Source organism: Bufo gargarizans, chromosome 6, assembly GCF_014858855.1.
Source record: "Bufo gargarizans isolate SCDJY-AF-19 chromosome 6, ASM1485885v1, whole genome shotgun sequence".
NCBI classification, from domain to species: domain Eukaryota; kingdom Metazoa; phylum Chordata; class Amphibia; order Anura; family Bufonidae; genus Bufo; species Bufo gargarizans.
Window position 1 is genome coordinate 320,988,405 of NC_058085.1, and position 72,089 is coordinate 321,060,493.

Genomic DNA, 72,089 nt, shown 5'->3' on the forward strand with positions numbered 1-72,089 from the left:
TACTTGCACCACCCACCCTAGGTGACGGGGCACAACTGGGCGACAGTCCCTGACCTGAGTAAGTGCAAGCAGAGAGATAGAGACAGCAAGGAAGTGGACAGCCAATGAGAGGTAGCACTAAAGCAGACAGAGAGGTGAAACTAGCAAGGTACCACCAAAAACGGAAGGGCGAGGCGGATCAACTAGCTGGGGTCAGTCCAGGAGGTCACATCAGTATGAGGGAGGAGACAGAGACAAGAGAGGGCCGAGGTCAAAATCCGGGAGGTCACGTCAGTACAAGAGAAGAGACAAAGACAAAATCCAAAAGCAAGCCGAGGTCAAAATCCGAGAGGTAGCGTCAAGGTTCAGGGAGCAGGCAGAAGAGGTGTCAGGAAGCAGATCAAGGGTCAAATCCAAAGGTAAGCTAAATAACTATAATAATACACAGCCTATATATACAGGTCCTTCTCAAAAAATTAGCATATTGTGATAAAGTTCATTATTTTCTGTAATGTACTGATAAACATTAGACTTTCATATATTTTAGATTCATTACACACCAACTGAAGTAGTTCAAGCCTTTTATTGTTTTAATATTGATGATTTTGGCATACAGCTCATGAAAACCCAAAATTCCTATCTCAAAAAATTAGCATATCATGAAAAGGTTCTCTAAACGAGCTATTAACCTAATCTTCTGAATCAACTAATTAACTCTAAACACCTGCAAAAGATTCCTGAGGCTTTTAAAAACTCCCAGCCTGGTTCATTACTCCAAACCGCAATCATGGGTAAGACTGCCGACCTGACTGCTTTCCAGAAGGCCATCATTGACACCCTCAAGCAAGAGGGTAAGACACAGAAAGAAATTTCTGAAGGAATAGGCTGTTCCCAGAGTGCTGTATCAAGGCCCCTCAGTGGGAAGTCTGTGGGAAGGAAAAAGTGTGGCAGAAAACGCTGCACAACGAGAAGAGGTGACCGGACCCTGAGGAAGATTGTGGAGAAGGACCGATTCCAGACCTTGGGGGACCTGCGGAAGCAGTGGACTGAGTCTGGAGTAGAAACATCCAGAGCCACCGTGTACAGGCGTGTGCAGGAAATGGGCTACAGGTGCCGCATTCCCCAGGTCAAGCCACTTTTGAACCAGAAACAGCGGCAGAAGCGCCTGACCTGGGCTACAGAGAAGCAGCACTGGACTGTTGCATGTCATTTGGAAATCAAGGTGCCAGAGTCTGGAGGAAGACTGGGGAGAGGGAAATGCCAAAATGCCTGAAGTCCAGTGTCAAGTCCCCACAGTCAGTGATGGTCTGGGGTGCCATGTCAGCTGCTGGTGTTGGTCCACTGTGTTTTATCAAGGGCAGGGTCAATGCAGCTAGCTATCAGGAGATTTTGGAGCACTTCATGCTTCCATCTGCTGAAAAGCTTTATGGAGATGAAGATTTCATTTTTCAGCACGACCTGGCACCTGCTCACAGTGCCAAAACCACTGGTAAATGGTTTACTGACCATGGTATTACTGTGCTCAATTGGCCTGCCAACTCTCCTGACCTGAACCCCATAGAGAATCTGTGGGATATTGGGAAGAGAAAGTTGAGAGACGCAAGACCCAACACTCTGGATGAACTTAAGGCCGCAATCGAAGCATCCTGGGCCTCCATAACACCTCAGCAGTGCCACAGGCTGATTGCCTCCATGCCACGCCGCATTGAAGCAGTCATTTCTGCAAAAGGATTCCCGACCAAGTATTGAGTGCATAACTGAACATAATTATTTGAAGGTTGACTTTTTTTGTATTAAAAACACTTTTCTTTTATTGGTCGGATGAAATATGCTAATGTTTTGAGATAGGAAATTTGGGTTTTCATGAGCTGTATGCCAAAATCATCAATATTAAAACAATAAAAGGCTTGAACTACTTCAGTTGGTGTGTAAAGAATCTAAAATATATGAAAATCTAATGTTTATCAGTACATTACAGAAAATAATGAACTTTATCACAATATGCTAATTATTTGAGAAGGACCTGTATATACTCATTGTCTGTCATTTATTTCCCTTTGGGATATCACAACTTTAGATCTAATGTATGCCAGACTTGATCTTGATGTTCATATTATGAGATATGTTTTGCCTTAACCTCTTGATCTAAGAGATGTTCACATGACTTTAATCACAGAATTCCAGAAGGGAATATACCAGAAATGATCTTGATTACATATCTGTAACTATATACGAAATTTTATGTGAAACCACTGATCATGTAATCTAATTACTTGGACGCAAGATATAACTTGTTTTTGTATTTCTGTACATTACAGTCTGATGAAGGCCTATTTCTGTGGCCAAAACGTCACATGTAATTGTCGCACTTTCAAAATTAAATATTACTCTTATTGCATCGCATATTACTGGAGTTCTCTTTCATTTAGTCATACTGGTAGTTAGTCAGGACTTTGATTAGGGTTTTACTAGGAGGTGTCCATCTCCTTTCCCTAGTTTCCAGGCTGTATTCCCTCACCCCTTTCCCTCCTATGTTCGGTGTGGTGTTTCCCTCCCAAACCTGAACGTGACATTATAAACTGCCAAAACCGTCTTTTTTTTTTTGCTTGTTTTAGTACAGCCATGGATCCTATTGCTGCACTGGCCGGAAAGCTGGAGAGGCTGTCTTTGGAGGTAGCTGACCTCCGCACGACCGTTTTTCAGATCCAGAGTCCACACGCTGCTGGTCCTGGTTTTACATGAAAACACATTAGACTTATATAAAACGTAAGATCTGTACAGAATATACCATAAGAATATAGAAAATATATAATATATAAGAAAATATGATAATATAAAAGGAAAACATTAAAAATATAAGGATAAAAAAGGTGTATTTATATTGCTGGAGAAACTGCTGAATAGATGGTCAGTAGGGAGAGGTGGAAGTGTTGGAGTGGGCGGGGCGGTCAGGTGAGGAGGGGGGATCCAAGTGCTGGAAAAACAGCCAAACTTGGATTCCATGTCCCCCCAGACAGCCCCCCAATTAAAGAAATCCAAACAGTTCCATCTCTGTGTTGTGTCCCTTGGGCATAAGAGTATCGAACTCGAAGATTCTACGGGATTCCTATCTGGACATATTCATAATATGATTCCCCCCCCCCCTCCATGACCTCCTAACCTTTTCAATAGCCACGAAGGTTAGGGTGGAGGGGTCACAATCATGCATATCTTTAAAATGTTTAGAAAGAGAGTGGAGCTCATATCCCTTTCAGATATTGGAGATATGCTTCATCACTCTCTTCTTGAGGGTTCTCTTTGTTCGGCCTAAATACTGTTTGTGACAGCTACATTCCAATAGATAAATAACATCCCTAGATTCGCAAGTTAGTGTTTCTTTAATATCAATATAGAAACCATTCTGTGTTGATTCTACCTTTGTGTTTTTTTGGGAAAGGAGGTAGCTTTGCAGTTAAGACACACGGCAGCACACGGCTCTAGATGCTTCTATCTTGATATTAAGGTCTAAAAAGATTACTTCGTTCTGATTTATAATAGGGGTAAATTCAAGATTCCTAGTATCTTGGTTACTCTCAACCAAGAACTGGTCCAACAATTCTCTGGAACGAGTCTGGTGCTCTGATGCCGATATATTGACGATATTATTTTTATATGGCAGGAAAGCAGAAAATTGTTGGGCCAGTTCTTGGTCAAGATTAACCAAAATACTAGGAACTTTTGATTCAATTGCGCATCAAAAACGCAATTAATTTTTTTTATAAGGTTGTCACCACTCCATGCCAGGATTTATGATGCACCAGTATCCCATCATTCTACTCAACTCAGATTGGAGTATAAATACGTCACACTTTCTGCTTGCTAGCACTACCACTGAGGAAGGGGAGGTACCCCGAAACGCGTATGGTCGGAGTGGCCCAGCAAGCACTTTATTAATATAGACTTAACTTCATTCGGTTCACTATAATCCAAATTGAATCTCTCCATCTGCAATCCAGGAGCAAACAAAGGTCTTGTGTACAGACTTCAATTGGAACGCAGAGCTGAACATCTAACTTTCCCTAGCGTACAATACGCCAGTCAAGTGGATACATCTAAGTCACGTGAGATACCGCCAGGTCACGTGGGATGCCGTAGTGAGTCTAGGCAGCGAGGAAAGAAGATACCCGGCAAGTGTCTACAAGTCCGGTGGTAATGTATGACGTCTACAGAATTGCTACTATTAATATTATCTGATTGGAGGCATTTATGATAGGTACTTAGAATATGGACATATTTTCCTAACAACAGATCCACTCCTACATGGGACATTTGAACAGGTGGCACGTCCCCTGAACAGGTGGCACGTTTTGCTGTTCTCTAGTGGACATTAGTTTGCTCAATTCTTACAACCACAGATCTACTCCTATATGGGAAATTTGTCTTCAGCGTCTATTGAACAGGTGGTACAATTTGCTGTTTTTCTAGTGGACAACAGTCTACTCCATTGGGACATTTCAGCCATTTACTGTGGCTATAATATAGAGGTGCATTACAAGTCAGTTAACACCCTCACAAGCACTCCTATATAGTTTCTGAATGAAGTTTCAATATCTGTGCAATTTCACTATCTAGCTACTCATTCATGTACATTTTATCTTGATTTTTACTTTGATGTATGTTTTTAGTGGTGTTTATTAAACATTGAATTTAAGACAGACACTGTTGTCCAGGGCTCCCAGATAATTTGAGTACCCCATAAGAACTATTTCCTTTCTATTTTTGCTCCTTGGATTTGGGTGATCCTAGAGGAGTGCACCGAGTCCATAGGGGTCTCCCAGGTGAGCCGCCATTTTGTCTATTTGAAGGACGCTTTGGCCTTTCATGAGAATCCTGAGTCTTTGGAAACCGCTATGTCTCTTGCAGTACGCATTGATAGACGCCTGAGAGAGAGATGAATCTAGGGGCCCCCACTCTCAGGACCTACTATCACATAACGTATAGTCTTCCTCTGACACTTTGGGTGAAGATACTCCTGGGTTTATGTCTGGGGATAAAACCCAATTAGGGGGAGCTACTCCTGGATCTGCTTTTAAGCGTTGTGGTAATGTGGACAGTGCGGGAAGGCGTATGTATCCCACCCAGATACCTCAGCTGAGCGAGATAACTAAAATCCGGAAAGCTGCAGTGGTCTCAGCAAAGTATAGTTTGCTGAGACAGTTTTGTATACATTTTCTGCTGGGCTGGATTTGACTTGGATTGGCGGATAGGTTTGTTAGTGGGATCTGCCAGTCCACACCCTTCCGGCACAGGTATTCCCTTTCACCTGAGGGGATCGCAGATGAGGCCTGCTCTAATCAAGGAGGTATAAAACCAACCCTCTGTGTGTTAGTCAGGGGGAATGGAAAGGCTGAGGAGGCCTGAGAGTGAGAGAAAAAGGCTCAGGAAGCCTGAGTTTGGGGGACCTAGGAGAGGGTAGCATGGCCAGAGTCAGGCGGACTTCTGGGCCACAATCCCCCAAAGGTACTGATGTTGTTGTAGTCACAGCCTGGAGGCTGCTGGACTGTTTGGACTGTTTGGGCTGAGAAAGACGCATCTGATCATATGTGTGAACTGTGTTCTTTAGAGCTGAGTCAGGGAACGAATTATGTATTAGGTAGTGCCTAGACGGGCAGGAGTTATTTTGGTTGCTGTATTGTGCTAAAGTGCTAGAAAATAAAGCATCGTTTGGAAGCATCGTCAATCTTGTTGTCTGCGAGAAATCTGTGATTGGACCCCCTGAGAGAAAGCGATCCCTTACAGCGCATTAGTCGTAGGAAGGGAGTGTATTTTTTCTGCAGACAAAAGGGACATTTTATCAATGTATTGCCATACATTCAACGTCAAAAGGGGATGTCTAATTCCCATATGACTCTTGGAGGGGTGAGAGGAGAGTCAGAGAACGTGCATTTCTCTTTGGCTGGTAGTACCCGATTTCTCCTGACTGCCGAGGTGGCGCTAGAGTCTAAGACTGTGGGGAATGAGGTGTTTATCGACAATGGGGCGAGGTGAACCTGATTGATGCTCAGTTCGTCCTTATGCACTGGTTGTCTCCAAGTGCATTAGAGAAAAACATTTAAATTTTTGCTATTGATTCTGCACCTCTAGCTCAGAAGTGTTTATATCAGATGGTGCATGACATCCGATTAAGAGTGGGTGACTTTCATCAGGGATTCATCTCGTGTTTTGTGTTGGAGGGTCTCCCTGCTCCGTTGGTTCTGGGTCTACAGTGGTTAAGCAAGCACAATCCAACCATTGATTGGCAAGCTAGACAGATTCTGGATTGGGGTGATTATTGCGCTGACAATTGTCTGAATACATCTTTTTCTCTTTTAACCACTAAAACATTACTCTCTTTTATATCTGATTTTGCCGATGTATTTTCTGAAAGTGGATGCCAGGATTTACCTCTGCATCGGGAATATGATTGTCCTATCAACCCTATTCCTGGAGCTAAGTTGCCCAAATATAGGTTGTATAACCTTTCTGGACCCGAAAGAACAGCCATGAAAGAGCATATTGCAGAAAGTCTGGCTAAAGGACACATAAGACCTTCCAAAGCTCCAGTGGCAGCAGGGTTTTTCTTTGTTAAAAAAAAAGTACTGAACTCTTAGGCCATGTCTGGATTTCCGTGAGCTTAATCGGATTACTGTCCATGATCCTTACCCCCTTCGATTCCTGATTTGTTTAACCAGATTGTTGATGCCAAGGTGTTCTCCAAGTTGGACGTAAGGGGGGCATATGATCTGGTCATCCTCAAGAAAGGAGATGAATGGAAGACGGCTTTTAATACCACAAAGGGTCACTTTGAGAATCTGGTCATGCCTTTTGGGTTGACTAAAGCTCCTGAGGTTTTCCAGCCTTTTGTGAATGACATTTTTCCTTACTTGTTGGGAAGTTTTATTGTCGTGTATTTGGATGACATACTAATATATGATCCAGACGTGGATACTCATCAGAATCACATTAGACAGGTGTTACAGATCCTAAGAGATAATAAAATTTACGCAAAAACGTTTTTGCTGTACATGAGGTGCAATTCTTGGGCTACCTGCTGTCATCTTCAGGTTTTCGAATGGATCCAGAGAAACTCCTTGCTGTATTGGACTGTGATCGATTCAAAAATCTGAAGGCTCTTATGCGGTTTTTGGAGTTCACCAACTATTACGGAAAATTTATACAGAACTATTCTACAGTGGTGAAACCCTTAACGAACATGACTAAAAAAGGGAGGGATGTCTCAGTGTGGTCTGATTCGGCGTTGCAAACCTTTTCTGCGGTTAAGGAGTTTTTCGCTTCTGCCCCTATATTGCTGCAGCTGGATGTATCGCAACCTTTCATTGTGGAAGTTGACAGGTCCAAGGTGGGGGTAGGAGCAGTCTTATCGCAGGGCCACTGGAAGTTAACAGTTTTCTTTCCCTTTTGTATTTTGTTTGGGTTATTTTGTGTGTTGCATTTCTCTGTCATTTGTATTAAGGCCTGACAGAGACTCCAGTCTTGATATTAGTACCAGGGTCCTATAGGGTGAGTTTAGACACTAGGTATTCCAGTGTATGAACTCACCTACCTCTGGGGTCTGTTTATACTGGCAGTTAGTCAGGACTTTGATTAGGGTTTTGCTAGGAGGTGTCCATCTCCTTTCCCTAGTTTCCAGGCCTTATTCCCTCACCCCTTTTCCTCCTATGTTCGGTGGGGTGTTTCCCTTCCACACCCGAACGTGACAGATGAGCAGTGGTACTAGGTGTTGTAGATATACAGGTCCTTCTAAAAAAATTAGCATATTGTGATAAAGTTCATTATTTTCTGTAATGTACTGATAAACATTAGACTTTCATATATTTTAGATTCCTTACACACCAACTGAAGTAGTTCAAGCCTTTTATTGTTTTAATATCGATGATTTTGGCATACAGCTCATGAAAACCCAAATTTCCTATCTCAAAAAATTAGCATATTTCATCCGACCAATAAAAGAAAAGTGTTTTTAATACAAAAAAAGTCAAACTTCAAATAATTATGTTCAGTTATGCCCTCAATACTTGGTCGGGAATCCTTTTGCAGAAATGACTGCTTCAATGCGGCGTGGCATGGAGGCAATCAGCCTGTGGCACTGCTGAGGTGTTATGGAGGCCCAGGAGGCTTCGATAGCGGCCTTACCACATCCAGAGTGTTGGGTCTTGCGTCTCTCAACTTTCTCTTCCTAATATCCCACAGATTCTCTATGGGGTTCAGGTCAGGAGAGTTGGCAGGCCAATTGAGCACAGTAATACCATGGTCAGTAAACCATTTACCAGTGGTTTTGGCACTGTGAGCAGGTGCCAGGTCGTGCTGAAAAAGGAAATCTTCATCTCCATAAAGCTTTTCAGCAGATGGAAGCATGAAGTGCTCCAAAATCTCCTGATAGCTAGCTGCATTGACCCTGCCCTTGATAAAACACAGTGGACCAACACCAGCAGCTGACATGGCACCCCAGACCATCACTGACTGTGGGGACTTGACACTGGACTTCAGGCATTTTGGCATTTCCCTCTGCCCAGTCTTCCTCCAGACTCTGGCACCTTGATTTCCGAATGACATGCAACAGTCCAGTGCTGCTTCTCTGTAGCCCAGGTCAGGCGCTTCTGCCGCTGTTTCTGGTCCAAAAGTGGCTTGACCTGGGGAATGCGGCACCTGTAGCCCATTTCCTGCACACGCCTGTACACGGTGGCTCTGGATGTTTCTACTCCAGACTCAGTCCACTGCTTCCGCAGGTCCCCCAAGGTCTGGAATCGGTCCTTCTCCACAATCTTCCTCAGGGTCCGGTCACCTCTTCTCGTTGTGCAGCGTTTTCTGCCACACTTTTTCCTTCCCACAGACTTCCCACTGAGGTGCCTTGATACAGCACTCTGGGAACAGCCTATTCCTTCAGAAATTTCTTTCTTTGTCTTACCCTCTTGCTTGAGGGCGTCAATGATGGCCTTCTGGACAGCAGTCAGGTCGGCAGTCTTACCCATGATTGCGGTTTTGAGTAATGAACCAGGCTGGGAGTTTTTAAAAGCCTCAGGAATCTTTTGCAGGTGTTTAGAGTTAATTTGTTGATTCAGATGATTAGGTTAATAGCTCGTTTAGAGAACCTTTTCATGATATGCTAATTTTTTTAGATAGGAATTTAGGGTTTTCATGAGCTGTATGCCAAAATCATCAATATTAAAACAATAAAAGGCTTGAACTACTTCAGTTGGTGTGTAATGAATCTAAAATATATGAAAGTCTAATGTTTATCAGTACATTACAGAAAATAATGAACTTTATCACAATATGCTAATTTTTTTAGAAGGACCTGTAGTAGCTGAGGGAGGATGAGCAGCAGTACTAGGTGTTGCAGACATAATAGCTGAGGGAAGTTGAGCAGCAGTACTAGGTGTTGTAGACATAATAGCTGAGGGAAAATGAGCAGCAGTACTAGGTATTTTAGACATAATAGCTGAGGGAAGATGAGCAGCAGTACTAGGAATTGTAGACATATTAGCTGAGAAAAGATGAGCAGCAGTACTAGGCATTGTAGACACAATAGCTGGGGGAAGATGAGCAGTCATACTAGGTGTTGTAGATATAATAGCTGGGGGAAGATGAGCCGCAGTACTAGGTGTTGTAGACATAACAGCTGAGGGAAGATGAGCATTGGCAATAGGTGGCTATAGATATAGTAGTAGAGATATTGATGATTGGTGCTATTAGGTGTTGAAAAAATGATAGCCAAGAGAAGATAAGCTGTAAGTTGTTGTAGATCTAATAGCAAAGACATAGACATAATAATAAAGGGAAGATGAATCTGGTACTAGGTGTTGTAGAAGTAATAGTCTGGAGAACATGAGCAGTGACATTAGGTATTGCATACACAATAGGTTAGAGAAAATGAGAGGTGGTAGTATGTGTTGTAGACATAATAGCTAAGAGAGTTGACACACTAGGTGGTTGTAGATATTGTTGTAAAGAGAAGACGAGCAGTGGCACTAGGTGTTGTACACATAATAGGCAAGATAATAATGAGTTGTGGCACTAAGTGGTTGTGAATATAATGGTAGAGAGAAGATGAGTGGTGAAATTACTGTAGGTATAGTAGACATAATAAACAAGAGCAGTTGAGAAGTGGCACTAGGTGTTGTAGACATAATAGCTAGGGGAAGATGAGCAGTCTAAATGGTTATAGATATGCAGCGAGCCCAGGAGACGGGAGTGGATATGGGTGGCTGTAGTAGTTACTAACTGTGGTGCTCCGCTGGGCCATGCAGTGATGAAAAGGGCACACCTCTCTTCCCTTTGGGGAACATCCTGGTTCTAGGGTTTCTCCTGCCCGATTGTGGTTCGAGGTGCCCTTGTTAATGATGAATTGCAAGGTGCAAGGCAAGCTCTCTCTTCTGCTGTATTCACAGTTAATGGTACTATAGCAGTCACATGAGGAAAAGACCACAGGGCAGGGTTCAAATACAGTACAGTAGACAAGGAGGCTGAAGCAGATACCGGCTTTATTAAAGGACAAAATATAACGGCCGGAAAATCGGATTAACTGTTCGTGTCATCAACAAATGACACGAACAGTGTTAACAGGTTTACATACATTTTCAGGAAGGATAACTTAACTTTGCATCCACAAAAATGCGCTCCAGACAGCAAACACATAAAAATGCAGGCTACTCTCCTCTAATATTTTCCTGTCTGTCCCTGCTACCCAGGGCACGCTTATACAACACACTAACTAAAGTTCCCTGCTCTATGCCGTACCACAGATTAGCACCGGTGCACACTCACAGTTCTGCAGGTAGCTGCTTGTCTTGGTCTGGTACATGTAGGCAGATGCAGTCTGGCTCCTGTTTCAGTCGCTTGCTTGTCCCAGCACAGTCTTTTCCTCTCTCTATCTGTACTGCAGGTACAGGCATCAACATAGTTCAGCTCTGACAGGAGTAACCAGTGAATTGCACCATCTCACTACACTACACACATTCACAGTCTCTGTTGATCTGTCCCTCAGCAGCCAGGAAGCATCACTTTATAGTCCCTGTTGATCTGTCTCACAACAGCCAGTCTCTCTCTGTTCACCTCAGCAAGATCGCAGCACTCCTGCTTTTTCAGCCCGGGAACTTGAACTCCTCCTACATCCTCTGGGATCAACTACAACATTTCTTTCTTTCTTAAGACACAGTAGCCTCCTGTGGCTGGAGGAAAGCATTACAGTCTGTGTGAAACCTTATCACTAGCAATACAGCGTCATGTAACTTGGTGTTTCTAGGGGCTGAACCTTACATGCCTCCCCACTTAAAGGTGTCCGTCCTCGGCCTTGCTATATAGTCCATGAGAAAGGAACGGTTAATACAACTTCTAAACAGCAGTACAACATTGTCCACAATACATACAGCGTACCTGTTTGGTGGAACCCCTACAGTAAGCCTACTAGATCTCCGGAGGTCTTGCCTATCTGGTAAGACCTTACTCTCCCCACTGGGAGCTGCCAACCTGGAGTCTGTCACTAAGATAGGAGATTCGGATGTGGTCGAGGGTTCCTCCTCACTGCAAGCCAGTGCTGGTTCTGTGGCAGGAGCTTCATCATCTGCGGCCTGTGAACTTTCCTCAGTGTTAGGAACGGTCTACCAGTCTCCACTATAATTTTCATCAGTGATAATAAGTCCTTAGGACGGGACAGAAGGAGGTGTCCTTTGCGCAGGTATGGGAACTTCAGACTGGCATGGCCGTAGCATATTCCTATGTAGAATCCTTGAGGCAAACTCCTCTCTTTTAACCCGTACTTCGTAGACCGGACCACTGGGGTACACTCTCTTGATCACTTTGTATGGCTGTACTTCCTAACGCTCGCTCAACTTGCCTCTGGGACGTTTCATTTGCACTAGTACCCGGTCCCCAGGCTGCAACGGAACCTCCTGGATTGGAGGACAGTTAGTATGTGTTCTCTCTTGCAACCGCTGACCTGCTAACCAGCGGATGGTCTGGAGCCGCTGACGGTGTTCTTTAACCCATGAGGTTGTCGATCGTTCTATTAGGTCCTCTGGTTGTTTTAGGTTCAATTCAACTATTTCCCGACCAGCTCTTCCGAACAGTAACATATATGGGGTGTAACCGGTGGTGGTGTGGACCCGATTATTGTAGGCCCAGACCAATTCAAGCAGGTAGTCAGGCCTGTGTGTCTTCTTATCTTCCTCTAGCATCCTCAGCATTTAAAGCAGTGTCCGGTTAAAGCGCTCGCAGGCCCCATTCCCTTGGGGATGATTTTTCAATGCAATACAGTCGGTGTAGCTCCTCCATCACTTTCCCTTGAAAACACAATCCTTGATCTGAGTGAATCCGCTTTGGACACCCATAGACCCGGATGAAGTCTTGACAGACAGCCCGAGCTGAGGACTCGGCAGTCTAGTCCTGAGTTGGGGTGACCACCGCAAACTTGGAGAAGTGGTCAATCATGACCAGGCAGTACTGTAGGCCTCTGGCTGATTGCCCCACAAGGAGATAGTCTAATCATTAACACTTCTAGCGGTTCTTTGGTCTGTATGGCCTGTAGGGGTGCCCTGTTCAGTGCTTTTAGTGAGTTCACACACTCAACACTGTCGGCAAACTTCCTCAACCATGGCCTCCAGTCGCGAACAATATACATAACACTGCAGCCACTGGTAGGTCTTGACTGGCCCGAAGTGAGCTCCGAATTTATGGGCCTCTTTGGCTATCTCCCGTGCCACGTTTCTGGGAATTACTACCTACCACCTCGCCTCTAGATCAGCAGGCTGCTGCCACTTGTGGTACAAAACAGCTCCGTGAACTTCCAGTCTGTCCCATTGATGTAGAATGGACTTCATCTTGGCATCAAGGTCAGCCCTTTCTTCTCTGTCGGTTTTCCTTCGCTGGGTCACCCAGCCTTTAATCTGCCGCAGTCCAACGTCTTCATCTTATATTTGCCCCCATTCTTCATTAGTTCTTCCTAATGTCTTGGGTAGAGCATGGGCTTCCCCACTTGTCTGTGCCACGACTGCTGGAGGTGCAAACTTGCGGAAGTCTGGAGTTTCATCCTCTTTTTTTTGTTCCTCTAGATCCCCTAGCGGAGTTTCAAAAGTGACCCTCAACAGACCATCGGCATTAGTATTCTCTGTAGCAGAGCGGTAGCGAATCAAGAAAACATACTTTGCAAGGTGAGCTGCCCAACGTTGCTCCAGGGCTCCCAGCTTGGCAGTGTCCAGATGGGCCAGGGGGTTGTTGTCAGTACGTACAAAGATCTTAGCCCCTGTCAGATATCCCCCAAACTTCTCAGTCATGGCCCACACCAGGGCAAGGAGTTCCAGCCAAAAGGAACTGTTGTTGTGGGGGTTTCGCTCCATATCCCGCAGGAACCTACTGGCATAGGCGATAACTCTTTCGTATCCATCGTCTACCTGCGACAGGAATTCCCCGAGTCCGTATAGACTTCTTCAGTAGATAAGAGGAACGGTTTAAGCCAAGATGGGGGCCGATGTCAAGGTTTCTTTCAGGGCCTGGAAGGCCTCCTCCTGCTTCTGTCCCCAGGGAACACTTTGCCCCTTGGGTCTGCCAGCCATTCCTCTCAACAACTCATTCAGAGGACCCGCTATCTTTGCGTAGTCTTTGATGAACCACCGGTAGTATCCAGTCAGTCCAAGGAAGGCCTTCAACTCCCGCAGCGTTCTGGGCACTAGCCACTCTGGAATTGCAGCCACTTTATTTTGGGATGGCAGCACTCCGTCTTGGGACACCGTATGGCCCAAGTACTCGATCTCCCTCTTGAAGAGATGACACTTCTTTGGCTTTACCTTTAGGCCTTGGGATCGCAGTCGCTCGAGTACCTGCCCTAGTCGATTCAGGTGTTCTTGAAAAGTAGGGGAGTACACAATGATATTGTCCAGGTATATCAGAGTAACTTCAAAATTCAGGTCTCCCAGACATCTCCCCATCAGCCGCTGGAAGGTGCCTGGGGCATTAGACAGCACGAATGGCATCCTGTTGAATTCAAATTGTCCCATGAATGCTGTCGTTGCCCTGTCCTGCTCTGCCACCGGTACTTGCCAGTACCCGCTTGCTAGATCCAGGGTGGAGAATTATTTTTCCCATCCTAGAGCAGTCAAAGACTCCTCGATGTGAGGCAGAGGGTATGACTCTCACACATGCAACCGCCAGTAATCCACACAAAATCGAATAGTGCCATCCTTCTTCTTGACAAGCACCACTGGGGCTGCCCAAGGGCTCTGGCTACCCCGCACCACTCCGGAATCTATCATCTGTTTAAACAATGTCTTCACTTCCTGGTATAACTTGAGCATAATCTGCCGATATCTCTCCCGATTTGGAGGCGTGTCCCCCCGTTGGTATCTCATGCGTGATAGCATCTGTGCAGCCAAAATTATCGGCATGGCGAGCAAACGCAGTCTGATTCTTCCATCGCATGTTTTCAACTGCTCGCAAGCGGTCCGAACTCAGAGCCTTCACATCTATCTCCATTTGGTCCAAGATGGTTCTCCCATTCTATTCTGGGGTCGGCTCCTCTTCTACGCTGGCAGTAACTGCCAGGGTCCAAACAGCCTCACCTACAGGAGCTAGAGTCACTTCTCTCTGACTCAGCACTTCTCCCCGATGTAGGTACACACGAGTCAGTTCCACTCCTGGCGTCAAGGAGACTTCTAGATGTCCCAGATTCACATATTTTATGGGTACTTGTCCATTCTGGACCACTGCCAGTGTCCGGGCCACCAGGGCATCTTGGCCTAGCTCCCCTAGGCCTACCGATTCAATGATCACCTCCATACCTTCAATTTTGCAGAAGGTTCCCACGGGCAGTGTAAGTACAGTCTCCCGACCAGGACAGAGGGTGAGGGTAGCCCTGCCCGGCACTCAGATAGTTCCCACAGACTAATATGCTGGGACACTCTTCTGTGTCCCAAAGAATCGGATCAACCGTTAAAATACCTTCTGGGTGGGTTTGTGCGGAGTGGCTTGCTTACAATAACCCGGGCCCCGTTTAGTGAACATGATCTGGTCCAATTATCGCAGGATATTCATGCCCATTATCACCAGTACATCCTCTTTGAACATCTCAGGGACCAGCAGGATACCTTTTCTCCCCACTTCTCCCCACATAGCCGTACATTTATTCACACGACTCACGTGACAGGGATCTGTTGTTGATTAGCCACTGTAACCCGGCCCAATGTCTCCCGCACTGGCTTGGCCAGCTCTTGAAACTAACGGTTGAAATATGACTCAAGCATAGTCCTTACCTTTGACCTGGTATCCACTAAGCAGTCGACAGGAATACCTTCAAATTTGGCTCATATGATGGGACACCCCGCGACCAGGTGTTCAGAGCCATGCTGGGTAACTTGGCACTCCACCACCCCCGCAGTACGCTTCACTACTGCGGGGGGCTGGAAGTTTAACGGTAGTCCTGGATGTTCAGCCGGATCACTCCGACACCCTCTGGCGAAGTGTCTGTAATTTCCACACCGCCAACACTGCTCTTGACGGCCTTCTCTTTGCCTGCATGCGGGGAGTGCCCTTAGGACTTGACTGACTGGCCTCAGTGGAGGATATTGAGGAACTTGGTGAGAAGGTAAATTAGGGTGAGGATATTCTGGTGTAGGAACCCACGGGGTCGCCTGATAGATTCGTTGTAGGGCTGGATAGGCAGCCTCAGGGGTATAGCACGATTCCATCCATTTTTCCAGGTGCGTCAACTTTTTGTGCATAGCACTCAGGGAGCTCTGCAGGTCTTGTACCCCCTGATCAGGACCTCTTCATTCTTTGTAACCCCAAGGGGTGTGGCGGTCTGGGTCCGTATCATTTCGGAGGCATAACTTTGTTCTTTGCTTTGCGTCACAGCCTCTGCCAATATTTGTCAAAAGTTTAGGGTAGGGTCTACCCTGACTCGTTCCCGCAGGGCCTGTTTCAGGGGACTGCTGTAGAGTCCCAGAATTAATTGTTCCCGCAGTTTTCGGTCTACAGGTCACATGCCAGTTATTCCGTCTGATTATTTTTTCTATACTTCGGACAATACTTTCTGTAGCGCCGTCGCATATTGTGAGTCCCCTTTGTCTTTCTGCTGAGTCCGGTAAAAGAACTTGCCCGGAGGTGCCGTGCACAATCTCTTTTAAAATATTGCGCGTGGCTTCTGGTTGTAGAAACACAATTTTCCGGGCCTTACCCTCTAGAGTGGCCAAAGCGATTTCTACTTGTAGTTCTGAGCTGACATTGCAAATCCTAGCAGCGCTCTGTAACCTTGTCACCCAGTCTGACAGTGACATGTTCTGGCCATCAAATTTGAGCAGCAAGTTAAACAGCGTGCCCATAGGGAGGGCCCTTGCAGGGGTTTCACCATTGCCTGAGGTACTCACATTAACATCATGGCACATTGTCTTCAGCCTCCTCCATCATCTTCTATTTTTTTCTATTTTTTTCCTCCATCTCTGTGACTGTATCCTGCTCGCAGCGCCACTTGTAGAGGTCACATAAGGAAAAGACAGCAGGGCAGGGTTCAAATACAGTACAGCAGACAAGGAGGCTGAACCGGCTTTATTAAAGGACAAAATATAACGGACGGAAAATCGGATTAACAGTATTGTGCCGATGCACCAGAGGCGCAATCGACAAATAACACGAACAATGTTAACAGATTTACATACATTTTCAGGATGGATAACTGAACTTTGCATCCACAAAAATGCGCTCCAAACAGCAAACACATAAAAATGCAGGCTACTTTCCTCTAATATTTTCCTGTCTGCCCCTGCTACCCAGGGCTCGTTTATACAACGCACTAACTAAAGTTCCCTGCTCTATGCCGTACCACAGATTAGCACCGGTGCACACTCACAGTTCTACAGGTAGCTGCTTGTCTTGGTCTGGTACGTGTAGGCAGGTGCAGTCTGGCTCCTGATCTAGTCGCTTGCTTGTCCCAGCACAGTCTTTTCCTCTCTCTGTCTGGACTGCAGATACAGGCATCCACATAGTTCAGCTCTGACAGGAGTAACCCGTCCTGTACTGGTCTCTGAATTGCACGATCTCACTACACTCAGACACACTTCTCAGTCTCTGAACAACATTCAATGAGTTAAGTCCGGCAGTGGAGCGGATTGTGCGTTCACATTGGGGTGCATTGAGGAGCGGTTTCCCTGCGATTTGGGCCTTCACTGCACCGCCCTTAATGTCATATAAACGCTCCAGAAACATAAAAGACAGGATTGTTAGAACTGAGGTAGAGGGGCAGAAAAAACAAGTCCAGCAGACCTTATGTAAATCTAAGAGGACAGGTTGTTACCCATGTCTGCGGTGTGTGAATTGTAAGTATCTACAGAAGGGTAGGGATTTCACACACCCGCAGACTGGGGAACGTTTTGAGATCAAAGAATACTTGACTTGCGATTCCTCATGGGTAGTATACGTGTTGTGGTGCCCATGTCACTTACTCTATATGGGGGAGACTACGTGCGATATCAAGGCGAGACTAAATAATCATTGACAGTCTATTAGAGATAAAAGAAAAGATCTCCCTGTGAAAAACATAAGGAACAAGACCTGAAATTTACAATTTTGGAAAGAATTCATGTGTTAAAAAGAGGGGGACAGACTTACTCTCTTGAAGAAATGTGAACTACCGTATATGCTGGCCTATAAGACGACTGGGGGTATAAGATGACCCCCAACTTTTACACAAAAAAAAAAAAGAGTTTGGGATATACTTGCCGTAAAAGACTACCCCTTTTTCAACACACAGCAGTACATTACTGCATCCCACCACCATCCCTGGGTACCTCTGCCATCCCTGAATCCCACCACCATCCCTGCATCCCACCACCATCCCTGGGTACCACTGCCATCCCTGCATCCCACCACCATCCCTGCATCCCACCACCATCCCTGGGTACCACTGCCATCCCTGCATCCCACCACCATCCCTGCATCCCACCACCATCCCTGGGTACCACTGCCATCCCTGCATCCCACCACCATCCCTGCATCCCACCACCATCCCTAGATACCACTGCCATCCCTGCATCCCACCACCATCCCTGCATCCCACCACCATCCCTAGATACCACTGCCATCCCTGCATCCCACCACCATCCCTAGGTACCACCGCCATCCCATGGTATCACCACCATCCCTGCATCCCACCACCTTCCTTGTCCTCCCTCCCTGCCTCCCAGACCCCAGACTCCCAGATCTAATAAGAAAAACCTTCTTAAAATAACATACGTAATTACGTTTTTCTTTATAAAAACAATATTTTTATTTCTTACAGTGGTGGTATGGTATAGCAAATAATTGCACACACATGTTGGCTTGGCTGTATATAGTTATTGGTTTACTTTGGAGGGGTTAATGGAAGCACCTTGGCTATGGGCATGTATAAAGTTATTGGTTTGAAGGGGTTAATAACTTTATACATGCCCATTGCCAAGGTGCTTCTATTAACCCCTCCAAACCAATAACTTGTATAAAGTTAAAACACACCCACTTTCAGAAAACTGGCGAGCATAGTGCAGAGCAGAAAAAAGTCGCAAATTTGTGCGCAGTTTTAGCGTTTGGGACTTTTTGGGGGACTTTTTCACTCCATTATTCTGACCTGAGCTAATGATAAATCTGGCCCACTGCGTTTTTTTACAAGAAGAGTGCTGCGTTGATTTTTCCTTGAATATACAAGCCTATGGTCAAAGGCGAGACGCTTGCACCTGATAACCTCTAAAGTGAGTGCTGCCGGATTTCATATACTATATATATACAGGTCCTTCTAAAAAAATTAGCATATTGTGATAAAGTTCATTATTTTCTGTAATGTACTGATAAACATTAGACTTTCATATATTTTAGATTTATTACACACCAACTGAAGTAGTTCAAGCCTTTTATTGTTTCAATATTGATGATTTTGGCATACAGCTCATGAAAACCCAAAATTCCTATCTCAAAAAATTAGCATATCATGAAAAGGTTCTCTTTTTTTTTTTTTTTTTTTTTTTTATCTTTTTAGTGTTTATTCATAGTCACAAAGAACAGGTGAAAAAACATATAAAAACATGCCACGGGGCATCAAATTCCAACAGCCTGAATCGAGTGTCGCCATCAGTTTCTTCTGCGCCCCAGTTGATGGGGAAAAATGTATTAATTTTTTTTTTTTTTTTTTTTTTTTTTTTTTTATTGGGAAAACTACATAACGTTTACAATAAAAAATTTATTACAATCTCTCAATTCTTAGTAACCCAAATAATTATATGTGCGTATATTCCACTCATCTTTTCAAAATATTTAGAAAAACCCTCCCCTCCCTCCCTCCCAGTTTGTGGTGCGTCAAAGTAGGACCCCTTATAAATAAAACAACTTGATCTCAGCTAACCAGACCTCCAACCACCCCATATCCTGGTCCATTGGTATTCATTTTCCCTCCGTCTATATAAAATTTTTTCGTAGTTCTTTACCTTATCGATTAAATTTATCCATGTGTTTTTATTTGGAGTGGATCGGGCAAACCAGGTGCGGCTGATCAAAACTCTAGCCAACATGAATACTCTACTCAAGAAAATCTTTTGATAACTATGAATTTTTAATTTGGAGAGATCATTGAGAATAAATACTTGTGGTTCAAAAGGGATTAGAATTTTTAATTTACACATAATATAGTTATTGATACCGTTCCAGTAGTTTATAAGTTCTGGACAGGTCCATATTATATGGAGAAAGTCTGCTCCTACAGTGTCACATTTGGGACAATTGGACGTGTCTCTTAACCCACATTTGTTCATCCACAGTGGAGTAATATATAATCTGTGGCAGATATAAAATTGTATCAGGACATGGTTAAAGTTCTGGGATAGTGAAGATAGATTCCCAAAAATATTATCCCACCCTTCTATTTGTACATTCGGACAGTCCGCCTCCCACGCTTTTTGTCCTGGAGAGTGTATATCACTAAACCGTGCTTTAATTAATAACTTATATATATTTGAGATTTTTATTCTAGAATGTGTACCTCCTACCCAATCATTCAGAAAGGAAACATTATCTATATCCAACAGCCGCTTATCATCCAAGCTGGATAACACAGAACGCAATTGGAAATACCTAAACCATGAAAGATTTTTTAAATTTTGTGTCATTTCCATATAGGATTTAATTTCTCTATCTTTAGCTACCTGTGAAATATATAAAATTTTATTCTTCTGCCAAAATGTGTCAGCTGCAATTTCATCCAGCCTTTTTAAATACAAATTGTGCCAAAGAGGCGTAAATGTAAGTGAACCCTTAACTTTCAACCATGTCCTAGTTGTAGCCCACACCTTAAGGAGTAGTTTTATAGTCTCTCTATAGCCTTGCTCATAACTCTTCAATAGGCCAGATTCCAACAAGGAAAAAATATTATTGTGGGCATGACTAGTTACCAACTTCCCCAGTAGTGCGCTATGCTCTGATTCATAGCACCTCAATAGCTGGGCTGCAATAAAGTATCCCTTAAAGTAGGGGAGATTTAAACCCCCGCACTCCACTGATTTATACAAATACTCCAACTTAATTCGAACTCGCTTTCTTCCCCATATTAAATCATTAATTAGACTCTCTATAAGTTTAAAATGTTTGTCTTGTATCCAAATAGGTGTATTCCTGAGCACATAGAGCAATTGTGGTAATATCACCATTTTAACTAGTGAAACTCGATCAGCTCTAGATAGGGGAAGTTTCAGCCAAATTCCTATTTTAGCTCTAATCTTTACCATGATGGGAATCAAATTAAGTTCTACAAAATTTTCGACCCGAGGCGATATCGTCAAACCCAAATATTGGAAGGTATCAACAATATCCAACTGTGTAACAGGAATCTCTTTCTGTGGTAGGGGGTCTATTGGAAGCAGACTAGTCTTGGTCCAGTTTATAAGAAGACCAGACACCTCACCAAATAATTTAACCATTTGAATAATCCTAGGGAGAGTGGTTTCCGTATGGTCTATAAAAAACAGAACATCGTCTGCATATAGTGAGATACGATCTTGTGTTCCCAGCGTACCAAATCCTTTGATCTGATCGTCCTGCCTAATGGCCATCGCAAGGGGTTCGATATATATATCAAATAGTAGGGGAGATAGTGGGCAACCCTGACGGGTGCCTCTATTTAACTCGATACTGCTACTCAAAATTCCATTAAGACTCAATTTAGCCCTTGGAGATCCATACAATAACCTAAGAGTGCGTATAAACCTCTCTCCAAAGCCCATCCTAGCAAGAACCTTCCAGAGGAAGCGCCACTCCACCCTGTCAAAGGCCTTAGAGGCATCTAATGACAGGATGGAGCGGGCGGTCCCCCCAGGGGCCTGGATATTAGAAAAGAGCCGGTGTAGATTATAATGTGTACCCTTATTTTTCATAAAACCGCTCTGATCCGGATGGACTATGGAGGAGATGACCCCAGAGAGCCTTGTAGCGAGGACCCTCGCCAAAAGTTTTACATCTGCATTAAGCAGTGAAAAGGTTCTCTAAACGAGCTATTAACCTAATCATCTGAATCAACTAATTAACTCTAAACACCTGCAAAAGATTCCTGAGGCTTTTAAAAACTCCCAGCCTGGTTCATTACTCAAAACCGCAATCATGGGTAAGACTGCCGACCTGACTGCTGTCCAGAAGGCCATCATTGACACCCTCAAGCAACAGGGTAAGACACAGAAAGAAATTTCTGAACGAATAGGCTGTTCCCAGAGTGCTGTATCAAGGCACCTCAGTGGGAAGTCTGTGGGAAGGAAAAAGTGTGGCAGAAAACGCTGCACAACGAGAAGAGGTGACCGGACCCTGAGGAAGATTGTGGAGAAGGACCGATTCCAGACCTTGGGGGACCTGCAGAAGCAGTAGACTGAGTCTGAAGTAGAAACATCCAGAGCCACCGTGTACAGGCGTGTGCAGGAAATGGGCTACAGGTGCCGCATTCCCCAGGTCAAGCCACTTTTGAACTAGAAACAGCGGCAGAAGCGCCTGACCTGGGCTACAGAGAAGCAGCACTGGACTGTTGCATGTCATTCGGAAATCAAGGTGCCAGAGTCTGGAGGAAGACTGGGGAGAGGGAAATGCCAAAATGCCTGAAGTCCAGTGTCAACTACCCACAGTCAGTGATGGTCTGGGTGCCATGTCAGCTGCTGGTGTTGGTCCACTGTGTTTTATCAAGGGCAGGGTCAATGCAGCTAGCTATCAGGAGATTTTGGAGCACTTCATGCTTCCATCTGCTGAAAAGCTTTATGGAGATGAAGATGTCATTTTTCAGCACGACCTGGCACCTGCTCACAGTGCCAAAACCACTGGTAAATGGTTTACTGACCATGGTATTACTGTGCTCAATTGGCCTGCCAACTCTCCTGACCTGAACCCCATAAAGAATCTGTGGGATATTGGGAAGAGAAAGTTGAGAGACGCAAGACCCAACACTCTGGATGAGCTTAAGGCCGCTATCGAAGCCTCCTGGGCCTCCATAACACCTCAGCAGCGCCACAGGCTGATTGCCTCCATGCCACGCCGCATTGAAGCAGTGATTTCTGCAAAAGGATTCTCGACCAAGTACTGAGCGCATAACTGAACATAATTATTTGAAGGTTGACTTTTTTTGTATTAAAAACACTTTTCTTTTATTGGTCGGATGAAATATGCTAATTATTTTAGATAGGAAATTTGGGTTTTCATGAGCTGTATGCCAAAATCATCAATATTAAAATAATAAAAGGCTTGAACTACTTCAGTTGTGTGTAATGAATCTAAAATATATGAAAGTCTAATGTTTATCAGTACATTACAGAAAATAATGAACTTTATCACAATATGCTAATTTTTTGAGAAGGACCTGTATATATTGGTCTTCTCTCCACTGGTTTTAAGCTTTCTCTCTGGCTAGGTAACTATAGATGGCTGTTCTCAGCTGCCTCTCTCCTCGTCATTGTCTGGACACTGTCTACAGTACACCAAGTTCTAACCACTCCCTAAGGGGAGAGGGTAACAGCCCCACCTACTGATGGTTGCTAATGGCCTATTAACTTTATCCATGCCATAAATACAGTAAATGCACATATCATGGGATGCTGATATAGTAGTTGAGAGAAGTTGAACAGTGGCATATAGATATAATAAAGCAAAGATGGGTGGTGGTACTAGGTGCTGTAGACATAATAGCAAAGAGAAGATAAGCGGGAACACTAGGAAATTGTCTATACTGACATTTTCTAGAACTCTCTCCTTGAAGAAAATTTGGATTAGATGAGCTGGAAATAGAATTTCCCTCTATGACTCATGTGCAGATCCATTCCCTGTGGACCCTCACATATCTCACTTATTACACAACAGTCCTCAATATGGTTTTCATCTACATCCCGGAGAGGCAGCTTTTATGTAATGTTTAATTACTGTGTACATATATGACATTGCATGCACCATGTATTGCTCCTAAGTTACAGTTATGTATTATCACTGTTGGACTTTTCTGTTGGAAACAGTCAGAGCGCTTGCAGGCAGACACCACCCTGCAGTTAGTTTTTCCTTTAATAGATGACTGTATATCAGGAAAGATGAGCAGTAATATAATGTATGTATACAGTGACTTCACCAGCAGAATAGCGAGTGCAGCTCTGGAGTATAATACAGGATTATTATATACAGGATGTAACTCGGGGTCAGTACAGGATAAATAATATAATCTACATATACAGATTTAGGCTACATATACACGACCGTATGTGTTTTGCAGTCCGCAAATTGCGGATCCGAAATTTTTTTAAAAAACAGATGACATCGGCAGCAGACAGATGATAAGTAAGAACACTGTTATGGACTGCTGACACTAGCACATCGCTAGTGTCAGTCAGCTAAATAGGACCAAATCTGGTGGTAGAAACCCTTTAAGATGTGCAAAACACAAAAAATGTTATCTATCATTATAGGCGTTCAGCTAGGCTGTTGTCTGTCCACAGCCTTCCTCTTTCTAGTATCAAAAAAAGAATCTCTACGGCATATTACGGTCAATGTTTCATGGAGATTATATCCAGTGTAACCTGGGGTTCATTCCCTGCATTGTTCCTTGTTTGGCGTAATGTTTCTGTTGTACACTAGGTGGCGACCTTACATCACATATTCCTTTTCTGACTTCAGCTCTTGAATATGAATTTTTAGGAAAAGAGGTTCTTTCTGCGCCATAGAACATCTAAAGAGAAATAACCTAAATTAAGGTATTTTTTACCAGTTACTGCATAATTAACTGGTTGCATTTTTCATTGCGATGAATATTTGGCAGCGCGGACATTGCTAATGTATAAAAATAATAATAATAGCCTGCCCTGTGGTCAATAAATGGATGGCCCGGTAACTGATACAAGATTCCGTGATACATGACACTAGTCACACCCAGAGCTGCAGTCACTATTTCACAGTAACGTTAGGTCTTATACTTCAGTCACATCCAGAGCTGCATTCAAAATACTAAAATCTTAGGTTGCAGAAAAGGTGTTTCCCTTTCAATATAAATTGGCCTGCCCTATAACATTGCAAGACATATAGGTGGAACGTATCATGCATTTTGTGCCACTTTCATGGTGCATAAAAATGTTGCATATTTTTGCGATAATTTTAGCCTTTTTTCCTTGTCTCTCGACACTTTTGAAAAGTACATGAAATTCCAGTGCATTTCCCCCTTCTGTAGGAAAGCTAACGTGTATGCCCAATTTCTAAGAAACACATCTTCCATGATCCCCTCTCCAATAGCCTTGCTATATAAGCAAAATGGCTATAGGGGGTGTCAAAGTTATAGCGCTCTCAGAGTCCCAGCGTCTTCTGGGGGTCATATGAGCAAGTTACTGCAGCCTGACAGTCGCAAGAAGTCAAAATCAGGCTACTTTCACACTAGCGTTCGATCGGATCCGTTCTGAACGGATCCTATCATATTAATGCAGACGGTGGCTCCGTTCAGAACGGATCCGTCTGCATTATATTGGCAAAAAAAAGCTAAGTGTGAAATTAGCCTGAGCGGATCCGTCCAGACTTTTACATTGAAAGTCAATGGGGGACGGATCCGCTTGAAGATTGAGCCATATTGTGGCATCTTCAAACGGATCCGTCCCCCTTGACTTACATTGTAAGTCTGGACAGATCCGCACGCCTCCGCACGGCCAGGCGGACACCCGAACGCTGCAAGCAGCGTTCAGGTGTCCGCCTGCTGAGCGGAGCGAAGGGTGAACGCCGCCAGACTGATGCAGTCTGAGCGGATCCGCATCCATTCAGACTGCATCAGGGCTGGACGGAAGCGTTCGGGTCCGCTCATGAGCCCCTTCAAACGGAGCTCACGAGCGGACAGCCAAACGCTAGTGTGAAACTAGCCTAAGCTGAATTTCTTGTAGCTGTCGGCTCATGGTTACAGCAACTTGTGTGACGAAACACAACCCTATTCACTTTCATTATGTGTGTCACTGTCAAAGTCACTGAGTTGCCCGAGCCTAAAGTAGCCGTCACAGTGGGACTGCTAATGAGGCAACCCAAACTTGTCGTAATAATGAAGTTGACTGTGGAGTCTTCTCTTTCCACTGCCGCCCATCATGTCACGTTTTCATTTAGCAAAGGAAGAAAACATTATAGCCTGTATTACACTTCAGAGCTGCACTCACTATTCTGGTGGTGGGGTAACTATGTTCATACATCGTTATTTATGCTGTACTGGCCTGAATTACAACTTGGTCCAGAGCTGCGCTCACTATTCTGGTGGTGGGGTAACTATGTTCATACATCGTTATTTATGCTGTACTGGCCTGAATTACAACTTGGTCCAGAGCTGCACTCACTATTCTGCTGGTGGAGTCACGGTGTACATACATTACTTATCTGTACTGATCCTGAGTTACATCTTATATTATACTCCAGAGCTGCACTCACTATTCTGCTTGTGTAGTCATCATGTACACACATTACATTACTTATCACATACCTCCCAACTTTTGGGACAGTCAGAGAGGGAGACTTATAGTTCATTGTGTAAAAGTCCATTTTTCCTGCATATTTATACACTTTAATAGTTTTCTTAGCGCACAATAATTAAATAATATGTATGGTTGGGTCTAATATACAGAGAGGGGCCAAACAAACACTTTCAATATTGTAAATGTAACAATGCAAGTCTATACCTCAGATCAAAAAGAGTGACATTTAAGGAGCAAAGGACAGAGGAACTTGGGTCCAAAATAAGGATTGTCCCTCCAAAAGAGGGACACTTGGGAGGTCTGCTTATCTTGTACTGATCCTGAGTTACATCCTGTATTATACTCCAGAGCTGCACTCACTATTCTGCTGGTGGAGTCACTGTGTACATACATTACTTATCCTGTACTGATCCTGAGTTTCATCATGTATTATACTCCAGAGCTGCACCTGCTAGTCTCCTGTCCTTACAGTAGAGCTGGAATCTCCCAGCATTCCTTGTTGTTCAGTACCTGCACAACAGAGCTTGCTCTAGTGATTTGCCTTATCCTTACACCAGGCACTGTACAGTAATCTCATATAGGAAAGCTAACCTCTTCTTGCATTATAGAAGCTCAGATAAGCTGTTTAGTGTGTCTGTTCATAAGTCAGAAGACTATTTATAATAATAACCAGCAGAATAGCGAGCACAGCTCTGGAGTATGACACAGACTGTAGAGCGCCCTTTACACTGATGTCCAGGCAGATTATGGCTAACAAGGGTTAGTACAAACACTTATTGGCAATAATATTCCTGTGTAAAGGTGCCGCCAATTAACAATAAACGAGCAAAACGCTTTGGGTAATAGGATCGTTGTTGCGATCGCCTAAATCATCATCTGTTGGCAGCAGTTCATACTGTCTAAGCACACTCTGCTGCCGGCAAGCAATTCTGTATGAGGACCATTGATGGCATTAGCGATCGCTTCTCCTCATACTGTGGAGGGGATCACTGCATGGAAATACAGTGGTCTCCTTCACTGACAAGCAAGCGATTGTCAGGAAGGAAGGCATCCTTCCAGACCATCGCTTGCCCCATCAGGCCATATAAAGTGGCCTTTACTCAGGATCAGTACAAGGTAAGTCATGTATGTACACAGTGACTCAGCCATCAGTATAGTGAGTTCTGGATTAGAATACAGGATGTAAATCAGGATCAGTACAAGATGAGTAATGTAATGTACGTACACAGTGACTGCACCAGCAGAATAGTGAGTGCAGCTCTGGAGTATAATACAGGATGTAACTCAGGATCAGTACAGGATAAGTAATATATGTACACAGTGACACATACTTCAGCATTTACACATTCTAGTAACTCCATTAACTTTTCCCATTTCCTAGATCCCTGCTGCGGCTCAGGTGAGACTTTAGGGTGTGTCCACCTGAGGTCCGATGTTGCGGGATCAGTCTGTTGGTAGATGGCCCAGCCTCCTGCATTCTTAGTGACAAAGTTAGGGAGGTGTCCAGGAAAGGGAGGGATTGTTGTCAGCACTCAGACTAACGCACTGTGAGGCACTGGGTACTTCTCACCTTTCTCCTGCGCAGGAGGCCATAAGGTAGGAGCCTGAGAGAATAAGATGTTGATGGGAGGTGGGTACACAGTATGAGGTTTGACGGTGGTGGGGGGTCTGCTTATAACATGGCAAATCTAGGATAAATCTTAAGCAACTACTACAGTGTTGTGTAGAACTACAAGCCCCATTGTGTCTGTCTGCTTGCAATAAATGCTGAGACTTGTAGTACTCAGCAGCTGGGCAGGGTGCCACATCCTAGTGTGGACAGAGCATGCTGGTACTTATAGTTCGGAGACTTCTAGATGCCTGGCCAAGTCTTGTTTGGCTGGATGCTACCTGGCATGCTGGCAACCTATGGTAAGAAAGCAGAACTCTCCGCTGGAGCTCTACTACACAGCACCTGTTCAATCCTCTACATAGATTTATTTTGCCTGTTAATGGAAGGTATCTTTTATTGCATTGTGGTTTTATCTGTTACCGGGAAAGCTGGATGAGTAGCCGGTCATTAATTCTGCAACCACGAGTTTGTTACCTTTCTGTCCTTGACTTCACATCATCGGCTTGGTTATGGCTATGACTATGGGACATACCCTGGTGGAATCTAGGAAAGAAACAGATGTGACTATGAAGCTACTGAAATTGATGGCCATTAGATTGGCCATAAGGTTTGTCATCCAGCTTTCCCAGGGTCCTGAATGATAACCCCACCTAGCTGTATACTCCTGCATCATCACTGTATAACCAAGCAGATATACCTTTCCGGACTCTAAGAAAGCTGGATAACAACCCCTAACAGGCTTGCATTGGCAGCCATACTGTTTGTCACCCATCATTTCCCAAAATAAAATCCGACACTATTACGTAGCTGCTTAAATTTGTATTATTGGGCGTATTCCTGGCCGTGTTACCTTTAAAGTCCATCTGTCAGCAGATTTGTACCTATGACACTGGCTGACCTGTTACATGTGAGCTGACAACATCTGTGTTGGTCCCATGTTCATATGTGCCCGCCTTGCTAAGGAAAATGTTTTAATATATGAAAATGAAGCAGTTGCAGAGAGAGCTGAGCCTCTAGGAGCAACAGGGGGTGTTGCCGTTACACCTAGAGGCTCAGCTCTCTCTGCAACTGCTGCACCTCTACACTTTGATTGACAGGGCCAGGCAATGTAAATGTGACCACTTCTGCCTGGCCCTGTCAATCAAAGTGCAGAGGGTGCGGCAGTTGCAGAGAGAGATGAGCCTCTAGGTGCAACGGCAACGCCCCTGTTGATCCTAAAGGCTCATCTGCATATGTTAAAACTTTTTCTTTTTTTCATTTTCTCATCAGTTCAGGCACATATGGGACCAACACAGAAGCGTATTTAAAAAAACTGATGTACATCTTCTCCAACATGGTCTGCACCTCAGGACCATCGTCAGAGCCTCATTTAGTATGAAATTCTGGCCACGTTTGCATCATGTAGCTTTAAGAATCACTGCCGCAAGGGCAGCGAACAAACCTGTGAATTCCTGGGCTCGCCTCCAGCGACCTGAGGCGATGAGTGATTTTCCAAACCCTCCGGCAGCTGAAGATTACAGGTCGGGAGTCCTAGGACATTGTTACAACATATATAGGAAGCTCAGCCTGCTATAACCACCTAGCTGATATTACAAATATTCACAAGAAAAAAGGAATCAATATGCACTTTAATATAGCATTTCAATCATTCATATTATCTAAAAAAAATAAAAATGTATTTAAAACAATGTGCATAGCACAATTAATAGTCACGGTCCCTCTTATACTGTGGAGCTCACGTAAGGGGGGCTGAATTAAATTCACACAGTGCGGTAAAAGGTTATCCGTTTCTCATAGACATTCTCAATTCATTCCAAATGTAGTCGTTATTTGTAACAATGTCAATGCCACTTGTATACCAATTGATATTGGATACTTAAAGGGGTTGTCCGGGGGTTGTACAGAGCTGAACCCGGACATACCCATATTTTCACCGGCTCTATCGCTGCTCTAGCCATTTTACAGGCTAGGGCAGAGCTAAAGCCCACCCATCAGTGCCGGTGACGTCACTGGGCTCACTGCTGGGCGGAAGTCTCCACCTGGCAGCACTAAGAGGAACCTGGTACATCACCGGATCTCCAGAAAATGTCTTTGTTCTGCGCGATTCAGCGCAGGGCAAAGGAGAGTATCGGAGCATGAACTGCCTGGGTAAAAGTCGGGGGGCTGCCTGGGTAAAAATATGAGTATGTCCGGGTTCAGCTCTGTACCCGGACAACCCCTTTAATTTGATATAGTTGGTATAGTGAAGGTGATTGCAGCAGCAGGAGAAAAACTCTATACTTAGAGGAGAAGACCTATTCCACTTCACTATAGGAATAGCAAAGGTCGGCGATCAGACATCTCTACTCCGCATGCGCCAGAATTGTGCCGGCACAAGTGCCAACTGCAAATCTCAGCAATCTGCAAACAGCAGAGAGGAGCCGAGCGGAGTTAACACCAGCCAAACCAGGATCACATCTACTTACCCAACACTGGTAGCAGGCCACGCGACAGAGCGGGCGAATCCGGGTATGGTGTGGTTAAATATAGAAGTTTTCTCCTGCTGCTACAATCAACCTCACTATACCAACTAGATCATATTAGGTATCCAATATCAATTGGTATACAAGTGGAACAAATAACGACTACATTTGGAATGAATTGAGAATTTCTATGAGAAACGGATAACCTTTTACCGCACTGTGTGAATTAAATTCAGCCCCCCTTACGTGAGCTCCGCAATCAGGTACATTGTTTTAAATTTTTTATTTTTTTTAGATAATATGATTTATTGACATGCTATATTAAAGTGTATATTGATTACTTTTTTATTGTGAGCCGGCCATTTTTGTGAATATAGAAATAGGACATGTTCTATATTTTTTATTTTTTTTGTGGTGCCGCAGAATGGACATACGGGCGTGTGCACCCCGTGGTCGTACTGCGGCCTGCAAAATTTTTCGTCCCGTTTTGCAGAACGGAAGTACGGGACGAAAAAACCCCACGGAAGCACTCCGTAGTGCTTCCATTGGGTTCTGTTCCGTGCTTCCGTTCCGCACCATTCCGCATCTCCGGATTTGCGGACTCATTGAAGTGAATGGGTCCGCATCCGTGATGCGGAATGCCCACGGAACGGCACCCGTGTATTGCGGATCCGCAAATGTGATCTGCAATACGGCAACGGGGCACACACGCCCGTGGGAAAGAGGCCTAACAGGCAGTATTACATATGATAGGCTTAGATACTGCAGCTTGGCAGACAGTATCATACATGGTAGGCTTAGATACAGCAGCTCAGCAGACAAGGTCACAATAAGCTTAAATACAGCGACTCAACAGACAGTATCATATAGTATAGACTTAGATACAACAAACAGTAGCACACCTAACAGGATTAGCTACAGCAGACAGTATCAGAAATAATAGGATTAGGCCTCATGCACACGACAGTTTTTTTTCACGGCCCTCAAAAACGGGGTCCGTGGGTCCGTGATCCGTGACCGTTTTTCCGTCCGTGGGTCTTCCTTGATTTTTGGAGGATCCACGGACATGAAAAAAAAGTCATTTTGGTGTCCGCCTGGCCGTGCGGAGCCAAACGGATCCGTCCTGAATTACAATGCAAGTCAATGGGGACGGATCCGTTTGATGTTGACACAATATGGTGCCATTTCAAACGGATCCGTCCCCATTGACTTTCAATGTAAAGTCTGGAGTTCTGTTATACCATCGGATTGGAGTTTTCTCCAATCCGATGGTATATTTTAACTTGTAGCGTCCCCATCACCATGGGAACGCCTCTATGTTAGAATATACTGTCGGATATGAGCTACATCGTGAAACTCATTTCCGACAGTATATTCTAACACAGAGGCGTTCCCATGGTGATGGAGACGCTTCAGGTTAGAATATACAAAAAAACTGTGTACATGACTGCCCCCTGCTGCCTGGCAGGTGCTGCCAGGCACCAGGGGGCAGACCCCCCCCCCCTGTTTTTAACTCATTGGTGGCCAGTGGGCCCCCCCTCCCCTGTTGTTAACTCGTTGGTGGCCAGTGTGCGCACCCCCCTCCCTCCCTCTATTGTTTTAATACATTGGGGCCAGTGTGCGCGCGCCCCCCAACCCCCCCTCTATTATTTTAATACATTGGGGCCAGTGTGCGCGCGCCCCCCCAACCCCCCCCCCCTCCCTCCCTCTATTGTTTTAATACATTGGGGCCAGTGTGCGCGCGCCCCCCCAACCCCCCCTCCCTCCCTCTCTCTATTGTTTTAATACATTGGGGCCAGTGTGCGCACCCCCCCAACCCCCCCCCCCCCCCCTCCCTCCCTCTATTGTAATCATCATCGGTGGCAGCGGAGTAGAAGATTTTCATACTTACCTGCTTCTTGCTGCTGCGATGTCTGCGTCCGGCCGGGAGCTCCTCCTACTGGTAAGTGACAGCAATGCGCCGCACAGACCTGTCACTTACCAGTAGGAGGAGCTCCCGGCCGGACGCAGACATCGCAGCAGCAAGAAGCAGGTAAGTATGAAAATCTTCTACTCCGCTGCCACCGATGATGATTACAATAGAGGGAGGGAGGGGGGGGGGGGGGTTGGGGGGGTGCGCACACTGGCCCCAATGTATTAAAACAATAGAGGGAGGGAGGGGGGGTTGGGGGGGCGCGCGCACACTGGCCCCAATGTATTAAAACAATAGAGGGAGGGAGGGGGGGTTGGGGGGGGGGGGCGCGCACACTGGCCCCAATGTATTAAAACAATAGAGGGAGGGAGGGAGGGGGGTGCGCACACTGGCCACCAACGAGTTAACAACAGGGGAGGGGGGGGGCCGCACAATGATATTCAAACTGGGGAGGGGGGGGGGGGTCTGCCCCCTGCTGCCTGGCAGCCCTGATCTCTTACAGGGGGATATGATGGGGTTAATTGTACTATCATATCCCCCTGTAAGAGATCGGGTGCTGCCAGGCAGCAGGGGGCAGTCTTGTACAAAGTTTGCAGTGTATTCTAACTAGAAGCGTCCCCATCACCATGGGAACGCTTCTGTGTTAGAATATACTGTCGGAAATGAGTTTTCACGAAGTGAAAACTTAGATCAGAAAAAGCTTTTATGCAGACGGATCTTCGGATCCGTCTGTATGAAACTAAAACCTACGGCCACGGATCACGGCCACGGATGCCAATCTTGTGTGCATCCGTGTTCTTTCACGGACCCATTGACTTGAATGGGCCCGTGAACCGTTGGCCGTGAAAAAAATAGGACAGGTCATATTTTTTTCACGGCCAGGAAACACGGCTCACGGATGCGGCTGCCAAACGGTGCATTTTCCGATTTTTCCACGGACCCATTGAAAGTCAATGGGTCCGTGAAAAAAAACGGAAAACGGCACAACGGCCACGGATGCACACAACGGTCGTGTGCATGAGGCCTTAGATACATAGCCTCTGCAGGCAGTATCACACATGAGAGGCTAAGATACAGCCATGCCATAGACAGTATCACAGATGATATGATTAAACTGGCTCACAAGACAGTATCACACATGACGGGCTTAGATACTGTAGATTAAGAAGCAGTTTAAAACACATTATAGATAGAGATGAGCGAATTTCCGCTTATGAAATTCGTTCACACTTCGTTTGTTGATAAAAGGTGAATTGCGTTATGGATTTCGTTACCACGGACCATAACGCAATTCTATGACGGAATGCATAACGGAATGCCTTTAGAAACGGATCCGTCCGGTTTCCGTTATGCAGGGGAGGACTGAAATTAGCTCATCTCTATTTATAGGTTTAGATACACAGCTCAGCAGACAGAATCACACACGATAGGTTTAGATACACCAGTAGAACACTGCCCCTGAGAAAAAAATTGCAATAAATTCCTTGGAAAGTTCTTGGAAATCAGGGACAGCATGAACAATAGGGATGAGCGAACTTGTGTTTTCAAGTTCGACGTACAAGGTTCAGGTTATCTAAGAATTCCGTTATGGATTCCACTACCACGGACGGAATTCTTAGATAACCTGAACCTTGTACGCCGAACTTGAAAACACAAGTTCACTCATCCCTAATGATTGATATATGCGGTGTAATGGCTGTCCTGAGGACGTGTTCCTTGTAAATCAGGTTACTAATGGAGCAGGGAGTGTAATAAATGCAGCGGTGACACAGTGGCAGGGAAGGCACTGAAGGTTATGACTAGAGATGAGCGAATTTCATATTTTGAAATTCGTTCACGTTTCGTTTGGTGGTAAAAGCGGAATTCCATTACCACGGACCATAAAGCAATTCTTCTCCTGCATAACGGAAACCGGACGGATTCGTTATGCAGGCCATAGACTTCTATTATGACGGAATGAATAACGAAATGCCTCTAAAGGCATTCCGTCATAGAATTGCGTTATGGTCCGTGGTAACGGAATCCTTAACGCAATTCTGCTTTTACCACCAAACGAAGCGTGAACGAATTTCATAACATGAAATTCGCTCATCTTTAGTTATGACATGTGCTTTTGGAAAGAATGTCCCTTCCTTCTGAGATTCCTTGCTGTGTGCCTGGACTTGCCTGCAGCCGCCTCCTGCACCTGTGATGTCAGTGGGGTGTGATTTCCTCTCCCCATCTCTGACTGTTAATGATTAAGAGACTGACTATGGAATGTGCTTCAAACCAGCAGGAGCTGCGCCCACATCCAGCACCCGCTGTCTGACACCATCCTGAGTAGCCAAATGTTACCGCCAAGGGTTCGGGGACAGCAGATCACCATGGATACAGTGTCGTCCTGAAAGTACAATAGTCTGTAGGCGTGGAGTTGAGGTAAGAGAGGTACCTGGTATGAAAAACGTATGGGCTTTAAGGACCCGTCCAATCTGCCACTTTTCTGTATACTTCTTTTTTAATTTTGCATGAACAGCGACATTCTTGCTTAGGCTACTAAGCCTGTGAGATCCGTTTCAGGGCTCTCGCAAGCAGCCCAAAACGGATCAGTTCAGCCCCAATGCACTCTGAATGGATAAGGATCTGTTCAGAATGCATCAATTTGGCTGCGTTTGGTCTCCGTTCCGCTCAGCAGGCGGACACTAAAATGCAGCTTGCAGCGTTTTGGTGTCCGCCTGACGATGCGGAGCCAAACGGATCCGTCCTGACTTACAATATAAGTGAATGGGGACGGATCCGTTTTTCACTGACAGAATATGGTGCAGTTGAAAACGGATCCGTCCCCCATTGGCTTTCAATGTAAGTCAAGACGGATCTGTTTCGACTTAGACTTTTTTTTTAAAGAATAATGCAAACGGATCTGTTATGAATGGATACAAGCGTTTGCATTATCGGTGCGGATCCGTCTGTGCAGATACAAGACGGATCCGTACCAAACGCAGGTGTGAAAGTAGCCTAACAAGAATTGGCTAAAAAAACGATTCTGACCTACTCATTCTCACAGCTGAGGGTTTGCTACAATTGTATCATATCTAGAACTCTGTGTGCTAAACCGTCCTGGACTCGAGACTGATGCATTGTAAAAAACTATCAGAACAGGAGAGAGACTTGTGATCCTGACATGTTTAGCTCACAGAGGATTGTATAGATTGGATACAGCTGTAACAAACCCTCAGCTGTGAGAAGAATTACCTCAGAACTGGGGTTTTAGTAAACAAGGATGCTCCCATTGGCTGACAGCAAGCAGAGACCTTAAAGGGGTTGTCTCACTTCAGCAAATGGCATTTATCATGTAGAGAAAGTTAATAGGAGGCACTTACTAATGTATTGTGATTGTCCATATTGTCTTCTAGATTAATTTTTCCATCACATTATACACTGCTCGTTTCCATGGTTACAACCACCCTGTAATCCAGCTGTGGTCATCATTTAGCAAAAAGAGCCAACCTCTCTGGTGGCCAGGACCGTGGGAGTGCGCACAGGACGGCGCTTTTTCCTACAATGTGCAAGCACAGCCACCGTTGCTGGATTGTAGGGTGGCCGTAACGATGGAAACAAGTAGTGTATAGTTCAATGAAAAAATGAATCCAGTCAGCAAAGGAGGTAATACGGACAATCACAATACATTAGTGAATGCCTTGTATTAACTTTGTCTGCATGATAAATGCCATTTGCTGAAATGAGACAACCCCTTTAAACTGGTGAGCAACTAAAACACCATGGGTGTAAAGGAAAACTGGCTTAGTTGCCCATAGCAACCAATCAGATTGATCCTTTCATTTTCCAAAGAAGCTCTGAAAAATGAAAGGTGGAATCTGGTTGGTTGCCATGGGCAACTAAGCCAGTTTGCCTTTGCACCGGTTTTGATAACTCTCACCCTGTATCTTTTAAGAAAGCAGTGGAGTGGAGCCAAAATGGACACTTAGGCCCCTTACAGACGAGCGTTCCTCCCGCAGCGAGTCCACAACGCAGCTCCCAGCGCTGCCGGGGGTCATATAGCATTATGTTGATTTATGTTGCTATGTAACCCTTACAGTTCTGGAATGTATTGGATAACACTGGCATAAAGAAGTGAATGGCAACTTTGGCTGTTGCACAAGCATATGCCATTCACTTCTACTGGATAGGCCATCAATGTTTGTTTGGAGCGGATCCAACCTTCAGGACGTCCATAGATGGGCACAATGACTATTGAGCTGACCTGCAATACCAAACACAGCCACCCATACAGAGGAGCTGCTAGGTCCGTGTAAACAATGACCATGAGTGAATTGGGGAGGGGTCCCAGAGGTCAGACCCCCACGATAAAACATGGATATCCAGTGCTAGGTAACCCATGTAAAAGTCCCAGAGAACCTCTTTTAAATATGCAGAACATGTCAGGCATTAGTTAGTTAAAAGTTAATCCAATGTCCTGCAGATCTCTACAGATAGAAGAAAACTGGAATTTCCACATTCTTACTTCAAGACGTAGCTGGAACAAACATGGACCTACAAGGGAAAGGACCATTAAACGAAGGCACGAAGACATGATAGCCTGCGTAGCCATAAGGGCTCATGTATATGGCCGTATGTATTTTGCGGTCCGCAAAACACTGATCCCTAAAAAATACGGATGACTTCTGTGTGCATTCCATATTTTACGGAACAGCTGGACCCTAATAGAACAGTCCTGTGGACAATAATAGGACATGTTATATTTTTTTGCGTAATGGACATACGGAAACAGAATGCACACGGAGTGACTTTGGGTTCTTTTGCTGACCCATTGAAATTAATGGTTCCGCATTCCGCAAAAAATGGAACAGACACGGAAAGAAAGTACGTTCACATGCATGAGCCCGAAGGCTATGGACACAGTGGTTTTTGTCTTTTTTTATGTGTGTATTTTGGGCTGCAGCCTGCAAGTATTCCAATACATAGCAGGCTGCAGAATACCATTCACTGTGAGATCCGTCTGTTGTGCTGTCATGACAGTTAGATCTCCGGTGACTCCTCTGATGTCCTGGACACTGATCTAAGCTCAATTAAAAAAATCATAATTTTTTTTAACAGGAAACTCCTGAGCTCACTATGACTTTACAGGGGACTTGGACCTAAAAAAAAAAAATAAAAATAAAATAATTATGGAATTAATATGCACAGACTATTGGATAACATTCACTTTAGTAATTCATTGGTATGCGCATGCAGTCCGATAACCACTCCAACACAAGTGAGAGTCATTCCTTATTAATAGCCAAAGGGATGGGCTTTAAAAAAATAAGGCTTGATTTAGCAAAAATGTGCAAGTAGAAGGTTGTTGTCATGGGCAGTTCAGGCAAAGAAAGACACTGACACATTTGCTAACATTATATTGTCTTTTAGAAATAAAGATGCCGTCTCCAACAGAAGCTTTGAAGAAGGAGCTTGAGGAAGAGTTGAAGCTAAGCAGTGAAGACCTGCGGAGTCACGCGTGGTACCATGGACCTCTCTCCAGGCAGGTGAGTGCATTGCATCATGGCATGGTCATGTGGTATGTCTAGACCATAAGTAAGTGGACTTGAAGGTGAGGTCTGTGCATGCATGTGATCGTTAGTTGTTATGTTGACTTCAATGCAATGGATTATTAGGGGGACATATAGGTTACTTGCCCTAGGGCTTCCACCAACTCATCTTTACCATGTGCACAAACCAGTGTCCTGATCCACCAGCGTTTTTCCTGGCAACGTTCAACCTTAGGGCTCATTCACACAGCCGTTGCCCCTCCGTTGGCGTATTGCGGCCCGCATACGGCAGGTCCGCAATACACGGGGCACAGGCCGTGTGCATTCCGCATCACGGATGTGGACCCATTAACTTGAATGGGTCCGCAAATCCGGAGATGCGGTGCGGGACGGAAGCACAGGACAGAAGCACTACGGAGTGCTTCCGTGGGTTCCGTTCCATGCCTCCACACTGCAAAAAGATAGAACTTGCTCCGTCTTTTTGCGGAACGGAAGATCGCAGGCCCCATTCATGTGAATAGGGTTGCGATCCACATGCGGCAGCTGCACGGCCGTTGCCCGTGCATTGCGGCCTGCAATTTGCGGTCCATAGCACTGGCACGGAGGGACAACGGTCATGTGAACATCACCATTAAGGAGATCTGGCAGAGAGTAGCCTGCTGGATCTCACCGGATTCGGCATTACTGGATTCTCTACTTAACTGACATATGCCCATTGACTGTAATGAGGTCCAGCAGTGATCCAGATGCTTTCCAGCATAATTAAGATTATATGTAGATTTCACTTATGAAAGAAGTTGGAGGTTAGGGCAAATGTCCCATGTCGATAGATCCACCTGGTGGTCGATGGTTTCAGTCTGAATCAGTTCTTTTGTTGCCCACAGGAAGCAGAGAGACTTCTGCAAAAAGATGGAGATTTCCTAATACGTGATTCACTCTCCTCCCCGGGGGACTATGTACTAAGTTGTGTCAGCTCCACACAGGTCCTCCTCCACTTTAAGATCATTGCTGTCACCCTGCGCCCACGTCGTGGCTTCTCCAGGGTTCTTTACCAACTTGAGCAAGACCAATTTGACAACATTCCAGCACTTGTACGCTCTTATGTTGGGGATAGAAGGCCTTTGTCTGAGTCTTCGAGGGCAATTATCGTGAATCCCATCAACAGAACTGTGCCACTCAGTGTGCTGAGGGGGAGGCAAGACTCCCAGAAGGCAAATAAAGAAAACAGGAGGAGTCTTCACCTAGTCGATAACAGCTTATTGAGGTACAAATCTATTTTATCTGTTGTATCAACTACACCTTAAGGCATATATGTAACAGTACATAACCTATTAGCTTACAGCAGCCTTAGCTCCCATCCCCATACCTGCAGGAACTCTAGATGTTCAGAATCCTCCTCAATCACCAAAAATCCATCTAGTATAAAACAGTAAATTGAAGAAAATGAGGGAGGAGAGGGTGGTGTAGCTGCAGTTTCTCTTTCTTTTTGTAAATATACATCCTGTGAGAAAGAAGGAGGGGCAGAAATAGGAACATTTCTGATTGGTTTAACTGAGCACATCACTAGTACATCACACCCAAGCGGAGCCCAGGAGAGAGAGAATATACATTCTTGAAACAGTCCTCATTTTTAAAATATATTCAATGCATCTCCATTCACCAGGAACAAAGACAAATTTGGAAGCCACCCTGGGAACCTTGATGTACTCAAAGAAATACCTTTACAAAGTGCCCAGTCTGATGGCAACCTATTCTCAGGTAAGGTTAGGGGCTGGGGACAGGTTAAACAATTGCTGCCTGTATTTTAGAATAAATCTAGCACAGATTTCTTTAATACATGCCTTAAATTGTAATATATAGGTTTTGGGTAGCGGTGTGCTTTAAGTTGTCCTTTTAAAGTTTCGTGCAATTGGTGCACCCAGTCAATTTGTGAATTTCCCCTCCCCTAAAATTTGTTTTAGGTAGGGTGAAATGTGAATTTTTCAAGTCTGAGGGTATCATATGAGTCCTCTCATTGCCTCTAACTGGTTGAGAGGACATTTGTCTTTTCTTCTTTGTCCTATTCTGATGCCTCCAAAAAATGTTTTCTTTTCAGTCATTTCTGCAGAATCTTCAGGGTCTCCAGAAGAACCACTACCAATTCCCCTTTCCCCGATGTTCCGCACGGGCAGTGACCCAGTCCTCAGAGCCAAAACCCAACCAGTTCTCCCACTGGACCATGATGGAAGCAATGCTTTGAGAGGATCGGACAGCCAGCTACACTCCAAGGCTCCCCCAAAACCCATTAGAGCACCTTCTTTGCTTCTTCCTGACCCCCCTGAAGATTTAGACACATATTCTGAACTGGTCCCTCGTGCTCCCATGAACAACAGGAGATATGTGGACACTTTGAAAGCAGAGGAGAAATGGAGGAACCGTGCACGTGCCACTGAGACTACTTTTGGTTTTCTGGATGCTGAAAAATCACCAGATGTGATTTCACCTGGACTAGACCGCAACCTGAGTTCTTCAGGGATAGACAATTCAAAAATAGTGTCCCCTGAGTTGAATAAATCCAAAGTTGTGCAAGCTGAAAAATCTAGAACTCTCTTTTTGGAATCTATAGATCATTCGAGAGTATCACATTCTGGTTCACAAAATCCTAAAATATCCACTTTTAGAATATCAAATTCCAAGGTGAATCAACCTATTATAGAGACTCCTGAAGAAGGGGATGACTTTGTTCGACCACAAATACAAACAACAACCTCTTTCCAACCAAGAACGTTCCAGTCTATTTTACTTTCACCGGATAATAAACCTTTGGAACCTAACACCTTGCGCAAGCTCAAAGAGATTGTCAGCCAAAGAGACTGCAAAGAGAGCGCTCTTCATATCCTGAGAGAAGATTGCGTGGTAGGTAGAGACCACTCTTCTTTGGACACTTCCGATGAACAAAATAAAGAAGTTGCAATTTCCAGTAAAACATACGAACCCCACCAGAGCTAGTTGGATTTACGCAACTTTTTTGGGGGGTGAAGGGGGGAGAGAGGTGCAACTATTAGTTTCAGCTGTATTGTGATCAATTAGGATGCCTTCTTGAGAATGCACAGCAACATTTTATGGTAGTCAATGTACTTCCAAACTGGTGCAATTTCATGGTTCAGACCAGTGCCATAGATGAGAAGGCACTTTAAAGAGCTGCAAGACTGATAAGTAATGGAGGCCACAGGTCATTTAACCCCTACAACTGTTTGGCATGTGTAAATTACATTTAAGAAGAGATATAAAAAGATGGAACTCTCCTTTAATATTATTTTACTTTCATCCTTACAGGAGATTCGTATCTGGGAAGTTACTAAAGAGCAACAGAAGAGTATGGGTGTGCAATCAGGGTTGGAGCTAATATTAATGCCTTATGGACAACAATTTAGACAAGATCTCTTAGAAAGGTCAGTATCATGCAAGATCTTGACCCTTTTTGGAATCCAATACAAAAAATCCCAAGAAAAAGCACAGCTGCTTTCTTCCGGAAACAGCACCATAGGCTGTGTGTGGTACTGCAGCTCAGCATCATTCAATGAAGCTCCAGTTGTATCGTCAAACATGACCGATGGACAAGTATGGCTGTTTCTGGAAGAAAGCAACTATGTTTTTCTAATCCTGGACAGCCACTTAAAACATGCAAGAATCAGCAATTCATAGACCAGTGTGAGAGATTTACAAATGAAGATATGCCAGAATTCTGATGCACATGCCATGCACTATATCTATAAAGTGCCTTAAAAACTTTTTGGAGCTTTCTCAACAAGAAAGTGTGAAAGAAGGTGTGACTTGGTACAAAATGGGTTTGGCTTAAAATGTCACATCATGCGTCAAAATTTCACCAAAAGTTTGGAGAACATTTTTGGCACAAGTTAAGCTTTACAAATAGGTGGTGTAAACCTAGACAAAAGTATTTTACAATACACCAAATTTCTCTTCCAGCATAAGCCACTGTGATAAAGTTCCTGCATTTTTAGACTGCCTGATGTACGTTTTAGGCTGGATTAGTAATTTTAAAGGGTTTGTCCAGGAGTTTTAAAAAAATTGGTCAGAAAATGTGATACAATTAAATAAATAAGCATTATTCACCTGCGTCAGGTGATGGTGGCAAGCACAACATGAGATCCCAGTGCCTGCAAAAAAGTAGACAGGGGCCCATCGAAGTACTGGTTCTAGACTCAGTATAAGACAAAAATATGGAGCGCACATCCACATGTTTACCATCAATCGATAATTATCAAGCAACATTTCTAAAAAATGTATATGCCTTCATACAATTGTATAAACCCGCTTGTCAACGTCACATTTAACTATTTCAAGTGGGTCCTTACGCTAACAGTTTAAAGTTTCGGATAAACCCTTTAATGTTTCTTAGCAGCTATGCACAGTGTTAGGTATGACTTTACTGGAACAGACAGTGGATTGTTCCTGAGCAGAGTTCTTGTAATACACTCCTCCGTGTAACCAGGGTGACAAAACACCCAGCGGGGAACCTAAGTAGTTTGTTACCATAAGAGGTTTGGAATGCACGTGCTTCCTCTTCATGACCATTGGTGAGAATTAATCGACACCGAGTGCCAGTTTTCTGAAATCAAAAAGCCACACATTTTTGCACAATCAAAGGTGAGTTTTCCCACAAATTGACATTTTTTTCTGTAGGGCTTAGTAAAAGGGGTATGGCCTCCTGCGGCCTGACAGAATTGCTATAATTTAAACCAGGAGATGCACCAAATTTATTAAGAGGACTAACATTTTTAACAAAATTTGCATCTTTTCCCACTTTTACGGTTTTACGATCAACCGTTATTTAAAAAACTAATTGTAGGACTTTGCAGGAGGAGGGCAGAATTCACAGTAGAGAAAAAATATATATATGGTGTAGGAATATAATCTATATATATCACTGAATAATTGTCCTACTTAAAACTTAACTTTTAGTCATTATTAATTAAAATAAGTCCCACAAAAGAAAGATATTATTGATAGCTGCAAAAATAAGATACAATGGACTTATGTAAAATAAGACACAGGGTGACTTTACAGGATCAAGAGCTCGGATTTGGACCATGTAGTCCCACTCACGGTTTGATGGTTATTCTGTTTATGGAGATGGATCATACCACAGCAGGAAGGAACGTTGTGGGAGGGTCCACCGGAATCTTGATGAAAAGGAAAACAGCTCTTCTTAAAGAGGACAGTAAAAAAGGGAGAGAGGCTGGGGAGATAATATCCCTATCCCACTGATACAATTCTGCCTGAAAGCGGAGAGGTCCCCCGCCTAAATGCGGGAGAATCACCCCAAAAGGAGCGACCCCACTTATCGACGGCTGTCCCTGTTATTCTGTCCCTGAAAAATGACTCCCAGTGTCAGTACAGCCAATAATGAAAAAATCTTGGATTACCAACGCGTTTCCTCCAATACAAATATGACCGGATTCATCAGGGGAAGAGAAATATATATATAGGTAAAGATAACTAGATATTTTAAATGGCACAATAGCCGTCAGCACTATGGCTCACTATCGATGTATCCAACTGAATGATGCAGTCCAGAGTGCTCTCTGCAACTGCCCCTATATATATGCTGGTCTAGATTATCGATGCAAATTAAATTAAATTGAATAGGTACCTCATAGTCCGGTTTGTGAGCGGCGTGCGTTCCACCATCGGCCATGCCGGGACCGGAAGTGCGTCATAACCTATGCGCCGACCGTTACCATTGGCCGCTGGTGGAACGCAGGCCGAGGATGGACCGCAAGAAACCGGAAGTATGCGCAGAGCGCCGGAGATGACGTAAACAGGACACTGGAGCGCATAAATATATGCGTTCCAGAGATAGTAGCTATTAGAAGGTGCTAAATATATTTGAAGACATCCTAAAATGGGAGGGAAATACCTTAAAGGGATTTAAACAATACACATGATGATTATTAAAAGATAATATAAGATACAGCATATAAAGGTTTATTTTGGAAGTTGGAATGAATGGGACAATAAATGGAAACAGGGGAGGACCTTATATTGTTAATACTTTTAACTAATGATTAAGTCCTGCCATATGATAAGAGTACCATTTAGATATAGATTTTTACAAGGTAGACCTATTGCGGTCTGATGCCTTCATTTGTATGGTCCGAAAAAATTAATAATTGATAAACAATAATCTTGATCAACTCTATTAGGTATGTCAAATCATCAATAGGAAGATAATTTACATGTTATATTTATTTATTTATGATGGTAGAAGCAGTCGTAAAAGGTCAGGGCGTATATCCGATAATATCTAGGACTAAAGATATAAGAGGAGACACCATAAGAACACCTTTTAGATAAAAGAAGCGAACGACAGAATAAACAAAATTTGCATCTTTTCCCACTTTTACGGTTTTACGATCAACCGTTATTTAAAAAACTAATTGTAGGACTTTGCAGGAGGAGGGCAGAATTACTATAAATTACTATGAATTGCACCAGATAATGGTGTATATTATAGCGCAAATGTGTATTAGCTGTGAGCTATTGTTTGCATATCACAGATTACCAGGAAACGCACCAAATTTATTTATACGCCTGCTCCTCTTAATAAAATTGGCGCCTCTTACTCCAGCACATTTTTTTTTTATTATGACTGCCATTTTCCCCCATTGTTTATTAATAAGCATAAATGTCATTAGTATACATTATTGTACATTATAAATTACAATAGCATTACATCAGTATACATTATAAATTACATTACTTTTTCACATCTGCGTCAGAGACTCCGTTTGGAGGCTTCGTTGCAGATTCAATCAAAACAGCTGATGGAAAACTCTTGCAAGCATCTGTTTGGCTCTGTTGGGGTCAGTTATGTGCCAAATCCAGCCCTCCTGTTATTTTCATTGTTCTGCTCCTATAACGTAAAAATAGATAGTGAAAGTGTAAAAGAGCCTTATCTTGTATTGACCCTGTGTTACATCACATATTATACTCCAGAGCTGCAATTACTAGTCCTCTGCTAGAGTCAATGTGCACATACATTATATTATGTATCTTGTACTTATCCTGAGTTACATCCTGTATTATACTCCAGAGCTAAACTCACTATTCTGCTGGTAGAGTCACTGTGTACATACATTACATTATTTATCCTGTGCTGACCCTGAGTTACAGCCTGTATCATACTCAGAGCTGCACTCACTATTCTGCTGGGAGACACAGTGTACATACATTACTTATCCTGTACAGATGCTAAGTTACAGTACATGATGTATTATATTCCAGAGCTGCACTCACTATTCTGCTGGGAGACAGTGTACATACATTACTTATCCTGTACAGATGCTGAGTTACAGTACATGCTGTATTATATTCCAGAGCTGTGCTCACTATTCTGCTGATGGAGTCGCTGTGTACATACATTACTGTACCTTTCCTGTCCTGATCCTGAGTTACATCCTGTATTATACTCCAGAGCTGCACTCACTATTCTGTTGGTGGAGTCCGGCTGTACATGCATTACATTAGTTATCCTGTACAGATCCTAAGTTACATTCTATATTATATACTCCAGAGCTGCAATCACTATTCTGACTATAGTGTATATACATCAATTTAATGATCTTGTCTAATGCATAGAAGTATAACATAAACTTTATTCCCTTTCCAGACATCACCTGCTGTCACTGGGTATAGCTGTGGACATATTGGGCTGCACTGGAACTGTTGTGGAACGAGCGCACACCTTACACCGGATCATAGGCTTGGCGTATGAGCTGAAAGAATATGCAGGGGATCTCTTTGCGTTTTCTGCTGTTATGAAGGCTTTGATGCTGCCACAGGTAAGAAGAAGGGGTATTCAATGTGGGCATTTTTGAGAAATTTGATCTTCAGACAGATTTTTTATTTATTTTTTATTTATTTTTAAATAACATGGGGACGATGCAAAAACCTCAATGATTATGCTGCTATTGATTTGTGACACTTTTTTCAGTTAAAATACTACTGTACATGAATGACAGGTATGAAGTAATATGTGTCACCTGCATTATGGAGTACTGTTAAAACAAAATAGTTTTTTACAGATTGCTCGCTTGGAACAAACATGGCAGATGCTACGCCAAACCCACACAGACAGCGCCATCACCTTCCACAAGCAGCTGAAACCAGCCCTGAGAGACATGGATGAATGTAAACTAAACACATGTATATTCTATAACTGCTATAAATCTGCCTCCTTTGTACAAGAATAAATGCTGCTTCCTATGTATACAAGAATATAACTGCTATAATCCTGCCCATTATGGACAAATATATAACTATCATAATATTGACCCCTATGTATAAGACTATAACTACTATAATACTGCTCCTATGTACAAGAATATAATTACTATAAGGGTCCATTCACACGTCCGCAACGTGTTTTGTGCAATCTGGAAAACACGAACAGCGGCAATGTGTGTTCCGCATTTTGCGGACCGTACATTGCCGTCACTAATAGAATATGCCTGTTCTTGTCTGCAATTGCAAACAAGAATAGGACATGTTCTATTTTTTTTCAGGAACGGAATTGCGGACCCGGAAGTGCGGGTCCGCAATTCCGTGTCCAGGCAGCACATCGTGCTGCCCCGTAGGAATGAATGGGACCGCAATATTTTGCGGAACGAAATTGCGGACATGTGAATGGACCCTAATACTGCCCCCTATGTACAAGAATATAACTACTATACTACTGCCCCCTATGTAAAAGAATATAACTACTATAATACTGCTCTCATGTACAAGAATATAACTACTATAATACTGCCCCTATGTATAAGAATATAACTACTATAATACTGTCCCTATGTATAAAAATATAACTACTATAATACTGCTCCTATGTACAAGAATATAACTACTATATTAGTGTCCCCTATGTATAAGAATATAATTACTATAATACTGCCCTCTACATACAACAATATAATTACTATAGCACTGCCACTTATGTACACAAATATATACAAACTACTAAAATAATGCTTGTCCTGTACCAGAATGTAACCAATATCATAAGCAATATAATATTTTGTATTGTATTGGTTTGATAGTTGACTAATGACTCATGTACCTGCCTGAGTGTGATGTTTTTCTACAGCAGGAATCAGCAACCTTTGGTACCCCAGCTACTGTGAAACTACAACTCTCAGCATGCAAACATGCTCATCTGTTCTTCTACCTCCCATAGAAGTGAATGGAGCATTCAGCCTGGAGTGCCGGAGGTTGCTGATGCCAATTCTACAGTATAACCTTTTAATTGAGTTTCCCTTTGCTCTTACTGACCAGTGTTGAGCATTGACTTATGACACGTTCTTCCAAACTTTGCCTCCTATTCACCCAGGTTTAACGGTTCCTTCATCCAACAACATTGTAGTCCCACACATTTTGCCAGTCCTCAAGCTTTGGAAGGAGAAGATGATTGGGGAGGTCCAGTAGATGAACACTGTGGATGTCTGCTCCGCATGCTGCAAGCTGCTCGATCATATGCTGCAAATGCTGAGGTTTACCAGAAAAACGCAGAGGACAAGCTCAAAGGTAAAGGACAGTGATGGAAGCCAAGGCCATTAGAGTGCTCTAGAATAGGAAAGACTCATTTTAGATACAAAATCATACACATAACTGGGACACTGCCAAAACCATTGGACTCTTTTGAAAACCCTTTAGGGTGGTTTCATTCACAAGCAGTTCTTGATAAAAAAAAAATGTTTTACCAAAGCCAGGGGGGGGTTGAAAGGAATGAGATATATCAAGAAATTGGAACTTTGGCTCAAAAACAGCATAGAAAAACAAACATACCCCCTTACAGGGTATGTTCACACAGCTAAAATTCTCAGCAGAAAAGTCAAAAGTAGAATCAGTAGCTGAATAGTCATTTTTGGTGGCAGATTTGTAATTTGGTATTGGTTTTAGAGATGTTTTCACAAGCATTTTAGAATAGTTTCGGAGTGAGGTTTTTTGCCTTCCCATTGACTTCTATGGAATGCACAGTCAAATCTGCTTCAAAGAAGCAACATATCACTTCTCCAACATTTTTCAAATCGCCTACTGAAAAAAACCTCTACTAAGGTGTGCACATGGTTGAGCCTCTTACATTGAAGTCAGTGGGGAACTGTTGTGTATTTAGCAGTGGAAAATGTCCATTATCCACTGCTAAATCAGGGACAGATTTTAGCAGTGTGAACATAAGGGTACGGTCCCAAGGGTTTGATACCTGTTTTATTTCTTAAAGAAGACGTTCAAAGAAAGCCCTAATTGAATGGAAAGTAAAAGATATTTAAAGTGTTCATATCTTCTTACAGGGTTCACTCCTGAACCAGAACTGAGAGAAGCCTTCAAGACTGAGTTTTCCTTGAGAATGTTTTGGGGAAGTAAAGGAGCAACAGTTGAACAAGCTGAAAGATATAAGAAGTTTGACCAAATTCCTGAATGTTCTATCCCAAAAGCTGGAGCCTGAGACTCAAAGGAATAGGTTGGCTAGCTCTGTTTATGGATCAGTGTATGGACAGGCCTACTAGATATATGTCAACATATGTCCAACAAATAGATGTTTTGTCCAGCAACTACCACCAGTTTATTACGCCACAATACCCACCAAGAGATAAATAGGTACTATGTATGCTCACTGTCAAATCACTGTGTATAACCACTTTAACGGACACATAGGTCAACTAGACCCAACAACAAAGAGTTAACTAGCTTCAGCCAACAAAGGACATCAAGGTCCAGTAAAGGAAGCCATAGCATAAGAGGTGGAGCCATGGCGAATACTGTAGAGACCCACTAGTGGACATTCACCTAATGTACAGTATTCACCTACCAGATCCAACACATTATCAAGAAGAAACTTGCTTCCACCATCTAAGGCAGTGTTCCTCAACCAGCCTCTCTCCAGTTGTTGCAAGGCTATAACGTCCACCATCTTCTGATATTCACAGACTCTGGGTTATAGTTTTGTAACAAAAAATGCTGAGGAACATAGGAGATTTATCAAAACTGGTGTAAAGTAAAACTGGCTTAGGTGCCCATAGAAGCCAATCAGATTCCACCTTTCATTTTCACAGCTCCTTTGGAAAATGAAAGGTGGAATCTGACTGGTTGCTATGGGCAGCTAAACCAGTTTATCTTTACACCAGTATTGATAAATCTCACGTCCACCGGCACACATCCATTGACCTTTTTTTTGCAGGGGTCCTAGTGGTTGCCAAATTACAGTAAAAGTTGCATTCCGACACAATCTGTAACAACTTTTGTGGTTGGAATGCAACTGACATGAAGAAGAAGATTCTGAAGATGCTGCTTTGGCCTGGATGACTGTTCAATAGTCAGGTACCTGAAGGATCAATCAGGTGCAATTGATGCTGGATTAAAGGAACTTTACTGTCCATATCACAAGATCAGCACTTTCTGCGTCACTCGGTTACAGTCCCAATGGCTTTGTCTACTGAAGTCTTATAGTCTATTTTACCATTTTGTTTTATGATAATTGTATTAAAGGTTATTTTTCCAGAGCTGATGTTCCTTTATTTATAAAAGAGCTTTTTAAAAAAAACATACAGGACATAAAGATTAATTTTGAAAGATTTGTTACTATTCAGCAAGCAGAGATCTTGAAAATGGTGAGGAATTGAAACGCACGGGCCCCGTAGAAATGAATAGGGGCTGCGTGAAAATCGCAAGCATCCGCAAGCAAGTGCAGATGCAATGCGATTTTCACGCATGGTTGCTGGGAGATGATGTTAGTAAATTGATTAAAGTCAATTTACTGTATTATTTTCCCCAAATCAGGACTTCTTCACTGAAGTTCGGGTTTGGGATCGGTGTTCTGTAGAATTTATTATTTTCACTTATAACATGGTTTATAAGGGAAAATAATAGCATTCTTAATACAGAATGCTTACAAAATGTGGCACGAGGGGTTTAAAAATTAAAAAACTTAACTCACCACTTGTGGATGAGGTGAGTTAAGTTTTTTTTATTTTTTAACCCCTCATGCCACATTTTAGTAAGCATTCTGTATTCAGAATGCTATTATTTTCCCTTTATAACCATGTTATAAGTGAAAATAATAAATTCTACAGAACACCTAACCCAAACCCCAACTTCAGTGAAGAAGTCCTGATTCGGGTCTGGGCACCACAATCACATTGCACTCGCATGGAGAAAACTGAGCAACGCACTGCAATCGCAGTCAAAACTGACTGAAATTGCGTACGCACTCGCACGATTTTCCCTGATCGCATCCTGACCTAATCCGGACACACTTGTCTGCAAGGGGCCTTAATCTCCCTGCACTGGCATGAGATTCACCTAATTTATTATGTCATCTGCCTCTTAATAAATTAGGTCCTCTGTGCCCTGCCGTTCACCAGATACTGAAGTCTACGCGCCTCCTGTCCTGGCATTTTTTTGACTTGTTAACAAATGCTATGAAATTGTATTTTTTTGGGTAATGGGGTTTTTAGTCACACATTTTTCTTGTGTTTTTTTTCAGACATATTTTCTTCTATAGTCAGTGGGGAAATGTCTGAAAAAAGCCACAACAAGAGAATGCTACAATAAAGAAATTAAAAAAAAACTGTCTTAGCCCCTTAAAGGGGTATTCCCAACACATACAATGGGGGCATATCGCTATGATATGCCCCCATTGTCTGATAGGAACGAGAACAGAGCGGGGAGAGCTGTGGCTGGAGGACCCCAGATTTCCCAGGGTCCGTCCACCACCAAGCGCTGCTCCCATAGAACTGAATGGGGCAGACGGAAAATAGTGCTCAGCTATTTTCGGCGGCCCCATAGAAATGAATAGAGGGCGGCTGTGCATGCAAAGTGCGCCCTCCGTTTATTTCCCCACTCCGTTCTCATTGTAGGTGCGGGTCCCAAAGGTGGGACACGTACCTATCAGACAATGGGGGCATATCCTAGTGATATACCCCCATTGTCTGTGATGGGAATACCCCTTTTGTTTTCATTTTTTGCCTCTCTATGTTTGAGCAGCCAGAACATATTTTTTTTTTGACACAGCTGTGTAAGGCCACGTCCACACTATCGTGTCAGTGTCACATCCGTGTAAAGTGAGTGAAGGATCCATGTGTTTGTTTATTCCCTCCATGTGTCATCCGTAATTCATGGACGTTGCTCAGCTGAAAATGAATTTCAAGAGCATTTTCTATCTGTCTTCCGTGAAAAACTTACGCACCACGGATGTGTTGTGTCCGTGATTTTTACAGACCCATAGACTTCAATGGCCATGCTTGGTCCGCATCACGGATCAAAGTAGTGTATGTCTCCGTGATTTTTTTACTGACCCAGGGTCAGTAGCAAAAATACTGAAATATGAACAGACACATATAAAGCAATGGGTACGTGTGCTGTCCGTGGAAAATGAGGACAGCACACATCTGTGAAAAATGGAAGTGTGGACAAGGCCCAAGGCCTAGTTTTACACAACAGAAATTGCAGTTTTTAATAATTTATATACATTTTCCTGTTGCAAATACTGAAAAAGACGTTTTTTATATTGCTTTCTTACTTTATTGTTTATACTGTACATATTTCACACTGTAACCTGAACAACCTTAATAGTTTCAGGTTATTTTTTGTTTGTAGATGCCTAATATGCGTCTATTTATATATATTTTTTTTGCTTTTATTTAATTTATGCACGATAAAATGTATTTTAAGATAAATAAAAGCTTAATATTTTTTGCACATTTTTTTTTATCTGAATTTTTTATCACATTTTTTTATAATCCCATTAAGGAATTACTGCCTTAGGGTACTTTCAGACTAGCGTTTTTCTTTTCCGGCATAGAGTTCCGTCACAGGGGCTCTATACCGGAAAATAACTGATCAGTTTTATCCCCATGCATTCTGAATGGAGATCAATCCGTTCAGGATGCATCAGGATGTCTTCAGTTCAGTCTTTTTGACTGTTCAGGACGGAGATAATACCGTAGCATGCTACGGTTTTATCTCCGGCCAAAAAAACGGAACACTTGCCTGAATGCTGGATCTGGCATTTTTTTCCATAGGAATGTCCTTCCGGTCTGCCGGATCCCTCCTTCCGGTCTGCGCATATGCAGACTGAAAAAAAAAAGTGAGAATAATAAATGCCGGATCCTTTTTTGCCGGATGACACCGGAAAGAAAGATCCGGCATTTCAATGCATTTGTAGGACGGATCAGGATCCTGATCAGTCTTACAAATGCCATCAGTTGGCATACGTTTTGACGGATCCGGCAGGCAGTTCGGGCGACAGAACTGCTTGCCGGATCACTCTGCTGCAAGTGTGAAAGTAGCCTTACAAAGTTATTTTAGACTCATAATGTATTAGCATACTCCTATATGCTATTACATTACGTTCTGTGTCTCTATGGCACAGGCTGTGATTAGGGTGACATGGTACTAAGGTCCTTTCTAGGTACCCAGGGTTGACCACAGAGCGCTTATCCAGCCTCTGAGCAAATTACTGGGCCCAATCAGAGGGGAAAATCCCCTTTTGATCATGCTGTGGTCACAGACTTTGGCAATCAAATTGTTAACAGTTGGGATTGGTGTTACCTCCAATCCGGGCTGTAGAGTAAAAGATTGCTCTAAGAAACGGAGCTGTTAGTTCCAGGTCACTTGTAGAGCAGGGGCGCTCACACTACCCTTCTGCTCTTTCTAAAACAGCGACAACAAAATACAGTGACAACAATACAGCGACAACAAAATACAGTGTGTCCGGCCGGGAGCTCCTCCTACTGGTAAGTGACAGGTCTGTGCGGCGCATTGCTTAATGATCTGTCACTTACCAGTAGGAGGAGCTCCCGGCCGGTCACCGACATCGCAGCTCGCAGGTAAGTATAATGCTTCTACAAATTGCTAAGTAACCTTGGCAACCGGGACTGCAGTAGGGTCCTGGTTGCCATGGTTACCGATCGGAGCCCCAGCGATTAAACTGGGACTCCGATCGGTACTCTCCGCTGCCACCAATGATAGGGGGGGAGATTTTAATTAGGAGGGGGAGGGAGGGGGGAGGGCCCACTGGCCACCAACGAGTTAACTTCAGGGGAGGGAGGGGGGGACCCACTGGCCACCAATGAGTTAACTACAGGGGAGGGAGGGGGGCCCACTAGCCACCAATGAGTTAACTACAGGGGAGGGAGGGGGGGCCGGCCGGCCGCACTGGCCACCAATGAGTTAACTACAGGGGGGGGGAGGGGGGTGCCGGCCGCACTGGCCACCAATGAGTTAAAAACGGGGGGGGGGGGTCTGCCCCCTGCTGCCTGGCAGGGGGCAGTCATGTACACAGTTTTTTAGTATATTCTAGCCTGAAGCGTCCCCATCACCATGGGAACGCCTCTGTGTTAGAATATACTGTCGGATCTGAGTTTCACGATCTAACTCATATCCGACAGTATATTCTAATATAGAGGCGTTCCCATGGTGATGGGGACGCTTCAAGTTGAAATATACCATCGGATTGGAGAAAACTCAGATCCGATGGTATAAAAGGGACTCCTGACTTTACATTGAAAGTCAATGGGGGACGGATCCGTTTGCAATTGCACCATATTGTGTCAACGTCAAACGGATCCGTCCCCATTGACTTGCATTGTAATTCAGGACGAATCCATTTGGCTCCGCACGGCCAGGGGGACACCAAAACGACTTTTTTTTTCATGTCCGTGGATCCACCAAAAATCAAGGAAGACCCACGGACGAAAAAACGGTCATGGATCACGGACCTACGGACCCCGTTTTTGCGGACCGTGAAAAAAAAAACTGTCGTGTGCATGAGGCCTAAGTCTTTTAGTCCTCCGTTTGGGCCCCAAAGCAGCCGCTTCCGCTATAGCTACGCCCCTGGCTCTATTCACTTGTATGGGACTGACTGAGGTATCAGAGGACTGTACTCCATCAGTCCGAGAGATCGGACCCCAATGATAATATTTTTATCACCTTTCCTGTGTGTAGTTGCTGGATGTTCTTATGAGAAAACCTGCTTTATTTACATTAGACTGAACTGGTCCGAAGGAGAAGGCTTGGTCTTACAGTAGAGAACAGATGACCTGACTGGTCACTATGGGAGACACCATCACAATTAGGATTGGTCAGTGTACCCCTTCTATAGTGCCACCTTCCCTGTAACTTTCTACTATGACCATACATAAAGCAGATAAAGGGGACAGGGCAGAGCTATCAAGCAGCAATCAGTATCATTCACACACAGATTTCTAATATATTTGGTCTACAGCATCTTTTCAGCTGTACAGATGCAGCGACCCCCTGGGGAGCCGGTGCAGAGGATGGGAGTGGTGGTGGCCATGATGAAGTGTTGTGTCACGGTGTACTCCCTCAGGCCATTGCTCCCTGGGGATCGGTACAGTTGAATTACAAACCGGATTCCAAAAAAGTTGGGACACTATACAAATCGTGAATAAAAACTGAATGCAATGATGTGGAGGTGCCAACTTCTAATATTTTATTCAGAATAGAACATAAATCACAGAACAAAAGTTTAAACTGAGAAAATGTACCATTTTAAGGGAAAAATATGTTGAATCAGAATTTCATGGTGTCAACAAATCCCCAGAAAGTTGGGACAAGGCCATTTTCACTACTGTGTGGCATCTCCCCTTCTTCTTACAACACTCAACAGACGTCTGGGGACCGAGGAGACCAGTTTCTCAAGTTTAGAAATAGAAATGCTCTCCCATTCTTGTCTAATACAGGCCTCTAACTGTTCAATCGTCTTGGGCCTTCTTTGTTGCACCTTCCTCTTTATGATGCGCCAAATGTTCTCTATAGGTGAAAGATCTGGACTGCAGACTGGCCATTTCAGTACCCGGATCCTTCTCCTACGCAGCCATGATGTTGTGATTGATGCAGAATGTGGTCTGGCATTATCTTGTTGAAAAATGCAGGGTCTTCCCTGAAAGAGATGACGTCTGGATGGGAGCATATGTTGTTCTAGAACCTGAATATATTTTTCTGCATTTTTTGGTGCCTTTCCAGACATGCAAGCTGCCCATACCACATGCACTCATGCAACCCCATACCATCAGAGATGCAGGCTTCTGAACTGAGCGTTGATAACAACTTGGGTTGTCCTTGTCCTCTTTGGTCCGGATGACATGGCGTCCCAGATTTCCAAAAAGAACTTCGAATCGTGACTCGTCTGACCACAGAACAGTCTTCCATTTTGCCACACTCCATTTTAAATGATCCCTGGCCCAGTGAAAACGCCTGAGCTTGTGGATCTTGCTTAGAAATGGCTTCTTCTTTGCACTGTAGAGTTTCAGCTGGCAACGGCGGATGGCACGGTGGATTGTGTTCACTGACAATGGTTTCTGGAAGTATTCCTGAGCCCATTCTGTGATTTCCTTTACAGTAGCATTCCTGTTTGTGGTGCAGTGTCGTTTAAGGGCCCGAAGATCACGGGCATCCAGTATGGTTTTACGGCCTTGACCCTTACGCACAGAGATTGTTCCAGATTCTCTGAATCTTCAGATGATGTTATGCACAGTTGATGATGATAGATGCAAAGTCTTTGCAATTTTTCGCTGGGTAACACCTTTCTGATATTGCTCCACTATCTTTCTGCGCAACATTGTGGGAATTGGTGATCCTCTACCCATCTTGGCTTCTGAGAGACACTGCCACTCTGAGAAGCTCTTTTTATACCCAATCATGTTGCCAATTGACCTAATTAGTGTTAATTGGTCTTCCAGCTCTTCGTTATGCTCAAATTTACTTTTTCCAGCCTCTTATTGCTACTTGTCCCAACTTTTTGGGGATTTGTTGACACCGTGAAAATTTGAATCAACGTATTTTTCCTTTAAAATGATGCATTTACTCGGATTAAACGTTTGATCTGTCATCTACGTTCTATTACAAATAAAATATTGACATTTGCCATCTCCACATCATTGAATTCAGTTTTTATTCACAATTTGTTTAGTGTCCCAACTTTTTGGGAATCCGGTTTGTATAGTACTGACGAATCAGACCAGATTTAAATATAAAAGTCTTTTTTACTAAGTGCAATGTAGAACTTGATATTCATACATCAGCAGCAGGCTTTCAGTGCACTTCTCCTCTGGCACCAGCAAGGTATCTGGAGGAGGTTGGATGGCTGCAATTCTGCACTTCAGTGATACTGGCCTGGTGGCTTGACTGCACTCCCACATCTTGCAGCAGTGTCTTCAATACTGTTGGTAGCCGTTCACACTGCTGTCTGGAATCTCAAGGCTTCACTTGAGGACAATTGGAGTAGTTCTCTCTGGATAATTTGGAAACACGAGCTCAGGCAGTGTGCTTCCTCTCCTCTCTGTCTTGGACAGGAACTCACCTTCTTGGCTGAGGGTCAGACCAGCCTACTCCTACCAAAAGGGGAGGAACAGGGTGGTTAACCCTGTTCCTGCCAACCTTTGCCATGCTTTCCTTGCTGGTAGCTACGGCCAGAAGCAAACAATAAAATACATAATGAACAACAATATAGAAGTTGTAGTCCCAGACAATCAATCAGTAGGGGACATCAGAAACAGTCACATTAGGTAATGCCTACAGTCAGGTATGAACAGGATCCTAACAAAACTTTAAATGCAGCTCTAGTAGTGACTATAGCATAAAACATGAACAAGATCAGTACGAATAAAGCAAATTTCCTTACTTTAACAAGTAGTTTTAACCCGTACGATGATGTTCAGGCGAGGAGTTGAGTGACAACTGTGTAATGAAATCCCTGTGATTCACTAGACAGGGTTCCTTTGTGTCTATGGCTTGCAATCTGTGCCAGTGTACACATCTGCTGTCAAACAGGACTGTAAAACAACATTGTGGCCAGAGGACAGCTGCCGATGACTGCACACCACACAATTTCAGGAATATATAATGGATGCTTTATACTCTGATTGCCCTGGAATGAAGAATACATATGTCACAGTCAAGCTGAGGTCTATGTACCAGTGTCCATCACTGGTTTTCCTAGATATTTTTACTGATCAGTGGGAGTCCGACACCTGGGATCACCGCCGATCGACTGTTTGAGAAGATGCGAGCACCGCGGCTTTCTCTCTGCTTTTCTAGGCCAGTGACGACACTTTCATCGATCACGTGGCCTAGGAGCAGCTCAGCCCAATTCACTTGAATAGGGCTGTGCATGATACCAAGCACAGCCAGCCACTATACAATGTACGGCGCTGTGTTTGGTGAGCTGAGAGAAGGCGGCGGCGCTCACAGAAGCGCTGTTGCCTTATCAAAACAGCTGATCGGGGGGAAGAGGGGTCCCGGGTTTGGACCCCCACCGATCACATACTGATAACCGATTTTTTTTTTTATTGATGACCTACTGATAACCAGAGGATAAAAAAATCTTGGAAAACCCTTTTAAGATTATTACAGGGATGTAGTATGGTGGGCATACCTGGATTCTGCCTTTTAGGTCTTCCCTGAGCCAGAAGCCTTTATCTTGTTGGAAAATGTTTACTATGGAGTCTATAACATTCTGGTTAAGCAGTTTATATACACAGGGCTTCTGCTCGCACCGCCTTTCAACACTGATCCGCAATTTGCAGACCACAAAACACGGTACGTCCATGTGCATGAGGCCTCAATCAGTTGCACTGCTAATTCGGTCTGTTAAGCAGTAAAACTGTATTTTTTATTGTGACTATATAGCACCTGGATGGTGCTGACTTTACTAGCTCCAGCCATAAGAAATAGCAGTGCATTTTTTTGTTTTTTTTTTACATATTTCAAATTATAAATCATCCCAAACACATTAGACCTTATAGTAGATCTGGTCAGTAATTTGAGAGCTCACTAGGTATATGTCACAGGAGTGATCTATTCATCTTTGCGTCATTAAAGAGGTATTCTTGTATTAAGAAGTTATCCTCTATCCAGTGGTCAGGGGATAAAGGACCATTTACACAGGCAAATTTGGGTACAAACGCTCATTCCAGATACAGAGACCTTGTAAATCTGCTGCTGATCACCACTGCTCCATTCAAATTCTATGGGACTGACGAAGATATCAAGAGAATGGTGGATAACTTATTGTTACTGGGATACCCCTTTGAACTAACTAGGCCTATTCCTCCAATAAGACTGTACACTCAAGGAATCAGAGCACTATTTTTTTTGGGGGGGGGGGCTTTCCTCCTGTGTCATACCATTTGTCATGACATAACAGGAGCCGGTCACCACCGTGGCTGGTGACTGGTTGTGGCAACGTCAAACCAGACATTTACAGTGAGGGAGCTCCGCAGAGCATCGCAGGCCTGGAGAAGGAGCTAAGAACCAGCACCAGAAAGTAAGTGAGTAAGCTTCCCTTTACAGGTCTGGCCAGGAGCCCCCATTCTTGCACAATTCATTTAAAAAGGAGCTGCTTGACAAGTCCTCCAGGACCAAGTTAAGATTCCATGGCAGAGCAGAAAGATGACTGGGGGAATGGAGTCAGCAGCCCCTTTGAAAGAGGACCAGATGGTTGGCTTGGAAGCCAAAAAGCTGATAAAGGATAACCGTGTTGATATCTGACCCTTAAAGGGGTTATCCAAACCATATAATGCCCCCTCTAATGTCCAGGCCCAAAAAATCTAGCGACAGGGGGTCAGCCAATAGCAGGCCACAACGGTGACGAGACGTACTAGCATCGCAGGTGACGCTAAAGAGGCTCATTCCCGTCATGGTCTGCTTTTGGCTAAACCCCACTCCCCCACCCAGTCGCCGAATGTTTTGATCACACGACAAGGAGATGCAGTGGCGGTCGTGCGGGCATCAGAAGTGACACGGGGGCCGGGAAGCCGGGTAAGTACAACCTGTGTGAGGGGCCCGGCATTAGATGGTTTGGATAACCCCTTTAAGGAAACTAAGTAAAATCCATAGGCCTTAACCATGCTGCAGAAAGAATACTAGAGAGCGAAAAATAAACAGGAGGGGGCAAAAGTTTCTTTCACCAACTGAAGATGGACTTTCATGTCTTAAAGGGTTGTCTCACTTCAACAAATGGCATTTATCATGTAGAGAAAGTTAATACAAGGCACTTCCTAATGTATTGTGATTGTCCATATTGCCTCCTTTGCTGGCTTGATTCATTTTTCCATCACATTATACACTGCTTGTGCAGTGGGCCAGGATACGGGTGGATAATAGCCTTTATTTGTTCGTAACGCCAATTGCAGTGTGCGCAGGGTACTATCACAGGGCCCTTCCAAGGTGTTATAACGCATGTCCCAGGAATGCCAGAGTGGGGTGATGGCCTATAATGTCTCTGTAGGATAGTGGTAGTGGTGTCAATGGTGTCTCCTACCTGGGTACGGCTGGACTCCTGGCTCACTTGCAATAAATTTGAGTGTAGTGATAGGAGGAGTAATAGAGGAATTTTGCAGCAGAAATGATGTCTAGACCTTTAGGTGAAGTTCAAACGTTTCTTTACTGAAGATAACTTGTATCCAAGCAGCATACAGCTTTGGTCTCTGGTCCCAGCAGGTTTTGGCAATCATTAGCAGGAATAAATGCTTCTGCTTGATATGTGGGGAGCTTGCAGGATAGGACGTCTGCTTGGTAGCTCTGTACCTGTGGCAGGAATTAATCTTCTGCACTTTTCTGTACCTTCTACTTTGTGGGGAGGATGAATGGCTTCTCCTAGGTCTCTGGACTTTACTCGCAGATAGTTTCTCAGGGTATGCTTTCTTCCTGGAACTCTGGAGGTTGTCTATGGCTTTCTGCTTCTTTTCATCCAGCTGAGGCTGCAGGTGCTCAGTCTGGGTATGGGGTCAGGATTCAGCCTAGACAAGATCCTTGCTGTCTACCCTACTCAGAGGATCTCCTACACACACCCTACCAATAATCCATTCCAGCCAAGATATACTAAACTGAGACTAGTACCTGGCCAATGCATTGCTGCCACGCGCTGGTGAACCTGGAAAATTACAAGGAACAATTGTGTTTAACATGGTTTTATATGCAGATTTGTGAAGACACAATATAAATTACATCAGATGACAATATACAGGCTCTTAACAGATAGTAGCGGGGTAGAGGCGTGTAGTAACACAACTCTGGGGTGTTCCACTTGTTTCCATGGTTACGACCAACGTGTAATCCAGCAGCGCTGGCCGTGCTTCCACAATATAGAAATAAGGGCTGGTCTCTCTTGTGGCTGGGACCGTGGGAGTGTGCACACTCCAGTACTTTTTTCTATAGCATGCAAGCACGACCACCACTGCTGGATTATAAGGTGGTTGTAACCATGGAAAAGAACAGTGTATAATGTGATGGAAAAATTAATCTAGCCAGTAAAGGAGGCAAGTGGCTTGTATTAACTTCCTCTACATGATAAATGCCATTTGCTGAAGTGAGACAACCCCTGCAACCCCTTCCCGACATCAGGTCTTTAAAGATGGAGCAAAACAGAGCTGCAGGTCCCAACTTGTTGGCCTAGTAAAATCTAATAGCGTCGGCAGGTGGGACAGAAAGATCTCATGACATTGTGTTGTTCAGAAGGCTTGGTTCCCCCAATGACCAAGTTCCCTGGACTGTCTGAGAGCATAAGACACCGCCCCAGTTGTGAAGACTGATGACTGTTGCAAAAATTATGAGGAAGGAGGATGAGCCGGTACAGGTATTCTTGATAATGATAAAGCAACGCTGCAACGTGATGTAAATGCAGGAGATGGGTCAAGTCTGAGATTTTCTGGTATAGAAAAAGTCATAATGCCTAAAAGAGGCGGTGATAAAAGATGACACCTCCTAAATAGGGAGTGATATTGGATATTAAAGAGCATCTGTCAGCAGATTTGTACCTATGGAAACTGTCTGACCTGTTGCATGTGCTCTTGGCAGTTGAAGGCATCTGTGTTGGTCCCATGTTCATATGTGCCCATATTGCTTAGAAAAAATAAGTTTTAATTTATGCAGATCAGTCTCTAGGAGCAATGGGGGCATTGTAATTACTCCTTGAGGCTCAGCTCTCTCTGAAACTGCAGCACCTGGATGGGGAAGAGGCCTCTGCACTGAGCTCAGAAGCTCACTGAGCTCCAGAGCCAGCCACTGACAAAAAAAGACAAATCCACTTCATTCAGTCTTTATGCTGCTAAGGATGTAACCTAGTAACAGTCAGTGGACAGCAAAACTGCTAGAAGGGAGACCTCTTTTGGCACAGATTTCAGAAGTGTTTTAGTTTGGATAACATGAAAATCATCTTATCACCTAAAGCGACCGTTGAGAAGAAGGTGTTTGAAAATGTATGGGGTCATTTATCAAACGGGTGTAAAGTAAAACTGGCTTAGTTTCCAATCAAATTCCACCTTTCATTTTGGACAGCTCCTTTGGAAAATGAAAGGAGGGATCCAATCGGTTGCTATGGGCAACTATGCCAGTTCTACTTTACACCACTTTGATAAATGACCCCATTAGTGTCCATTTAAGTCACACATGTTTAGACCTACTCTGTGACTGGTCAATACTGGTTTAAAAGCCTCACTTGCTATGTAACACTTATTCTATGACTAAGGTTGTGGTGTTCACAACATATGTGTTTTCTATGGATTTCATGTGGAACTTTTACATTTTAAGAATAAAAATGTACATTTTAGGCTACTTTCACACTAGCGCTTGATCGGATCCGTTCTGAACGGATCCGATCATATTAATGCAGACGGAGGCTCCGTTCAGTACGGATCCGTCTGCATTAATAACTTAGAAAATTTTCTAAGTGCGCAAGATGCCTGAGCGGATCCGTTCAGACTTTCAATGTAAAGTCAATGGGGGACGGATCCGCTTGAAGATTGAGCCATATGGTGTCATCTTCAAGCGGATCCGTTCCCATTGACTTACATTGTAAGTCTGAACGGATCCGCTCGCCTCCGCACGGCCAGGCGGACAGCTGAACGCTGCAAGCAGCGTTCAGCTGTCCGCCTGTCCGTGCGGAGGCGAGCGGAGCGGAGGCTGAACGCCGCCAGACTGATGCAGTCTGAGCGGGTCCGCTCCATTCAGACTGCATCAGGGCTGGACGGAGGCGTTCGGGTCCTCTCGTGAGCTCCTTCAAACGGAGCTCATGAGCGGACCGACGAACGCTAGTGTGAAACTAGCCTTATTGCACCTGGTGTTGGATTTCCTTTATATTCTGGAGAATGATCTCAGTAAACCATGAAGAATCAAAGGGAGAAAAGAGCATTCTGAAAATGAGGCTGGATGTTCCACTGGAGGGACGAGCACTTGTTCTCTGGAGGAGGATCTGAGCTGAAGACGTATTGAACTCCATCCCAAGAAATGAGATCTTTCTGGGGAAAAGAGTGGTTACTCTTACTGGTAATCAGGTTTTCACAACCCTTGATGACATCCCTAGAGAGGACCTACCACCACTAGACAGAAATCACGGAGGGTAAAGAGCAGGACACAATACCTTAGTATTTGCCAGAACAGTGAGCAGGGATAATTAAGTCTGCTAAATTATATATAAAAAACAAACAAACCCATACATGATAAGAAAAAGGTAGGGAAAAAGGATGGGGTGCCATTATGGTTTTTTAAAAACCAGATTAGCAGTAAGAGTAATCACTCTTTTACCCCTCCCTATGATGGTACCCCTGGAGAGATAAACTAGAAAATCTAGGGCGGGACAATGGACTGAAGCACATAATGCCCATGTTATGCAAGCAGGTGCAGCAACTACCTGGTCTTCACTAGAGCCTCTGATGGTGAGGATAGGCTTGGGCCGTTACACCGAGGGGAAGTACGTGGTCAGGAAGCCTGGGGTCAGGGCAGGCAGAGATCAAGCAAGGTCCGCAAACAAAGTCCAAGGTCAGAGGCAGGCGGCAAACAAGCAAGGTCCGTAAACAAAGTCTGAGGTCAGAGGGAGGCGGCAAACAGGCAAAATCCAATCGTTCCAAAAGCAGGGTCTGGTACACAGCAAAGCAGAACTTGAAAACCACCTTCACACTTGGCACTAGACGAGCTAGTGACCATGAGTTGCTCAGGCATTTTCCTGTGGTAGGAAGCACCTTTAAATACTTCCTGCAATCCAGCCATAAGCTGGTGAGACAAAGGGCGTGTACGTGCTGCCTCACAAGTGAGGAGAGACACACCCATGCAAGCCCTAACAGTACAGGTCTCCTGCTGGAAGTAAACTCTGGCATGGAGCACAGATGCAACACAGCGTATGGCAGCAGGAGAGAAAGAGGGAGCCCGATGCCCGGGCCCGCGGGTAGGGGCAGTAGCGCTGGCATGGACCGCTGGGCTAACAACCCAAACGCTAAATCAAAATGGATTTATGGTAACTACATTCTGTAAAGTGATTAGTATAAAGCAAGTGTTATAATGTTTCTATCCGTAGTGCTTTACAAATGTATGTGGAAAAGACCATGTAGCTGCCCTACATATCTGGTCCAAAGAGGCATCTTCTCTCTCCAGTCACTTCTGAAGGCTCATTCTGAAGATACTCAAGCATATAACTGGTTGCATAACTAGAGTTCTATGGGCTCCCTCCTCCCCAGGCCACTTTTTGCCCCCTCTGTATATATTCCATTTTGCCCACTGTATACAATATATTTTTTGCCCCCACTGTATATATTTCGTTTTTTGCACCCTCTGTATATATATCATTTTCCCATCTGTATATATTGCATTTTTGGCCCCCTCTGTATATATTCCATTTTGTCCCCTCTGTATATATTCCATTTTGCCCCCTCTGTATATATTCCATTTTGCCCCCTCTGTATATATTCCATTTTGCCCCCTCTGTATATATTCCATTTTGCCCCCTCTGTATATATTCCATTTTGCCCCCTCTGTATATATTCCATTTTGCCCCCTCTGTATATATTCCATTTTGCCCCCTCTGTATATATTCCATTTTGCCCCCTCTGTATATATTCCATTTTGCCCCCCCCCCCCTGTATATGTTTCATTTAGCTCCCTCTGTAGATATTTAATTTTTTGCCCCCTCTGTATATACTCCATTTTGCCCCATCTGTATATATTCCATTTTGCCCCATCTGTATATATTCCATTTTGCCCCATCTGTATATATTCCATTTTGCCCCATCTGTATATATTCCATTTTGCCCCATCTGTATATATTCTATTATGCCCCATCTTTATATATTCCATTTTGCCCCCTCTGTGTATATTCCATTTTGCTCCCTCTATATATATTTCATTTTTTGCCCCCACTGAATATATATCCATTTTGCCCTCTCTGTATATATTCCATTTTGTCCCCTTCGTATATATTTCATTTTTACCCCATATATATTTCATGATTTTGCCCCTGATCCCCTCAGTATGAAGGATGAGTAGTCAAATAAGACGGTGAGTAGTTGACCATTAAGTTTAGTCAAGTGTGGTGTGTGACGTGCCACTGTGATGCACTGCCACCACTGCCAGGTGCCCCCTGTGAGTATGAAGCCAGTGTGCACACATTACTTACCTACTTCAGTTTGGTGAGGTGATGATGACTTGGTTTTCTCACGCAATCCCATCATCCGCCACGTCATCCCGTCAACCTGCGAGACCTGGTGCTGAGGTCACGGGTCTCGCGGGATCTTCACAGCACGAAGTGTATGGTGGTGCAACACCAGAGAGGGTATGGGTGGGTTAGGTAGCTAACTTAGGTTAATACTATAGTACACAGCACTGTGCCAGGCGCAGCACTATGAAGTGCCTTTTGCACTGTGGCATTAGAAGAATTTTTGTATCTTTTTAGTCTAACCAGACTGTCTGTTACTCTGTAATTCCTCTAGCGCCGTTCTATGGAAACAGTAGGTTTAAAGAGCACACCAAATGCTTCAAATAACTTCTTTATTCACTTAAACTTTTCTTCATATATAACACTGCCGCCTCCGCAGCAGATAGTCCATGTACATAACATGTGTTGAAAAGATATCACAAAATGGCGATATGCATAAGATGGTGGTTTAACTGTTCAATCTTGTTATTCGACATAAAATGGTGGATATATTTCTCTCTTGAGTATCTGAACTCTCACTTTAAGTTATTTAAGAGCTTTATGATGTCTCTGAAAGGTATATCTGAGGTCTAACTAATAGTTTTACTTGCAGTATGCAGTTAGCAGTGACTATTTGCAGATTGGTTGAGTATGATCTGGTATGGTTGTATGCAATTTGGATTGCAATATGGAATCTGAATGCTTGCAATTGTATTTGCAATTGAATTTGCAATTTGTATGGTTGCAATTGGTGGAACTGTAAGTAAACACATATATATCTAGTTCAGTATATAGTTCTAAACACAATACTAACAATATGAACATTATATAACTGTTTTAACTACCTATTTTGGCCTCTTGTTCCCATAAAACTCAGCTCTCAGTGGAGTAAATGTCTCTTCAGTGTCTCTGGTGAATAATGATTCTAGCAGCAGGAGCTGGGGGAATTCCCAGACAGGCTGTGTGTGAGGCTGGCTGTGATTGGTCTAGACATCTGTCCAGCAACAACAGATTAAGGGTCCATTCACACGTCCTGTTTTTTTTCATCCTGAAAAACGGTCCGTTTTTTGCGGATCCGTTGTTCCTGAAAATGTTTCCGTATGTCATCCGTTTTTTGCGGATCCGCAAAAAACGGAAACATGTATACATTTCAATAATCAAATAAAGTTGTTTGGATTTCTTTGAAAAAAAATTGAAAAAAAAAAAAAAAAAAAAAAATTTGTTATGTGTTTCCAGGAACGGAATCCGCAAAAAACGGATGACATACGGAATGACATCCGAATGTCATCCGTTTTTTGCGGATCCATTGACTTTGTATTGTACCAGGATCCGATTTTTCAGGACAAGAATAGGACATGTTTTATATTTAAACGGACATGCGGAACGGAACAACGGAAACGGACAGCACACATTGTGCTGTCCGATTTTTTCCAGGACCCATTGAAAATGAATGGGTCCAGATCTGGTCCTGATCTGTTCCTGAAAAAACGGAACAGATCAGGAAAGAAAAAACGGACGTGTGAATGGACCCTAACACTATGCGTTCTGTTGTTTCTGCTGTGTCACTGAGCTTACCTTACATTACAAAATGAATCTTAAAGGCATATTATCTTTTTCTGCTTCTGTGAACATAATATATAAAAGTTATATGACAGCCAAAACATGATGTCACAGTAAATAACTCTGCTTTTGTCTTTAACACATAAACATAGGAACTGTATTAAGGTTATTGGCAGATTTAGCTGTATACACATATAAGCTATACTAGCAACCTAGGACAGGTCTTAGATGGCCAGCTACAAGCACTGAGCAGGTAGCACAGCTGGCCAGGCACAAATAGGCTCAGACTAGTCATTAAAAGCACTTGGGGGGCAGGGGGCCCCGGTCCGGGGTGCACCCTCTGCTGCGCGATCATTACGCCTCTGCCACATTGATGGCATAGCCTAGCGATATGCTATCAATGTCTGAGATGAGACAACTCCTTTAAGTATAAAGGAAGAAAGAGTCCTCATCACCACCATATCCCCCAGAACCTTAGTATGTGGTGGAAAACAGATAAGGGTTGCAGCTAATTCACCCTACAAGCCATAGAGATGGCAAAAGGGCACTTTTAAAGTTACATTTTGAAACCTATTTAAAATAGGCTCCAAATGAGGAATAGTCAGGGCAGAAAGAACCAAATTTAGGTCCCAGTGGTGAACTACTGCTCTAGGAAGAGACTTTATTCTGTTAGGTTCCATTTGAAATCTTGTAAGTCAGGGATAGATAGCCAGTCTGGTGTTAAAAAAGGGACTAAGAGCAGAAACCTGAACTCTAAGGGTATTTGGCCTAAGATTTGTATCTAAACCAACCTGCAAGAAGTCTAGATTGAGGAAACTATCTGGTTCCCCTAATGGCTATAGGTTATCACCTGCAAACCTAAGGAAAGTCATCCAAGTTCTTATGTAGATATAAAAGAGACATGTTTTCTGCTGGTAAGGATAGTGGAAACAACTGGGTCTGACAGAATTCTATGCTTCAAAATTAACATTTCATTTGCCATGCAATCAACTGGAATAACAGATCTGGTCAATCCAGGAGGATCCATAGCTTATCCACTAAAAGATTCCTAAGGCAAAAGAACCAAGCCCTTTTTGGTCAGAACAGAATTACTGATGTCTTATCGTGATTTTCTTCACCATTCTTGGAATTAGGCAAATTGGTGGGTAAGCATAACCCTTTTCGACTGACCAACACTGGGATAAAACATCTATGCCTAACTTTTGTGAATGCATCTAGAGACAAGTAAATGTATAGATGGTGTCTCACATTTTTCTGCAATCTTGGAACGGGTAAGATGATTTTTTTTAATTTAGTCACATCAGCAAATACATACAGTCATCCAACAATGATATATTGCAATGTGAACAATAAATCCTGCCATAAAACGGAAGTAGAAAACAATACAAATGAGATAAATATAACACAAGTAAGATCATTTTTGATTATATATTTTACAGTACAAATAAATTAAGAATCTGACCGACTGAAAACAATGTTCTAATAATTCTGCCATCTCTACCACTATCAAGATGTCATCCAAATAAGAAATAATTAAAATGTTTCTGCTTCTTCTGAAGGTCGTTACCTTTGCCATCAATTTTGTGAATGCTTTTGGTGCTTTCAAGATCCCACAAAGAGAAGAACCTGATATTTGAGGTGGACTAGTAGGCCTGGAGATACATAGCTACTTAAAGAGGACCTTTCACTACTCTACAAACGAAAAACTAACTAGATCAGTGGGCAGAGCGGCGCCCAGGGGTCCCTCTGCACTTACTAGTAAGTCTGGGCGCCGCTCCGTTCGCCCGGTATAGGCTCCGGTGTCTGCGCTCCCTCTGACTGATTTCTTGTAGGAGGCGTGTCCCTTGCTGCACTGCTGGCCAATCGCAGCGCACAGCTCATAGCCAGGCTATGAGCTGTGCGCTGCGATTGGCCAGCAGTGCAGCAAGGGACACGCCTCCTACAAGAAATCAGTCAGAGGGAGCGCAGACACCGGAGCCTATACCGGGCGAACGGAGCGGCGCCCAGACTTACTAGTAAGTGCAGGGGGACCCCTGGGCGCCGCTCTGCCCACAGGTATAGTTAGTTTTTCGTTTGTAGAGTAGTGAAAGGTCCTCTTTAAAAAAAAAAAATTATGAGAAGGCTGAACTGGGACATAATAACAGGCATCTTGTAAATCTATTGAGGCCATCTGACAGTCTAGAAACAAAGGATTTATATATTTTAGGGTTTCCATACAAATTATGTTTTGTACGACAGAGGATCTTGTTTACAAAAAGGGGGGGGGGGGGTAACCTAACCTGGGTAAAGGTATTTGTATACACATATATATTAATGCCAAGAATGGCCTAGACCTATCTTGACCCAGGTATAAAATGTGTATTAAAACTTCACTTTTAATTCAACATAATGATAAAACGGCTGTGAGCCATAACAAACAATTAAAACACTTTGTTTCTATCCCAAAGAGATGACGACTTAGGCTACTTTCAGACTCACGTTTTGTGCGGATCCGTCATGGATCAGTTCAGAACAGATCCGTTTGTATTATCTTTAACATAGCCAAAACGGATCCATCTTGAACACCATTGAAAGTCAATGGGGGATGGATCAGTTTTCTATTGTGCCATATCGTCCCCATTGACATTGTGTGTCAGGACGGATCCGTTTGGCTCAGTTTCGTCAGACGGACACCAAAAAGCTGCAAGCAGCGTTTTGGTGTCCGCCTCCAAAGCGGAATGGAGATGGAACGGAGGCAAACTGAGGCATTCTGAGCGGATCCTTTTCCATTCAGAATGCATTAGGCTACTTTCACACTTGCGTTTGGGGTTCCGCTTGTGAGATCCGTTTGAAGGCTCTCACAAGCGGCCCTGAACGGATCCGTACATCCCCAATGCATTCTGAGTGGATGCGGATCCATTCAGAATGCATCAGTTTGGCTTCGTTCCGCCTCCATTCCGCTCAGGAGACGGACACCCAAACGCAGCTTGTAGCGTTTGGGTGTCCGCCTGGCCGCGCAGAGCCAAACGGATCCGTCCTGACTTACAATGCAAGTCAATGGGGACGGATCCGTTTGACGTTGACACAATATGGTGCAATTGCAAACCGATCCGTCCCCCATTGACTTTCAATGTAAAGTCAGGAGTCCCTATTAACCACCTCAGCCCCTCTAGCTTAAACCCCCTTAATGACCAGACCACTTTTTACAATTCTGTACTACACTACTTTCACCGTTTATTGCTCGGTCATGCAAGTTACCACCCAAATGAATTTTACCTCCTTTTATTCTCACTAATAGAGCTTTCATTTGGTGGCATTTCATTGCTGCTGACATTTTAACTTTTTTGTTATTAATCAAAATTTCATGGAATTCTTGCAAAAAAATGTTATTTTTCACTTTCAGTTGTAAAATTTTTTTTTAAAAAACGACATCCATATATAAATTTTTCGCTAAATTTATTGATCTACATGTCTTTTAAAAAACTAATGTTTGGGTAAAAAATAAATGGTTTGGGTAAAAGTTATAGCGTTTACAAACTATGGTACAAAAATGTGAATTTCCACTTTTTGAAGCAGCTCTGACATTCTGAGCACCTGTCATGTTTCCTGAGGTTCTACAATGCCCAGAAAGTAGAAAAACCCCCACAAATAACCCAATTTCAGAAAGTAGACACCCTAAGGTATTCGCTGATGGGCATAGTGAGTTCATAGAACTGAACTACCTTGGGGTGTCTTCTTTCCAAAATGGGGTCACTTGTGGGGTAGTTATACTGCCCTGGCATTTTAGGGGCCCAAATGCATGCAAAGTAGTTTGAAATCAAAATCTGTAAAAAATGGCCTGTGAAATCCGAAAAATATCTCGGCAAAAGACAACTTTTCCCATTTTTTTATACAAAGTTGGCATTTGACTAAGATATTTATCTCACCCAGCATGGGTATATGTAAAAAGACACCCCAAAACACATTCCCCAACTTCTCCTGAGTACGGCGATACCACATGTGTGACACTTTTTTGCAGCCTAGGTGGGCAAAGGGGCCCACATTCCAAAGAGCACCTTTCGGATTTCACAGGCCATTTTTTACAGATTTTGATTTCAAACTACTTTGCACGCATTTGGGCCCCTAAAATGCCAGGGCAGTATAACTACCCCACAAGTGACCCCATCTTGGAAAGAAGACACCCCAAGGTATTTCGTGATGGGCATAGTGAGTTCATGGAAGTTTTTATTTTTTGTCACAAGTTAGTGGAATATGAGACTTTGTAAGGAAAAAAAAATAATCATTTTCCGCTAACTTGTGACAAAAATAAAAAAATGTTATGAACTCGCCATGCCCCCCACGGAATACCTTGGGGTGTTTTCTTTCCAAAATGGGGTAACTTGTGGGGTAGTTATACTGCCCTGGCATTTTAGGGGCCCAGATGCGTGAGAAGTAGTTTGAAATCAAAATCTGTAAAAAATGCCCTATGAAATCCGAAAGGTGCTCTTTGGAATGTGGGCCCACTTGCCCACCTAGGCTGCAAAAAAGTGCCACACATGTGGTATCGCCGTACTGAGGAGAAGTTAGGGAATGTGTTTTGGGGTATCATTTTACATATACCCATGCTGGGTGAGATAAATATCTCGGCAGAAGACTTTTCCCATTTTTTTATACAAAGTTGGCATTTGACCAAGATATTTATCTCACCCAGCATGGGTATATGTAAAATGACACCCCAAGACACATTTCCCAACTTCTCCTGAGTAGGGCGATACCACATGTGTGACACTTTTTTGCAGCCTAGATGCGCAAAGGGGCCCACATTCCTTTTAGGAGGGCATTTTTAGACATTTGGATCCCAGACTTCTTCTCACGCTTTAGGGCCCCTAAAAAGTCAGGGCAGTATAAATACCCCACATGTGACCCCATTTTGGAAAGAAGACACCCCAAGGTATTCAATGAGGGGCATGCTGAGTTCATAGAAAAACATTTTTGGGGCACAAGTTAGCAGAAATTGATTTTTTTTGTTTTTTCTCACAAAGTCTCCCTTTCCGCTAACTTGAGACAAAAATTTCAATCTTTCATGGACTCAATATGCCCCTCAGCGAATACCTTGGGGTGTCTTCTATCCAAAATGGGGTCATTTGTGGGGTGTTTATACTGCCCTGGCATTTGAGGGTCTCCGCAATCATTACATGTATGGCCAGCATTAGGAGTTTCTGCTACTCTCCTTATATTGAGCATACGGGTAATGAGATTTTCTTTTTCGTTCAGCCTCTGGGCTGAAAGAAAAAATGAACAGCACAGATTTCTTCATTCGCATCGATCAATGTGGATGGAAAAATCTCTGCCAAAAAAAAAAAAGGAGGGGAAAGGCGTCTGTCAATCGATGTGGATGAATAAATTATTGCCGGGATTTTTTTTTTATATATACAAAGTGTTTGCCAAAGCATATGAACACCGCCGCCTCCTCAGCTCATATGCCTCGGCAAACGTATCTTTTACTGCAGAGGAGAAATCTCGTCTTGCAGCGCCGCATACACCGACTTTTGAGTAATCTGACAGAAGCGCAATGCTTCTGTCAGAATGCACACCAGTGCTGCAGCTAGTCGATCGGTTGGTCCACCTGGAAGGAAAAAAAAGAAAAAACCAGGCCGCAACACAATAAATTTATTAACTTTATAATAACTTTTGAACAGAACATATAAACTTTATTTAACTTTTTGAACATAACATTAACTTTTTTGCTTATTGGTGATTTTTTTTATTTTTTTTACCTTTATAGGACAAACCTCTCCTTCCCCATAGGACAATGTGCAAAGCACAAATCGCCCAAAGATGTGGCGAAGTACATTATGCACTTTGTCCCAGGTGAAAGGAGAGGTTTGCAGCAGCTCTGTGTGAATGGGCCCTAATAGCCCTGTGTACCTGTCCTGTGAGATGTGATCCCTATGCTAAGTGTACCTGTGTGTGGTACTTCCGGAAACACTCCCCTAAGCATAGGGCAGGGTGGTCAGGGCAGTCAGGACAGAAATAGCGGGTGTCATGCCTTATTCCACTCCTGCTACAGACACAACATCTTTTTCGGGGTGACGGTTGGGTTGAGGTACCAGCAACGACATTGGGGAAATGTCGCTCGTGTAGACGGCTCACTACACTGGTGGATGGGGCCACGGAACCTCCTGGATACAGGAGGTTCTCGATGATCTCTTCCTGAAATTTGAGGAAGGATCCTGTTCTCCCAGCCTTACTGTAGAGAACAAAACTATTATATGCAGCCAATTGAAATAAATATACAGACACCTTCTTATACCAGTGTCTGGTGCGTCGGGAAACTAAATATCTGGTCATTGAAGTCCACCCCTCCCATGAGCTAATTATAGTCGTGGACACAGAGGGGCTTTTCAATGACACGGGTTGCTCGTTCAATTTGTATTGTCGTGTCTGCGTGAATGGAGGAGAGCATGTAAATGTCATGCTTGTCTCTCCATTTCACCGCGAGCAGTTCTTTATTACACAAGGCAGCCCTCTCCCCCTTTGCAAGACTGGTGGTAACGAGCCGTTGGGGGAAGCCCCTGCGACTAGGTCGCGCGGTGCCACAGCAGCCAATCTGTTCTAGAAACAAATGC

At 43.7% G+C, this 72,089-nt stretch overlaps 1 protein-coding gene across 1 annotated transcript; it reads left to right on the top strand.

Moving 5' to 3' along the window:
• Positions 1 to 28,839: 28,839 nt before the first annotated feature.
• Positions 28,840 to 49,021, top strand: LOC122941737 (breast cancer anti-estrogen resistance protein 3 homolog). The gene is given in 13 exon segments (XM_044299149.1): positions 28,840 to 29,090; positions 34,220 to 34,359; positions 37,348 to 37,463; positions 38,351 to 38,730; positions 39,130 to 39,224; positions 39,562 to 40,361; positions 40,782 to 40,897; positions 45,139 to 45,310; positions 45,554 to 45,659; positions 46,855 to 46,908; positions 46,911 to 47,048; positions 47,813 to 47,934; positions 47,936 to 49,021. Coding segments are annotated over 11 exon segments (2,184 nt in total). The 5' UTR covers positions 28,840 to 29,090; positions 34,220 to 34,359; positions 37,348 to 37,355; the 3' UTR covers positions 48,029 to 49,021.
• Positions 49,022 to 72,089: the final 23,068 nt, after the last annotated feature.